Below are 71,664 nucleotides of genomic sequence, written 5' to 3' on the forward strand. Positions count from 1 at the left end.
ATTAGTCTGCAAAAATGTGGTCGGTTTTGTTTTGTTTCAAAATCGGTTTTTCAAACCGTGAAGCACAAAGTTGAGACTCGCGCCAGAAGCGCAGCGCGCTAACCTAGTTAGTAGATAGAGATGTTGCGAAAACGTCAAATTAAAATAGAACCCACCAGGAGCCCATTTGATGGGCTCCTGAACCCACGTAATCTTGATAAGGACGCTGCTACAAGACCCACTGGAAAAAATCGAGAGGGCCTTCTTTCGCTCCCAGCCTCGAATAAGCGCCCACCAACACCCAACCGGCCCCCTCCCTTCCAACTCAAACTTAAATGAATAAAGGATTGAATTAACTGCAAAAACCGTGGACGAAGATCCTGCTAGTTGTAAACGTTGGTTCTCTAGAAAAGAGATCAAATCAGCCAAAATATAAAGAACCAAGAACGAGAAGTCCAAAGACTACTGCAAAGCTGATCTAAAACAACGTGTATTGTTTTTTATAACAATATTTCGGCTGGCCATACCAGCCTTCTTCAGGTTTACAGATGTTACTGAACTTATGTGGCAATAACAATATTATATAGATGGAGAATGTCGCAATAAAAGGGAGAAAATGATGACGGAAATGACGTACAAAATAGAAATACTAAGGATATGGATTACAATAATTCGTCTCGGCGGTTTAGGCCATGAGGTTCAAGAGTCATAGCCTTATCTATCAAATGCGACTCCCTGGCCTTACGAACTGAGTCACGTGAAGAATGAATTTTCTCTAGTGGGATTAACAGCATGTCAGTATGAGAATGGTTAGAGTGAAAGAGAGTGTTCAGAAACAGTAGTGGGTTTAGATTTAACGTTGGTTTTGTCGACTGCACGACTGTGTTCGTTAAATCTGTCCCCACCCCTCTTCTCGCTCCCACCCCCCCCCCCCAAAAAAAAATTGAATAAGTACCAATAAGAGACTTTTCCGAAGATGGAGTTTTCTTTAGAGTATTTTACAGAAACCTTGCTTTGTTACATCTTCTCGTTTTGTTATTACCATTCATGGTTTTGATGTTAAAAAAAAAAAAAAAAAAAACCTCAAGACGCCCAGCCTTGAATAAGCGCCCACCCTCAAGGTCCAAAAATTTAATAAGCTCCCAGGGCGGTTAATCGAATAAATAAGGTACTGCAATTCTGAGCGCACTACGTGAAAATTAACTTTGCAAGACATCAACACGACACCGAAAGAGCTCAAAACAGAGCGGAATTGTAGCCATAGACAGGTGTTTCGCTATTATTGTACGTAGATCATCAATATGGCGTATCACCAGCGGAGAGAGTAGCCTTCGAGGCTGGTTTTCACTAGCGACATGCTAGCGAAGGAGTGGAGTCCTAAGATCGCTTATGACATGACTCAGTGAAAATCAAAAATAGGAGTCGCAGGTTGTTAAGCATTTACAGGGGCAAATCGGTCGGTCCACGGTTTAGGCAAATGGTACTCAAAGTTCAGGACCGGTAAATTTCGTCCCGGAATGGCGTCACCATTTGTACGAACCAGTTCCATTTACCGGAAAATGACCGCGAAGGCCTGAAACTGTTATCTACGGTGGCCCACAAATGTCACTGCAAAAACAAAATATCACGGCTTAACCGAAAACCTCACGGCAAAAACAAAAACCTTTCGGCAAAACCAAAAACCTCACGGCAAAAACAAAATACCTCATGCACGACAAAACCAAAAACCTCACGGCAAAACCAAAGACCTCACGGCAAAATCAAATACTACACAGCAAAAACCAAATAGCTCATGGCAAAAGCAAATACCCACGGCAAAACCAAAGCTATTTTGCTTTTGCTGTGAAGTATTTGGTTTTGCCGTGAGGTTTTTGGTTTTGCCTTGAGGTTTTCGGTTTTGCCGTGACACTTGTGGGCCACCATAGGGTATCAAAGATGGCTTTGAAGAAATGGAACACGAATCTCTGTTGGAATATTCCGTCGGGACAAACAAGACTACCTTTTCAGATGTTCCATTGTTCTGGTTGTTCCCGAAATTTTAAGCTGGAACGACGGACCAAAAACTGGTCGTGTTTCATTTACTTTCCAACCGGATTTTCCGGAATCTTTTTGTAAATGTTAAACAACCGCAGAATCATTTGCGCGACGGAATCGAAGTCAGAAGATCAGAACCAGAACGTTTCCATTTCTTCCGACTCCGCTTAATACGACTTCTTTCGTCGCGTACGTTCCTCTTCTGGTAAAAACCAGTATAGTTGGAGTCGGAAGCAGAACCGGCAGGATAAACCAATCACAATGCACTTTCACACGCTTTTTGATTGGTTTATTTTTTCCACTTCTGCTTCCGACTCCTGCAATCTGGTTTACACTAGACTGATAAGCGGAATGTAAGTGCAAGCGGAGGCAGAACGCTGTTTTTACTAGATCTTCTGATTACGACTCCGAATCGGACTCGGTCGCTGGTGAAAACCAGCCTTTATCTGTCCCTCTCTCCTCCACCGAGCTGGCATCTTTGTGTCGTAGGGAGACTGGTGAAAGATCGGAAAGGGAAAACTAATTTTTATTGGAATACGCAGCGGCCAGCAGGAGCCTCTGCGGAACGGAGGAGGAAGCATTTGTCCCTTGCCTATCAAGTAGGAAGCGTTGCGTGACGTGACAGCGCAAACAACCTTGCGCGCATGCAATTGCCCGCTTGTTCTTTGTTTCTTTGGGTTTTTTTTTTTTTTTTCATGCGTGTCACACCCGACGATCTCTATAGTCTCACTCGCAGCAGTTTTTGTCTCGTCTAGCTACACTCCCTTCTCTGCGTGCATGCGTGACGAGTCAAAAACGAACAGACTACTGTACTTGGGACAAGAAAGCCGCGAGTCTTGGCGATAAAAATAGAATAGACATTTATAACAAAACAGCAAAGACAAAAGCGACTTACATTGTAAGATTTCTCGATATTTCGGATGTACAAGCCGTCCTTCTCCTCTATATTTTTGTCTTGAATATTTAAGACAGCAGGATTTGGCTGTCGTCATTTTATATAAAAAACGTCTCTTGGTGATAAGCCCGCTGAAATAATGCTCAATCTGCGCCTGCGAGCACAAGACGTTTTTTATGCATTTGCATAGTATTTGCATTGATTTGATTTGACATCGTCCCTTCCGTCTTCGTCGCTTATCAACAGTGCCCAAAGCAGTCGCAAATTATTTTAGTGTATGGAAAGGACAATGCACTGTGGCAATTTCGTCTGAAGCTTATAATAGATCGATGGGACTTGCCTACTTATATTTTGGTTTCCAACGCCGCATCTATTCTGTATACAAGGGTCTACAAGATTCAATTCGCCGCGGTCTAACCACACTATTCTAATAAATTGTTGACTTGATTCTCCAGGACCTTTTTCGTGGATACAGGACAGCCATCAAGGAAGTATCATTTGACGCAGATATGACGATTTTAACACTGGAGAAATCGCTGCTAGTTCTACTTTTATCAAATTTGGTTTGTGCGGTCAAGGATTCCGTGGCGCTGTCGCCGAGTTGCGAATATATTTCCAGTGAAAGAAAATTAGTTTGCAAGGAAATCACCGATCCTTCGTTCACCCAGGATATTCCAGAATCTACAGATCTCATGTAAGTACTTTCTCTTAATGAGTTTGCCAGTCAAAACCTTTGTACAAAGGAAATTTACTACAGTATTAGGGAGTATTTTTGTGTTGGCGCTGTTCGCGTACGATGGACTCATGCCAGTTTCTAAATACGTTCTGCATCTCAGTGATTTATTTGTAGTATATTTAAAGTCATCATTTCATTTCACTTTTGATGTTCATTTTTAACAGCTTGTAAAGTAAAAACAATTAAGTATTGATTGAAAGTTTGAGAGCGAAGTAATTTCAAAAAATATTTTACAAACTGAATGTGGTATGCTAAAAATCCTTAAAGATAGAAGTCATGTTCAAAACGTTTATTTACTAAAATTAAATGTAAGAACTACGGTAGGGTATTATGATATTTCGACCTATAAAGGTAACTGTGTTTTGCTGCAATAATGTAACCACAATTTAGGTCTATGACTCTACCATAAGTTAAGTTTTCCCTAGCGACGGATAGGCAATATGCTGGATATATATGGGACGTGTGTTATTTCGGCTGCGCCACTGTCAGCGATTCAGTTCGCATCAAACGGCGGTTGATCTGAGAAATATCGTGCTGACTCTCGAACTAAGTGCTAAATATTTTACGTTTTGTCGGGTTATTTTAATTTTCATCATATTCTCAATAACATGGATTGAATATGAGGTTTATGTATCCATATCAGAGCCTTAAAAATATCTGACCTCGGAAATGTGTGTCGTTGCATAACATAAACACAATTAATTAACTCTGGTACTTACTCGTAGGACTTTTAATCACAATGAAAATTTGCAATAGTCTACAGTTTTCTGATCAGTTTTTTCCAACTCCTTGTATTTCCTTACTTATATTATCAAAATGTGGTAATGGTTTCTGATTTTATTTTTCATTGTAAAGAATGTCTGGGGTAAATTAAACACGGAAACAAACCTTTGAGGACTTATTAAAGGAAGTAACCGAGCTGCATGTTTATAGTTTAAGTTTAATTTTCAAGAAACCAGTCGGAAAAAGTTTTTAGGAATCTATAATCTTCGTGTGATAAAAAACATTTTGAATCCTCCTGCGTTTCGGCTGTTATACAAGAAAACATAAAGATGAATACGTAACGTCTGTTAATTAAGGTTCAAGGTGACGTAGCCAACCTAAATTTAACCTTTAAAGCTTCACTAGATACTTTGCCCTAGTTTACGTTAATTTTAGTTGTCTTTTTTTGTAGGTTTTGAAAAGTGATAAAATTCTTTCATGCCCCAAAATTAGGATTTTCTTTCTTGGGAACTGACTCATTGTCTTGCACGTACTAAACAGGAAGTTTAATGACCCAGTTTCAGAGGCTTGCGTGTTCTTCGAGGAAGATGTCTCAGCAGCCACAAGAGATCGCAACTGCATCCAAGGCAGAATAAAGCAACTATGCTCAGTCATGTTCTGCAGTATGGAAATCTGTTTTTATTGTTGTGCTAAATAAATGCAGCGAGTTGAAACAACTCTTATGTTAATATTATTTTTAGATCATCCATCCGCGATTAATCGTTTTGTTGTTCTGTTTACAAAATGCAAAAGTTACTTTACACGAACATTAAAAATTAAAAGAAGCTTTTAAAATTCCATTCTGGTTATGCAACGGTTCTGAAAATATACCGCTTTCCTTTTGTGAAAAATCCGCGTTCGTGTTAGTTACAAGCACTTCGTGTAAATATTTTGGTTGCTTAGCAAAACATTTGACAGCAGTCACGCACCATTTCGGTTTTTAAAAAGCCTGTCTTTATATCTGTTATACATGTATTATTGAAAAACACTCTTATCTAGATTGCTCATTGGTTGTAAGTTTCAAATATTTAAATCCTCCTTTATTTTAAAAACGTCGTGTCGCCCTAGAAGAGCTGAGTCACAGTTTGTCGTCCGTCTGAAAATATTGAAAGTACGTCATTCCTAATTTAAAAGGGATACTATGAAATTTCTTTATTTGATATGACCAAGTATGAATGGTAGTGCGTGAAGAATTTCAGTAACGAACAAACAAACAAGCGGATAAAAGGAAGTACGCAACTTTTTAGGGTTGTTATGAAAGAATCATGCATTCGGACTTGAGAGGACCTACAACTCGCTTTAACGACACGCGCAAGTCATGCGAGATCTCATAATTAAAGTTTCTTGTTCCGGCCACTATTAAAGCTCCATTTTGATCGTATTTTTTGAAGCGAAAAAGTCTCAAATATTTTTTGTAAATTTCTGCACTGTCTGAAAGAGTACTATAAAGAGAGGTTTATATCCTTCCCTGCTTTGAGTAAAAATTGCGCCAAATAAAGGACAAAATTGCTTCTAAAAATCTACGATCGTTTACTTAATACTTCCCGCAATGACCGCAGCGTGGGACTTCACAGTGTTATGTTAGCTTTTTTGGCTAAGTTCTTTTTTCACTTTTTTTTGTGGACATAACGGGGTCGCTTAAAAAAAACCCAATAAACTGAAATAATTAAATAGAAAAATAAAATAAAAAGGACCCGTAGCCATCCTGACCGAAGGGTATAGAATGGTGAGACCCGGTTCAGACGCCGCTCCACTCGTATGGCATGCCGAACCAAACTGATGAATTAACTACGGCAAAAGAGCGCCATCTGGATCAGTTTGGTGCGGCTGTTTTAGTTAGGTGCGGCGAAAGCGTTTGGTCTACCAAAAGTTCGACGGAGGCTGTCGAACTTTTGTCGAACTTAACTTTTGCTCGACTCACGGTGTGCCGTCTATCAGATGTCGCGCCAGTGTCGCTCCAAAGTCGAACTTATTCAGGCAGGTTCTGCACATGAAAAGTACGGCGTCTGAACCAGACCTAACTCGAAAAACGTGGGTTTGTCGTTTTTTCTTCCCGTTTGGCCTTCAGGAGTCGAAATTTTCAGAGTTTCTGGGTACAGTTTATCGAACTGAGGTTAAGTATGACGGTGAAATAAGACAAAGCGGTACATTAGTGGTCTTCCGCTAGCCTTTCCATCGGCAATTTCGGTCATTTTATTTAGCTTTATTTTTACCACTGATCTCGAAACTTTTTCGGCGCTTAGATTGGGCTCAGATTTTTTAGAAGTAAAGTCTCAGGTGCCGAATTGATAAAAACGCTTAAGTCTCGGCCTCGAAATTTGAAACCGGGGTCTCGCAGTCTCGCAAAGTCTCGAAGTTACCATTCTATTTCTCCTATTAATAGTATTGTTTATACTACCAAAGTGGAAACACCCGGGGCGAGATGGGCCGATTTTGTATGCTTGGGTAGCAAATCAGAACACGGCACTTTCGCTTCATCTTGGCCGGTCGTATAACTAGCCTTAGAGCTGACCCTTTAGTTTGGCTTCCTTGTCAAAACTGCCGACAAAGTTTATAATCTGCATGAAATATTCAAAGGTCAGGGCCAAGTGGACAAAAAGAGTATGTACACGGAAATAAAAGTGTGTACCTGAGCACAGAGTTTGCTACATTCTGTAAAAAGTTCATGTAAAATCCTTATGATTAGGCTACCTTGAATTGCTATTGTAGAAACAACAGCAAATTGAATGTAAGGAGAGATTTTCCTTGTGGCATAAACTGCCGCTTATAAACACTGCGCTTATTCATCTTCGTAAGTAGTTTTAAGAAGGCTTCTAAACGGAAGGGCATCCGAGGAGGCTTAATTATATACCCGGAAGAGAAAAAGCGCTTTGAAGGGTGCCGCAGTGAAGGGTGTGTTTTTCAAGCAGTTTACTCTAGGATAGGGTATATAAATCAGAGCGTTTGGGTCTAGAATAGGGTATCATTTTTCAGAAAACTGATCAGTTGGTTGAAGATTTTATCTAGACTAGGGATTGTTGTATAAGAATTTGCATTGAGATGTTCACCTAAGCCAACAGTGTATCGAAATTCAGCGAACAAAATAATTGCTACTAAAAATAAAATTATTTGTTTTCCGAATAATAGATCGTTCTCACTGTCACGCACCAAAAAAATAAATTGGAAACCGTCCAGTGGAACAAGTGAAGTGAAAAATTATAAAAGACTAATATATAAACAGTTTGTCCAAGTCTCAGGTCTTTGTGGCCCACAGTTTCTGAGTTATTTGACGAAACGTTTCACTCACCTCTGTAGAGCTTTGTATGGAGACGCCATATTGGTGCACCGTTTTGGTGCACCAATCACCAAAATCGCCAAAAAATCTGGAGTTCACTTTTCTATAAAAGCTCTTTCTTTTCACTCGAGAACCAGCATATGTGCACGTAAATCTTCTAATTCTTGAAGTGGTTATACTGTTGAAAATCAAGAGGACAGACTTTTTCTTCAAGGAGACAGCATTCTTATTTTAGTGTCACGCACAGTGAAAACTCGGAATTCAAATTGCTGTATTTTCGAAATGAAACATGCTACAGGACTGAAAACGCGTACAAAGATTTATTTTCTATTTATCTTCAACCTAGTGTAAATTCTTCCTACATTCATATATTTGATGCTTTCTCTTTGAAAAGAATAAAGGAGTTCAAAGACACTATACCTTAAATCTGGAGTGCAAAGAAGTCCGTGATCAGCTTTTAGAAAACCTTGATATTCCGATGCATTTTCTGTAATTCGACAGTGTATCAAAATTACAGAAAATGTATGGAAAAATTAAGGTTTTCTAAAAATTGATCACGGACTTCTTTGCACTCCAGATTTAAGGTTTCTTTGGACTCCTAAGTTATCCACTTTTATGGGGCTTTTCAGGGATAATGAAACAAATTTAAATTGAACATAACACGTTTAAAAATCCTAGCTGGTAGAAGGTGATCCAGTTGGCTATATTTTTTTATTAGTTGTAAACTTATTTTGCCTTTGCCCTCTTTAATTTTTTGTTTGGTACAGATTTTCCAAGTACTTGGATAGTAGTTGGAGTTTTTTTTTTTTTTTTTTTTTTTAGCGCTATATAAATAAAATTATTATTATTATTATTATTATTACTTGGTTGAGTCTTATGGCCTTAATTTTACTAAATGTAAAAAGCGTCTTCAAAGAGTAGCTTGGTACATACATACATACAATTCTTTATTTAAACACAATAGGATTTGAAGCTCAAAACTTGTATGGTCTTGTAAAAATAATTACAAATGAATATAGAACTATATTAAAAATAGGGATAATGTTACTAACAAAATACAACTACAATAAAAACTCTAAAAATATACGTAAGATTCTAAAAAGATATAATATGAAATTGAATTTATATTAGTCACCTCTAAGTAAACTTACCACAGCATTTAAAACATAAAATACTGAGTTAAAAAACATTTAAAATCTTGGTAGTGCCTGGGCAGCGACTGGACCGACTGTGCGCTAAAATCAACTTCCTTAAAATAGGAGTCTTTTCTTCACTTTGAGATGAAAAACAGTAAACTGGCCTTTAAAATGAGTCGAGACAGCGTTCCAAAGAATAGCATCTCTATTGCTAATAGAGTTTTGAAGTAACTGCGAGTTAAAACGTGGGACGATTATGTTATTACTCCTTCTGAAATTGTATGCAGTGCAAGGTTTATTTGGTTAATTGACAGAACATCCAACTTCGGTTCCATAGTCATACAGTTAATTGTCGATGATTCTCTTGATTATTTCACAGTGTTATTACTTCAAACACGTTGGCTTGCGATTGTGCCTTGAAAACGCTGGTGAGATGGAAAGAAACTTCACCCACACACTCTAGAAGTCTGGAATTACAGGGATCCTGTTCTTCTCCTGAGCACTTAGTAGGGAGATCTATAAATGATCTGTCTTCTGAGGAAATTCCGTGTGGTAAGTGAACTTTGCTATTTGCAATCAATTACTGTAAAGTGCGATGCTTGAAAAGCCTCTGTGAAACTAACGATAGTGCAGTTCGGCGCTTTTTTGATTTTTGTGTAAGAATTAAGCAGTGCCGTGGCACTTGCGTAAGTTGCAGCATTCTCTATGTCATCGGGTACGGTAGTATTCTATTGACGACGCACTCGCACTTTTCAGGTTAATATTTAAAATTTTGCATCAGAAAAATATGTTGAGCGAAACGACGGTCATGAGTTCCGTGAAATTGTGCACCAAAAACCAAAGCATACTTTTTGGCCAACAAAAGAAATGTGTATCTTCTTAGTAAGTGCGCGAATTTTCTTCGATTTAGTTGCATCTCGTAGGCGTTTTCATCCGATTTGAATTTGTATCTGATTCACAGCCGCACCATGGAGGCTTGGGGCAAGTCAAGTTCTGACGTCAATGTAGAAGGGCACATTTTGCATCGTCTGTCTGTGACTTTAACTGCGTTTTTTTTTCTACCTGAGACGTTACCAAATAAATTCTGAAAATGGGAATTCGGTTTGCCTTTTTTGTCCGAGTTACTGGAAAGGTTGCTTCCTGGCTGGGCGTTTTTCTTAGTTTCCCAGTTCTTCATCATTATACAGTATTTATATTTCATTTTTAGGTGCCGCCTTTAAGGATGAAGTTCTGATCCGAAAGAGACGAGCTGGTAAGAGTTACTTTAGAAACTGTAGCCTGCGAGCATGCTCTGCGGGGCGCTGTGGCGGCGAGACGAAAAATGAACCCGCCGCTGCCAGAGCGCCCCGCGGGCTATAGAAACTGATGAAATAATTTCAAGCAGGGGTCCTTTTTTCGGCGCCTCTTTACCACGAGCCGGATCCAAAAAAGGTTATTAATTCCTTTAGGTTTCGTTGGAAGGTGATCCTTTTCTTTTCGGGTTGAGGTTCAGTTTAAGTTCGGTCATTGACCATAAAATATTTTACATTGCAGTTGGTGGAGGGAACAATGAAACGGAGCCAGCTAAAAACCAAACTTACACGCCAGGTAATGCCGAATCTTCTCAATAGATACGTTTGTGAACTTTTTTTTTTTTAAATTTCCAGCTGCCAAGCGTATTCCTGGCTTCCACACCAAGATTTTTTTTGTAAAATCACACTCGCCGCAGTCTTTGTTACCTTCATTTTCCTGAGAGGAGCAGTTCTGTCAGTTTAGCATTTGCCGCTTTCGCATGTCCCATAATGGCACCGTGTCTGCCCCAGTCATTGTTTCCAGTTTCTCCTAGGTATTACACACGTCCCAACAGAAATTAATAACAATGCAAAAGCAATTTTGGGCGGAAACAAGGTGTATTGTAGGCAGTGCGATAGTGGCGAATTGACTTTGGTTTTTCTATGATTGTGGCGTTTTTAAATTGTTAAAACTTGAGGAGGAATCGTGGTCATCTTTAATTGTTTTAAGTTCTGCCGCGTGGTTTGACTACACTTGCTTTCATATAAAATTTTCCTTTGAACCATTCCTTTCCAATTTATTGCATTAAATTATTGACAAGAATTTTTTGTTCACTGATTTTCCAATGCTAGTCTTAATGCGAGGAGTAGAAAGGTACTCAGCTTGATCGTGAACTAAAATTTGTTTAGAGCCATCCCTAAGTAGATGTCAATTTGTATTTAGGTGCTCCTGTGCTTCCATGTGATTTTGAAGAAGGGTTTTGCCAGTGGTTTCAATTAATAGATGATGAATTTCACTGGAAAAGGCAAAAAGGACCTACACCTTCCTCATACACTGGTCCTGATGTTGATCACACTACAGCAACAGGTCAGTAACGGGGTTACTCCGTTACGGGTGTGCGTGTGTGTGTGTGTATGTGTAAATTATTTGGAAAAAGTCGATATACATAGGAGTCTATAAGAGTCCAAATAAAACATTGTCTTGGCGTGTGTGTGTGTGTGTGTATGGGGGGGGGGGGGGGGGGGGGGGCTAGCATACCTACCCACTACTCTCTTCTTACCTGAGTCTCCCCCGCCCCCTTCCCGCCTCAAACGATCTAAAATCCCAGCTGCTCCATCATTGAGTGAAATGAATGTCTCAATGGTTTACCGCCAACATGTAACGGGATTTAGCGTGGTGGGTGTCCTGGCATACCTTCCTTACGCCAGAAACACAACCACGTTCTTGCGTTAGTCCCTTCCCGCCTTTAAAAGGTCTAAAATCGTAGCCGATCCCCCTCTGAGTAAAATGAATGCCTCAGTGGTGTACCGTCAAAATGTAGTTGTTTGGTATGGAATGATAAAGTTCTCACTAACAGATTGGCTTGTTTTTTTACCCAGTCAATGGAAGTTATTTATATATCGAGACGTCCCTCCCACGAAGACCTCTCCATTCCGCGCGGTTGGCCAGCCCAACTTTAGCTGCAGTGAACCCTAACTCCACTTGCGAAGTAAGTGTAACGATCTTTAAAATAACCGCCCTTCGTTTGAAACAGGATGTAAGGGACTTGAAAATGGCTTTATTTATTTTTGTGTGCCTGTAAACTTTTTGTTATTATTTGTGAGTCTGGATTACTGGCTGAGATGACAATGGGCTAAATTTTTTACAAATTTATTGTTTGTCATGTTTTTTATTTTGCTCTTTTTTCTGCTCATTTCGTATTTTACCTTAGGGAGACTATAGAGACTATTAAGTGATTTTTCTTAACAAATCTCGGGAACTTAATAAAACAAGAAGCAAATAACAGTTTAACATCATCGATCTTATGGGTTAATATTTCGCCCGTGTCCTTGCTTAATGGAACTCTCTCACTGAAGACCTACCGTACATATTTGATAAAACAAAATTTTTAGCGTTTCCGATACGGCGTTTATTCGAAGGCGGCCGTTGTCTTTTAAAATCACATTTCTTAGGCCCCAGAAATAATATACTTGATTACCAAGTTTTTCTTCTCGAATTATCTCCGCATTCTTCTGATTCGGTGCGACGTTTATTCGAGAGCAGTTTTTTTTGGTTCCGTCTGCAGTGTTTAATCGAGTAAATACAATGCTTTAAAATGGGTCTTTCGCCACTTGTGGAGTGTAGTCATTCACTTGTTTTTCCATTATTAATTCTCAGATGGAAATATATATTCACATGAAAGGCGGTGATATCGGAACAATCAACATCTACCAAGCGCCAGTTGAAGGTTTTGCAGTGAAGAAGTATTCTGTTTCGAGGCATCAGGGTTCAGAATGGTTCAAGAGACAGATAAAGTTTGATAGTGACAAAGAATTTCAGGTTTGTATGATGACTTGATTGAAGGAAAGATACAATCAAACCCTGTTAATAAGGACACTAAGGAGGCCATAGAAAGTGTCCGTATCAACGAGATGTTCGTATACAGTGGAAAATTCGCCGGAACCTTACTTCCCCTCCCCTAGCCTCACACGCAGGGGTTTTTAGGGGAGCTCGTGTTTCGTCCCTCCCCACATACTAGCTACCCTAAAAAGGCCCGCGTGGGAGGCTACCCCTCCCCCTCCTCTCTAAATAACGGTGTAGAGTCAACCATCTCTAAGACGGACCCTACGGGACTGGCCTTGTCTGTCCGTCCTAGAGAGGTGCTCGTCTTATAGAGGTGTCCTTTAAGGGAGAGTTGACTGTAAGTGTTTGTATATTTCCATATAGGTGATTATTGAAGGTATTCGTGGTAATGGTTACCAAGGAGACATCGCTATTGACGATATAACGTTTACACCGGGCTGCCGGAGACTGGGTAAGATAGGCGCGCTGCTTTTGTTTCTTGTATTCGCGACTAACAACACCCGATGAGAGAAACATCATTTTTTAACAGGAGAAGAATACAGCTTTGTTCTTATACAAGAAACTGCGCAGTTTAAGAGGAAGACAATCGGAGACTAAGCGGGGAAGGGGGCGGGGATTAACAGACGGGCGAAACCGTTGGCACTGAACGTCCTGACTGCCGAACCGGTTCTAGGAGCAGCAAAATAAAAAGAAACATTAATAGCAAACTGCAGCGGTTTATATTGACTAGGTGTGAGGCTCAGCTGGCAGCCGTCTTGACCGAACAAGCCTGCTCAATGAAAGATTGGTTATATGGCCAAAAAAATTTCTTTTCTTGTGAGACAAATCGGGCGATCCCGAGCGGTTATGACGGACTTATCCTTCCCGTTCGGGCAGCTAATGAAGACACATTATTTGCCTTATCGTACCCACTCGCGCAGCCAGTCATACAATCATTCCCGGTCGCAGATATTAGAGAAGGTTTCGTGGGCGTCTGCGTAGTACAAATTTAACTGTAAATTCCTCTTCAATCAGCGAAGAGGTACTATCGTGTACCTGCTTTAAAATGCCGGAAAGTGAGCATATTTATTTCTGATTTTGTTTAGCTCCTTCTTATGTACGTCTGACCGGAGGATCAGAGTTCAATAACGGCCAAGTGGAAATATATCATCAAGGGGCTTGGGGTCCGGTTTGCCGAGAGGGCTGGAGCCAAGAAGATTCATCAGTGGCTTGCCGAGAGCTGGGTTTTAATAAATCATTACCTCTTGGAAATGCAGGTAATAGCATTGCCACTCCGCTGTCGTTATTCTTAACTTGTTTTGACCTGTTCGAGTTTGTAGTTCAAGAAAGTTTCAGTTTATTTCCTGGGGCCTGATTATCGTGTTACAGTGTTTTCACCAAGACTGAAGTTTTAACGCTTTTCAAATAAGCAAGTAAAACTCCGATTTAACGAAAGAAAATGGACTGACTGGGGAGCTATATCCCGCATAACTATTCTTTTTTAGGCCTTTGGGCGAAAAGTTTCAACAAAATTTTCCCCCAAAGCTGGTATGCTTGTGTCTTGCGATCGAACTTTTGAATAAACATTTGATTGAATTTCTGATACTAGAAAGCTTATTGAATGTAAAAATCAATAATTTAATTTCGTGACATAATCGAGTTAGTATGGGCACATCTAGTTTGACTATACTTCTTTACGTACACTGATGCTCTTCATTGGTTTTCTCTAGGTTTACCCCTAAATAAAACATTTATAAGTACTGGACTGTACAATGTTAGCTGTGTTGGAAATGAGACCTCAATCAAAAATTGTCCTTCAGGAGTGTGGTCGAACAATATCTCATGTCCAAGTAATTCTTCAGCCTTAGTTTATTGTTCAGGTAGGGAAAATGTCTGTTTTTTCTTGCGTTGGCGGTGTTTCTCTTTAAAATATAATTGGCAATCCCGCCATTAAGTAAAAGCCAGTGTAAGCGTACTTCATATTTAATTTATTAGTTTACATATGGCTTAACGATGAAGACCTTCTTTTGTGTTATACAGAAGTCAGAAAAATCAAATCCTCTTACCTGTTATTATTATTATTATTATTATTATTATTATTATTATTATTATTTGCTTGGAAATACTTTTAAACGTTAGTAATTTGACTCTGAAAGTTTTGGTTAGTGTAGAACACGTCATTTTGTGATATTTTGTTTCCAGTTTTGAAAAACTCAGAATAAAAACTCATTTTCATGTCAATGGCTTCGCAATTAGCGTCGCTTTGAAACAGAGGCTTGGGTCAACCCAGAAATGGCCCATAATATTCACATTTAAGGCCTTTATGTATGTAAGCATTCGAATGAAAAATACTGTTTAGTTATTTTCTGTCACCTGATGTGAACTGAATGGACCCGTCTTTAGACAGGGATGAATGCGAGGAAAAAGACTGCAACTTTAAAAAGATAGGCTTACTTTTCATGTCCTCAGAAAACGCCAAAAAGTTGTTATTTTTTCCCCTCGATGGATTCATTTAAGTCTTGTGTTGCGGGAGTTATTTTTTCCAGAGAAATAAAGGTTCTTGCTTATAATTTAAACAAACTTATGACACCGTTTATAATCTCAACTCCACCGTGCGTCTGTTTTCAGGAATCCTTCCCGTGTGTCCTCTTAAAACTCACTTTTATTGTCCAGCGGACACCAACAGTAACAAAAAGTGTATCTCACGGGCGCAGCTCTGTGACTTTACCAAAGACTGCTGGGATGGCTCAGATGAACTTAATTGTGATAACTACACTCGCTGCGATTTCAATGACACAAATCTCTGTGGCTGGCTCCAGGCCAAGAACGACCAGATGGACTGGATACGACATCGTAAAGACACTCCTTCTCTTCGTACAGGTAAAAAAAAAAAAAGAGTAATAAGGGCTTTTCTCCGTGAATACCGTCTGTTTTGAACATGGATCCAGCTCTTTGGCCCTCCAAATTAAGCGGAGTTTAACCTGTTATTTAATTTAAGCGAGACCAGTATAAACCAGCTTTTTTCAAAGTCTCGCAGAACTTGTGTAAAATTTGACTGAGTATATAATAAAGCGACGTAGCTTTCTACTAAGTCAAAAGAAGATTTGTTTAGTTGCATTGCATGTCACTCTTGATTCTGAGTCCTGCCTTCTCTTTCTTCGGACTCATATTATTTCTTTGATCCTAAGGTGATAACCAGCGTAGCAGGCGCTTGGAAGGACTGGGCCCAAGAAGAACGGGCGCGCGAGAGGGAGACACGTGCACCCGTTTTTCTTGCGCCCACTACTTCAAGCGTCTGCTACGCAGGCTAGAGGTGATTCATACAATCGATTTTGTATCTGTTGTTAATATTTGTAATAAATATTTCAATCGTTGTTGATTTTGTAATCGCAGGCCCTTCTACTGATCACCTTGGCAGTCCTTATTCTTACTATTTGTACATTGAGGTGTCTGGTCGTCAAGGAGGCGAAAAAGCCAGGATACTCACCACTCCACGATTCCAAGGCAAGTACGGTGAAACCCCTCTCCATGGACACCTGCTTAAAACGGACACCCTTATACAGCTGACTCTCTCCTAACGGACACCTCTATAGGACCGACGTCTCAGCAAATCGGACACCTTGAGTTACTACAGATACAGTAGTAAATTTGATTTTGATCAGCTCGTCTTTGGGTGTTTGACCCTTGAAACAATACTTGAATATAATTTTATTCTGGGACTTTCATGAATGATCGTGAGTTTTCTTAATTAGGGTAACCTTTTTACAGGGAGTAGTAAGATTCTAAATAGATCTGTGGAAAGCTGAACGTAACATGTTCCCACGATACGCTGGAATAGAGAATGACTCATTAGCCACGACACGTGGCGCTTTATTTTGTCACATTGGACCTTGCAGCTCATATGGCGCTCACGTTTTGCCCTTCTTGTTTTTTCCCCTCTGTTTTACAGGGGACAACAACGGTCTCTGTAAAGTGCGGTTCTATTACCACATGTACGGACCCGGAATTGGAACTCTCCGAGTGTTAGCCGCTGACCGGTACTCCTCTCGTACCTTGTGGAGCAAGTCGTTTTCACAAAACGTCAATTGGATAAGAGCGGAAGTACAACTAGCCAACATGTCCTCTTCTTTTATTGTAAGTTTGTACTTGTTTAACAAAAGCTGTGGAATCGCAAGGGCGATAACTTCAGCCTGGTTGTCATCTTCTTTTGATTGCCACGGGCACTGAAAAAAATACAATACAATGTAATACAACAACTTTTATATAACATGATGAGGATTAAAGCTGGGTAGCTTGCGGGGTGTTGTATAATATAGAGTAACTATTTCTTTAAAAGGAATATATGGCTAGACTTGAAAAAATAAATAGATAAATAAAAACTACACAAATATGTCGACCAAACTTGGTACATTGTTTCAACGATAAAAAAGAACAAAACGCTGCAAATTCCTGCTTTTACTGGGCGCGGTTACATTTCCCTCGACAGTCAAAGTGGTCTTTTCTTTTCTTCTAGGAACCGGGCCTAAAGGTTTTTTGTTCTTTTAGAAATAAGAATCGTGAATCTGCTAATAATTTAAATTGTTTCATTTTGAATGGAAATGTATGAAGTGTTTTACTACCAAGAACAGTTTCATTTGGTTTTTTCTTTCATATTTGAATTTGGTAATCCCAGTGAGGTTTAAATAAAAAAAAGCCTCAATTTGCACAAGAAAGCAAAACCCTGAAGAATTCTGCTAGTAGTAGTAACATGACGCCATCTTACAAATGGTCTATTTGTGTGAAGACAGAGGATCAAACGTCTTTGACGTGGATTGTTTATCGTCAGCCACAAGGAATAGAGATTGTGCTTTTGTCGTGTTAAGGCGTTTTTTATTTCATCAGGTGATGTTTGAAGGCGAGCATGGCGGAAGGCATCCATATGGTGACATTGCAATCGATGATGTGTCCTTTTCTCCTGAGTGCAGACCCTCGCGTCATGGTAGGTTGATGAGCCATCCGTCTTTTATGTCCTAGTCTCCGTACATCCTTCCCTGGATACCTGTTCTAATTGGCATGTTTAAAAAATTAAAAGGCCTGTCAAGATTGCTTTAAAAACTTGAGTATCTGTTTAAAGTTACCGGAAAACGTTCTTGTAAAAACTTGAGCAAGTATCCCTTCTCTTTCGTTTGCATTCATCATGACCATTATCAAGATGGGGAGTTTATTGGAACACACCACAATACTCGGCAGGCAATCGGAACAATACCGGTATGTCAGGTCAAATGTCGACTTAAACGCTTAAAACTCACCTCAGGGTAACCATGGCAATGATAGCTTCCGCCCCTTTTCCCTTGGCCTCCTCCCTTGATAGCGAAATATCAAGCCGCATTGTTGCGTAACTTCCCCCTATTCCTCCCTCTTCCCGCTCTTTTATAACTTCCACCTTCCGCCCTTTCCTCGCCCAAAAAATTTGGCCACGTATTAAGAAAGGCTTGTTAATTGAGAAAAACTCGTGGATACTTTTTTTTAGTATATGGTTGCTTGGGTGTACGATTTTAAACCCCTGCCCATTTGCTCTTTTAAACGACTTCCGACTGTTAAATATCCTATTTTCGATTTTAGAAAACGTCTCTTGCAAGGCGGGAACTTTCCATTGTGGTAGTGGAGAATGTATTCCGTTATCTCTTCAGTGTGACTTTAACGACGACTGTTTTGACGGAACTGACGAGCTTGACTGCGGTAAGAAGTTATGTTACATCATTTGTGTGTTATTTCAACGTTCTCTACAATTGTACGCGCGCGGGACTCAAAGGTGAAACAATGGCCGTTTTTATGCTAGAGACGTAAAAGTCGTCTAGACGCTTTATTGTCTGAGACATTAAAGTCGTCTGCAGTAAAAACATGACGCATAAAAATAAACGAAAAATTGAAAAAAAAAAAAAAAGCCAAAACACTGCCTCTGCTTAGTCGTTTGTGGAAGAATTGGACATAAATACGTGACTCGTGTTTACGGCGTCCCGTTTTTATACTACACGCACTAAGCGTCTGGGACGTTGAAGTCGTCAGTTAAGTGGGTCTGAACGACGCCCTTAAAAGAGGTCGTTAATGTCGTCTGACGTTAAATGTGTCTGTCTTGATAACCGTTTTTACGCTAGCGTCTGTAGCACAAAAAACGGCCAATAAAGAGGAATTTCTCCTTCCCAACATCTCTTTCCAATCCTTGCGTAACGAGACTGGTTGTATTCCGATAATTCTTGGTGCTCGACATAGAAACGTGAGACTTTTTATTTTTGTCCTTGGCTTCAAAACCAAATTATTATCGTTACTGTTATTTTGATTTGAACAGGGCTCGATACTCCCGGGCGTTGTGATTTTGAGGCGGATCTGTGCCACTGGCAAAATATGACTGATGATCAATTTGACTGGCAAAGACACTCTGGAAATACTCCTTCCGTAGCGACTGGACCTATGTATGATCACACCATTGGTTTTGGCGGCTCAGGTACGTTTCGTTTCATACTACGCTTTCTGACGAATACATGTAATCGAGTCAACACTAATTCGGACATTTTTGATTACCGGGCATCGTGTGGACATGGCCTTAAACTACCGTGAAGAACGGTTTAAAAAAGATATGGTTTCGGACAGCGGACTTAGTGGTTTCAGGTGGACGGACGGCCGATTCGTTTACAAATAGATCTGATGTGGTTTGATGAACATCCGAGTGCGTGTGGATAGGCTGTGAGTGTTAGGCCCCTTCCACACCATTTTTGAAACCGTACATTTGTTTACCCAGATTTCGTTTGAAAAAGAGCCTCAAACCACTCTGGAGATCGGTTTGAAATATGCGGTTTTGGTGGGCGGATTCACTGGATTCATTTGGACGGAGGCCGGTTCGTTTAGAAATATATGCGGTTTCAAAAATATCCGATTTCGTGTGGTGAATGGGACCTGAGTGTTCAAACACATACAGCGGATTTGAGAAAACGGCAATGAATTTTTCTGTTCACTTAAAAATATGTGCGGTTTCAAGAAAGGTCATCACTAGACTTCTTCGTAGCTCAATGTTTAGAGCATCCGACTAGTGTCTGGAAGGTCGTGGGTTCAATTCCCATCTAGAACTCCCAATATTTTTTGAGTTCTTCTCTCCACACATATTCTATTTATTAAGAAAGAAAAAAGGCGTTTATTTGGTCTTAAAGTAACTTTGAACAGGATTACTATTACTACTATTACTTCTACTACTTCATTTCATTACAGGACATTATTTGTACATCGAAGCGTCTTCTCCGAGAAAATTTGGCGATACAGCGCGGCTTATCAGTCCTCAATTTATGTGGAAGAATGTAGTTAATTGTGCTGTAAGTATCCTCCGCTCGAAATTTTGATACGGTGATTTATTTGTTTTGTTCGATTGACTCTTTTTAAATAGCTTAATTTTTTTTACATCAATTGAAGTCCATAAATACTCTCTTTTTTCTATAACAATCTATTTTATGAGAATATCGAGGCTGAAATTTGCGAAATTTTAAGAATATTTTGAGAATAAACCCCAGGCTGAGATTTTGAATAGGATATAATTTTGTGTGTTCAAAAACTGTAAATACATTACAATTATATGTTTTCAACTTATTCCATTCTCTAAACGGCAAAACTTGCCACCAAAACGAACAACTGCACTAACTATAATTGATACCCCAAGATATTCTAAAACGGAAATGTCATAAGCTATGATCTAAGAATAATACAAGAATATTTTCAGCCTAAAATCGGTAGAAAAATTGGAATATTCAGCCTGGGCCGGAAACAGCATTCTTATATATATATATAAAAAAGTGTGTAATTCACCAGTTTTGTTATTAAACATTTTATTTAGGCATCAAAAACTGTTTCCTTGCAATGTAAGGCAAGGATGGACATAGATTGATGAAGCCATCGTTTTTATGCTACACCTAGAAAAATCACCACAAAATTTATTATGGTTTATAGTGTTCCCAGATCAAATTTGTTCGAAATCTTCTTCGTAACTCTAACTGGTAAAAATAGCCATATCCTCGTGACGTAGCCCCTTTTAAGAATCTTTGCTGGAAAGTCAGCGTACAAGGCACATCATCAACGCTATATTAGATGAAACAGCTGTGTGTAAACTTTGCGGTGCTGTGTCGGGTGATACAAAACTTCAGGGTTCATTTAAACCCTCTCATTCGTAGACAAAGTTATGGCAAAATTATTTATCACTTTTAACTTTAAAATCTGTAGGCAAAATCCTGTGATTTTACCATTCCAATGAAACTTCTTTGACACCATTTTTACATAATACTATCTGTTTCTAAGAATTATGGAAAAAGAAGTTTGATTTTGTTTGTGCATCTTTTACTTTACGAGTTCAAGGGTTAAACTGGAAATTTCCTTTCTTTTTAGCTTCGGTTTTATTATCATATGAAAGGGTTCTTGGGTTACAACACAATAGGAAGACTGCGTGTGCGTCTAAAGAACTCGATCACGGGTGTCGAGTCTGCTCCTTTGTGGGAACGATCTGGTCACCAAGGAGACCAATGGATCCGAGCTGATGTTGCCATAAATACGTCCTGGCATGTGACCCAGGTAGGGTCGTGTTTTTTTCGATAAGTTCAATTTATTTTACCCCCAGCTGAGTTGGACTTCGGACCTCAACTGTTCTTCATTATTTCCTAAGAGGTTAAGCAGATTTATAGCATCATCCCGACCCAAATTTCTCCTCCATCTCGTTATCCTCATCGTTATTTTCGACGTCCCGTGGATCTCGCCCCTATTTTGCCTGGAAATCCCGATCCGGGCTTAAAATAAGGCAAATCCCTTATCCCGTAAAACCTGTTGTGGACCTTCAACGTGACGACAGTGACCAAGTGCAGGTCTAAAAGCCGACTTGACCAAACCGGGAGTGAAAAACTGATCACCAGAAGTAGCGTTCAGTCCTTCCCGCTCGCTTAGTATTTTAAATCTGCCTATTTTCAACGCCTGGATGTAAAAAGAGTGAGAGAATTGTTGGGGTAATTCCTGTAATGTCCTTATTAATTTATGTTCTTCAAACCTGGACGCTTGCCTTCCTACCCATTGTTTGTAGTTTTAAGTTCCAATTTGATCAATCCTTCTTCCACCAGGTTATTTTTGAAGCCGTGAGAGGACTGACATACTACGGAGACATTTCAATCGATGACATTTCTTTCTCGCCAGAGTGCTACATCTCAGAAGGTGAGAGAAACTGTTTTGCTCTCATTCTCACTCTGGCGTAAGTGATTTAGTAGGATTTGAGGATTTGTTACTTTCGTGAGCTTTCATGTATTTCCTGACATGCCCTAAAACTAAAATACTCTCTCTGTCTCAACCGGCCTATGGTGTTTACATATCTCAACTGGTGAGGTATGGCAAGGTTTGCACGTCAAAGGTGGACTTTGTTGATGGACTTTGCCGACTTTCTTCGTGTCTAAATCAACAAGGCTTTAAATCCACTCTACTTCTCAAATCCTTAAACAAGTTCTTCAAGCGCTATGGGGTTATCATCGATACGTATCAAATTGAAACTACACTGCGGGAGACGAGACTGGCACTCAACGGCTGAATGGTGTTGCCATATCCTTTGTTAATTTAATCGTTTTATGTTCCTTTCAGTCAGTGTAGGTTATGTGTGCGCACGCGCTATTTAAATATGCACGCGCTTTATTCACGTATTTGATTGACGTGTACATTTAGTTCGTTATTTAACCCTTTTCCCACTCATACATTTTGTCAGTGACTGTACTCACATTGTGAGTTGCTTCTCATAAAATTTTCTACAATTAGTATAGGATTTAATAGAGCCGGAACCATTTGTGGAATTGCACACATTTTACGCATGTTACTGACGAACAGTTACGACGTTTTAGATATTTCGAGCAACAACGATTTGCCATCTGTCCTCTTTGAATCATTTTGCCGCTGATTTTCTCTAGTGAAGTTTCGTCAGCTAAACATTGCGTCTTTGTTGCGGTCTTCTTGAAACTATATCTATCGGACGTTGGCTTGATCCGTTGTACTACAGTTTTTATCGAAATGAGCAAGGCCAAATGGCCCGCCCTTTATCCCCATGAAAACAAGGGCTTGGGATAGTGCATTCACTACGATTCCCATCACGCGTGACCCATGTTAATGCTTCTCAGCTCATTATATATAGAGGAAGGCACCTTTTAGTATGGAGGAAGGCATTTGTTAGTACGCAGGAAAACATTTTTGTATATTAATAAAGGGAAGGCAATGAAAAGGCACTTGCTTGGTACTGATTAGGCATAAATTCGGAGTAAAAACTACATAGTATACTACTTCCCTCCCTGCCAAGTTAAAGTAGAGTCTGATCCAGCAAAACTGATCAGTGACAATTCAAGCTCTGACACCGAGGATATTGACAAAAATTCGGGACTCTTGAAAAGCCCATATGTGATCATTTTTCTTGGTTTAATGGGATAATAAAATAAAATATTTAGGGCACGACTTCCAGTGAGCAACATTTAAAATAAACGCCTCCCAAATGATCGCCTTCTCTCGAATAATCACCCCCTTTTTGTGCAAAAAAATAATAATCGGCCCCGGCTATTATTCGAGGAAATCCGGTACTTCAAACTTTAAGTCTTACCGATTTATTCATTTTGAAGGTACAGATGGGATATTTGCTTCAAGACTAAAACTGCCCGGATTAAATGAGTTTTATCGAGACCCCTTTTGTATCTATGATGTCCTTTCCCGTTGTTGTCATCTTCAAAAATTGAATTTTTTTACTCCTTTTCTTCTCCTTTCATCGACGCTGATGTATTGCTAACTGGATGTTTTCTTACTTAGCTGTCCACATCTACAAAAACTATGATGTTCGCTTAGTAGATGGCGTAAAGGGCTCTTTTGAGGGACGCGTAGAGGTGTACCGTGTAGGATCCTGGGGCACTATTTGTGATGACGAATGGGGGCTCAGCGATGCCAACGTGGTGTGTAAGCAGCTGGGGTACGCAAGCGCGATAAACGCCCATGGAAAGTCGTATTTCGGCGAAGGAACAGGACGAATCTGGCTGGATGACTTGGCATGTATGGGAAACGAGACCAACATTGGTCAATGCTTGCATAGGGGTTGGGGAAGCCATGACTGCACGCATAAACAAGATGCTGGTGTTGTATGTGACAAAGGTAAAGTAGACGCTTTCCAACATTTCATAATTTGTTATTAGGGAGCTTAAGCAACCACGACGACAACTACGACGGCAAAGCGGGAAAACATTTTGTTTTATGAGAAAACAGCGACTCTGCACGTGCATTATGCTTTTTAGGCCATTGCATCAGTTTGTTTCTTTTTTTACTTTTTAGATGGCGGTAGTGTAACTAGAGCAATAAGGCTTCTCCGTAACAACTCAAAACTCAGTGGACAAGTCGAAATATATCACAGTGGCTCGTGGGAAGCGATCTGTTATGATAAATGGGATATCCATGACGCATCTGTGGCATGCCGACAGCTTGGTTACTCAGGCGCTACCGGAATCACACGCGAAACTCCCAGGGCCTCTCCTGTAAATGGCTTGAACAACTTGCATTGCAAGGGTAACGAAAATGCTTTGGGGGACTGTGTACCAAATTGGACACCGGAAAGATGTGACTATGGATTCGCCGGAGTTACCTGTTCTGGTATGGTTAACTTTTTATTGTTAACAAGCACAATCTTTCTTCTTCTATTTTGCGTTTTTTTTTGCCACTTATACAGGTAGGAGTTTTTTTAAAAATACTTCATGGAAGGTCTGCGCGTACAAGTTTAGGGACTTTAAGATCCAACGACGCGGACGACAACGAGAATGTCAAAAAAATAATTGGTTTAATTAGCAAAACAACAACTTCGCACGTGCATCACTCTTTTTTGTACGTTTCTTTCCCGTTTTTGTACGACTACGACGTGAAAATGCCTAATTTCGCGTTTTATGGAGGACGTAAACAAGCAACGACGAAATTGCATATCTCTTTCTGAGCTTGAATATGGTCCCTTGAAATTCAGCTTTAGGAGGGTTCGCCTATAACTGGCAAAGTAAGTGGGTAGGAATAATCGCTATTAAGGCTGAAAGAACGCAAATTCACTTTTTAAGCGACGTTCTAGTCGCCGTCGCGTCGTTGGATCTTAAAGTCCCTATTTACGCACGAGTTGTTGACGCGTCAGAAATCGTGAAATCCATTTATTTTGTACATTGTTCGTTGAGGAATTACGCTCGTCCACCAAAAAAATGATTTATGTTATAGCACAAGGAACTGCCGAAGGCAACATTCGTCTGCGTGGTGGTAGCTCTGAGAATGAAGGACGTGTTGAGGTGTTCCATCAAGGGGAATGGGGAACAGTTTGTGATGACAATTGGAAAGAAGAAAACGCTCATGTTGTTTGCTATGAACTTGGTTTCACAAGCGTAAGGAAGGCTCTTCAGAGTTTTGGGCCTGGAAGCGGCCGTGTTTGGATGGATCAAGTGAACTGTAATGGCAGCGAATCAGCTTTTGTTGAATGCCCTAACTCTGGCTGGGGTAACACTGCGTGTACCCACCAAGAAGATGTTGGTGTAATATGCTCAGGTAAGTTTTTTGTCAAATTTGGCGTTAAACTGTAGCATGAGATACCGTGTAGCTTCCGAAATAACCCAAAAGAGAAATTCGCCGACTTCTCCGAGATATTTTAGTAAAAGAAAATGACTATCATGGAGAAACACCTATCATTATACAAGATTCAACTGATTTTCCTCTCAAAATTTAAAGCTATACTTACTCCGTGTTTAGGTAATAATATTAATTAACTGTCCCTCCTAGATTAGCTGTTAAAATTTTGTTGTTGTTGTTGTTGTTTTTTAAACCAACACTGACTTTTTTGCTTGGATCAGTCTTACGCAACCGCGTTCCCAGGGTTCCCTCCTACCAGTCTCACTCAGCAGCATAGTAGAGAACCCTGGGAGCGAGGCTGGACAATAGACTGCGTTTAGTCTGTTATTTTCGTAAAGTTTTGTTATTTTTAGAGCTCCTTGTGATTGGCCTTGACAATAATGAAAGGCAGCGATCTCGTGAAAAATAATCATAATCTGACCTGTACATAAAAACTGGAAAAGTGAAGAGAAGAAAGTAATTAAAGAGAAAAATAAAACGCTTTCTTTTTGCTTTTTATGGAACGTATGCTTCTGAAATGGTTCTAACCGTATTATAAACAGCAATAAAATCGGCCATATTGTGACGAGAATTTTTGCAGGCTCAGTTTTCGTGAAAATACCTGACTTCATTTGAAAAATAGTTTAAAACACCATTAACCATGTGAAAGTAGTGTTTTTTATTCCTTAGACGTTAGAATTAAACCTCGTTTTTACTATTTTGTTATCAGATGAGGCCTACGTCGGATGTTACAAAGATACGGTCAATCACGTGATGACTCATGAACTGACTGCAGCAAGTAAGTGCTAGGAATTAACGAACGTGTACTTGATTTGGTACGCTTCACTGAACCCAGCGTGGTCGAGTGCAGATCAACATGCCGGACTTTCGGCGATCCTGGGGTCGCGTCCCAGTAGCAGAGATTTTTTCTTGGAAATCCTGAGTTTACTTCCTCGTGCCTGGGAAGAGGATGAGAGGATGGAGGGGGGGGGGGGGGGGGTGGGGGGAAGGTGCAGCTTGCCCGAATGGTCAGCACGTCGCGCTTGCTATCCACGGGCGGTCCCGGCTTCTAGCCCCTCTCTGACAACAAACTAGATTTGCTTGTTTTGTCGTCCCAAATTAAATCCACGGCCACACTTGCAAATAACCAACTGGTTTTCCCCTGCAAGTGGGGTTCCTGTTATTGGTTCTATTTGGTTTATTTTCTTCTATTCATTTGAGTGGAGTGCCTGCAGGACAGCTGGAAAGATAAGTGCACTTCCATTGTAAACGGACCGTTACCTTTACCTATATAGCCAACCGCCTGCCTCCGGCCAGTTGGTCAGTATTTTAAACCCTGTTATTATTTGTTTGTGATTATTTGAGTTTAGAGCATGTTTCTTTAAGACTTTAAAATGCTCCATTATCATTTGCTTTATTTCTAAAACTTAGCACACTGGTAAATGTGAGAGACATTTCTTCTCGTTAATATCAGTCAACTACTGAAAATCAATTCAATCGCTCTGCAATGGCTCTTTGACATCGTTAAGCAACATGTTCATTCTACAAATATTTCAAAACTACAGCGACAAGTTTTGCAGTGAATCAAACATGAAGGTATTTGAGGTGTAGTCCCTTTAACTCTGATGCCATGGAATAAGACCCATAGATATCTCCAGTGGTGTACATGAAACCACTATAGCAGCTGTTTCCGGAAGGCGAGGACAGTCGCCATTATATCTCTCTACAGAGAGAGCTCTCTTCCTGTTTCCTTCAACATGAATTGCGTGCCATTTACGGTAGTCCTTACTTCTTTTAGGTATGACTCCAGTAAAATGCATTCGTCGGTGTCAAAGCAAAGGATACCCTTACGCGGGTTTGGAATGGGCCAATGAATGCTATTGCGGGAGTCATGTGAGTAGCAGTCAACGGTTACATTTTTTAGAGTATATGGTCCATGCTCATCTTGAACACAGAAATAGAACTCCAGGATAATGGATCCAGCTGTCTCAATCAAAGAATTTACTAGACACCCTATAACACCGTCTGGCTTGTTGCTTAATTCACAAAAGTTCTATGTTGAAGAGATATTTCTCATTTCACCTAGACTGAACGATGTAAAGGTCTTAGGTACGTTGCGCATCACTGCCACTACCACGCCCACCACCACCATCATTATAAAGACTTTCTTAATGTGCTAAAAGCCTAGTTTACATGGAGTGTAAACTAATTGTGGACACCTAACTTACTAACCGCCTGAAAAAAATCAAACAAACAAATAAACAAACTTGGAAACCTAGCCCGTGCCATGTACTATTCTAAGAGTTACACTTTTGACAGTTCCTGGGAGCTTCTCAATGTCCACTTTTCTCACCTGGTTGTTAAAAGACCCAAGTGTTACAGAACTCGTAATGCGCATACTTAGTTTGGAGAATATTACAGGACCAAGATATCTAATACTGTGTTTCGCATACGTGGTAGTATTTATTCTTGGAATCATAAAATTGTCTGAATTTTTCAGTTTGTAACTTCGGTTGCTTAAATTAAAAATATCGGATTTATAACTAGGGCATAAATTATACTTGACTTTGTACACTATTGTTGCTATCTCCTGCAGCCTTCCGTTTAGCAGGGCAGGGCTATTGCATAACAGATAATATTCTTACGTTAAGCGTCTTACGATTTTTCCGTAAGGCAATATGTACCGAACGTAGCTTGAAGGAGATGACTGGATTACACATTAAACAATCGTTTGCTTCTTTTGTAGTATGACCGATACGGTAACGCAACATCCTGCACTCTTTCATGCTTTGGAGATGCTTCTAAAATTTGCGGAGGTCCTTGGGCGCTATCTGTCTACGACACAAGTGGGTAGCTTCGTTGTCTTACTTCTGCCGTTCATTTCATTATTTTCACCGTGCAAGGGCAGGGCAACACAGTAACGTCTACGGTTGTGTACTAATCGCTGCTGGTGGCGTAGCCCAAGACCTTGTTTACACTAGTCTTCCACGCAGGCTTTTTAGGGAGCTTCTATCTCGTCCCTCCCCACAAACGCCTGCTCAACTGGGGAAGGACGAAATACCAGCTCGCCTAGAAACACCTGCGTGGGAGGCTGCGTTTACACGAGTCCGGACAAATTTTTGAACTGACGAAATTTTTGCCTGTGCAACCCGTTAACACGGAATCGTTCAAATTCTGTTACAGATTTTTGTACTATTTTCACGAGTATAAACTTTTTTTGATCAAAACGTGCACAATACCGCGGGTCCCGAGTAAACGAAAGGCAGATCCGCGCAAAAATTTGTGCCGACTCGTGTAAACAGGGACTGACAAAACAGCTCACATTTCTCGACGCCACTTTTGGTTTTTCCGTTCGGGGAACGAGTACAGATATTCCATACTGATGACTTGTCACTACCAAAATCTGAAACTCTCTTCTGTTAAATATACCTCATTCCAGGTCTTTGTCATTGTTTAAGAAGAATCTCAAAACTTTTCCAAACACTTCGTTAAGAGTAATTCTTTAGTTTATTATTTTCACAGACTTTTTAGTTTATTAGTTTTTCATTGTGATTTTATCATTCTTAGTTTTTAGCATATTAGTTTTACTTAATTTTTATTTAGTCTTTGTGAAGCGCCTCGAACAACTAATAGATGTGTTATAAATGCACAATTATTATTATTATTATTATTATTATTATTATTATTATTATTATTATTATTATTATTATTATTATTATACTATTATCTGGGTTTGCATGTGATTGGTCGTACCTCGAGGAAAATTTCCTTCAACCAATCAGAAGCACAACCCAGATCTGGGTAGTGACAATTCATTAGTGTGGAATTTCTGCAGTCGTTCCACAGACGTCAGTGGTGGCGTGGCGAATTATCGGTTGTTTTCTCTGGTTCCTGGCAAAGGGGACCCTTTTAATATATATAAAGCAATTTAAATTTAAGCGGAAGTGAACTCAATTTCTTTCATGCGGTTACTGGAGAATGGCTAAGGAGTTCCGTGTCTTTGTTTGAGCTTTGGGGAAGAGAAATGAGTAGTTAAAGATTTCATCGAGCATTTTTTGGCGTAATTATTTGAAACGAGCTAGACAAGTCAAACCAAAGAGAATTTAAAGTAAGTATCAAGGTTATCCCGAGTGGAAGCCAATAGCTACATGATGATTCTGGTTGTAAGATGCATAGGATCTTTACAGTAGCACTAAATAATTATCTCGTATCGTTTATCAGTCCTTGATGATATTGCCGTATTTTCTCTTTTAGATCCAGCGATTATACCAACTGGGGTTCCAGGACACTCAGCTGTAACCCAAAGTAAATAAGGCCTCTTTTTTTATATTGTTTTAACAACCCACTGGTCTTAGAAACTCCCGGTTCCCGGTCCTCTCTCTATCATTTCAACTCGTACAACCACCAGGCCCTTAGTTTAGTGGAAGGTTTTTCTTACGCTTTGCAATGTCAACAGGAGCAAAACTGAAAACCACGAACAAATATCGTACGTACGGTGAAAGGTAAAAGGGGAACACTTAATTCTCTCCTAGCATTAAACAAAAACTATTATTATAAATATTATTATTATTTTTCTATTTATTTGTTTTTCTCTATTTTAAGGCTGCACTACACTTTCTCGTTTTTGGTTTTTCAACTTTCGAAGTACACTGACTGACAATTATTACCGCGGAGATCACCGATCTGGCTGGATATCAACACCAAATTTTCCTTCCAATTATCAGGATAACACGGACTGTGTCTGGGTGTTAAAACTCCTGCCAAATACACAAGTCAGAATTACGTTCAAGAAGTTCTTGACAGGTGGGTTTTGTTCATCGGCAACGGTAACGAGAATGTCAAAACAGCAATAGGTCTAGGCCCTGTTTACAAGGAGGGAGTGTAACCCTGGTGCTAGGGTTACTCTTGCACCAGGGTTTCCCTAGCACTCGCACAGTTCTTCCTCTTTACACGACGTGTTTACAAGCAGGTAGGGTTACCTCAGCGCTAGGGTAACCCTACCTTAGTGCTAGCTAGGGTTACGCTACCTGCCTTGTAAACGCTCTGCTTGGGATAACTTGCCTAACTTACCTACCTGGGACAACTTTCCTCCGTCATGTGTGACCTACCCTGGGTACCAGAGGTTTTTCTCGCGTGCGGCGGGAATCTATAAAGACTTGACAGAAACCAGAAACCGCGCTAGAAAAGTCTCTGGCACCCATGGTATGTGTAACCAGTAATCCTGACAATTTGAACGGAGTTATCCAATTTCTGAGCTAAATTATAAACATCTGAAGAGTATAAGTATAAGGTATTTTCCGTATTAGATGACAATGTTTTCCCTTTTTTTTTTCGTAAATTTAACGTGGTTCCATAGACAACTTCAAGTTTTATTTCAATCTTGGACGTTACAAAGAATGACAAACATGACGAAACACGTCAGCAAAGCTGGTAAAGTTCACACGGGTGATAGGGTAACCCTACCTGTGAAATTTGCTTGTAAATCAGAGCTATCTTTAATCCGCTTGCTAGGGTAACCCTAGCACAAGAGTAACCCTCTTGTAAACAGGCCCTTAGATAAGCAAAACAACAATTTTGCACGTACATCCCGCTTTCTGTATATTTCTTTTTCTTCGTTGCACAACTACGACGTGTAGCTGCCTAATTTCACGTTTTGTGGAGGACGTTAGCACACGGCAACGACTCTTTTTTTCTTTTCCTGAACCTCAAGTCCGTCCTTTAGAATTCAACTCTAGAAAAGTTCGCCCACATTTGACGAACTGAACGAGATGGAACAAGCGCTATTAAGCTTGTAACAGCGCGTATCGTTTTCGTTTACGTTGTTGCTTGAGCTTTATTAGCAAAACGACAGCATTGCGCGTGTATTGCGGCACTTACTGCATGAAGACGACACGAAACCTCCTGATGCGACGTTTTATGAAGGACGTTAACAAGCGGTGCAAATGTTCTTTTCTCTTTTTGAACTTGGTTGCAGTCCTTAAGAATTCATCTCCAGGAAAATTCGTCTACATTTGGCAAATTGAGCGAGGTTAAATAAACACGATAGAGTTTGAAATTATACATATTAATTTTTTTAGTAACGTTTTTACTGTCGTCGTCATTGTGGTTGATTTAGCTCCCCAATTACTTACTCGTCACCAACTATCGACTGATCCGCAGAGCCAGCTGTTTAAAGCTGAAAACGACCTATTTGGGTTATTTGGGTTATAATTAGGCAATGTTCAGAGCGCTATTTTCACTGGGAATTCTTTTGCAAATGCTTTTAAAAATGTTTTCTAAATATACATCTGACCCCCGCTGTTCAAAAGGTGGCAAACTAATTTATCCGACATTTACCTTTGTGGTATTATGACGGATGAGCTGCCTTATGACTGAGTTATAAATTTTCATGAAATTAGCTTTTTTCTATGCGGTTTGGTCGGCTAGGCTTTCCGACAACGTTGATTCCAAAATCTGTATTGTGTATTAACGAACTTTTAATCTACATGAACATGTATGTTTGCAAATGTTACCAAAATTATAAATGTTGTTTAGTCAACAGTCTTCGTTGTGTTTACTTTTTTGTTAGAACCCCATTATGACTTCGTGGAAATTCGAGATGGCGAGAAATACTATTCGCAGCCGTACCTTACGCCCGTTCCCGGAGGATTTAATGGAAATCTGAGTCTCGGTACAAGTGTAACGGCGTCATCTAATGTTATGTGGATCAAATTTCATTCAGATGGGTCGGTCAGGCGACAAGGGTTCAACTTGACCTATGAAGCAGTAGGTAAGAACTTTTCCCGTTTTTCTTCACTTGAAGAAATTCATTAAGCTAAGAAAGAACTATTTTGATTCATGCGTTTCCGTTCGTTTGACCCACCCCTCCAGCAGGCTATTTGTTTTTTGAAAGAACAGATTTTTTTTCACTGTAATCAGGCGTAGAAAGAAAAAGTAGAGAAGGAGACCCAAGGTCAACTACTAAGCTTTTGGTCTTGGATGACTTAGAATGGGATGGAAAGGAGTAACGCAAGACACGCATATAAATAGGAAGGGCCTGTGACTTTCTTTCTAACGGAAATCCCCACCCTTTTATACACCTAAAGCCTGAAAAAGGTCCCCCGGAGTATCCCCGGAGGCATTAAAGATATGTCTGGAAGGGTCGAAAATGCCTGCAGTGCAGGTCAATTTCCAAAGAGCAATGCAAGCGCTGGGACAACGATGTCGAGTGGTTTGTTCGCCACTTTGAGATGTACTTTATTTGGAAAATCTGGTTGGTATAATTCACGAGCGGTAATGAACTGGGAACAGCCAGGGACTGGCTGACTTTCATTTCCACACATCCTAAAAAACTGCAAGGATGACTAGTACGCACTGATCTCACCCAACACTTTGAGCTCTTAAGATTTTTAGCTCACCCCAAGCGGTAACTTACAAGCTGTAGAATGATCAAACTAAAACATGTGTAGGCGTCGGCCGCCTACAGTTTTATGGGCTAGGTACGCCCTTGACAGCAGAGTGCTTTTCCACGTGCGTTAAATAAAGCATCTAACCTGAGTCTATCCGAGGGCGATAGCTGAACATAGAACGATCGAGGCGGGCATTGTTGGGATTTGAAATTTCAGCTTGGCGAGTATGCACAAGCCAAGAGTTCAGTTCCCCCATATTGCAGGCTTGCTTTGTATAATAGTATTGGCGTTCAACCCGCCTTGTCTTGTTACCAGGTGCTTCAACTGAAAAACCGCCTGTCACTGCAAGCACGTCTATTCCGCCTTCAGAGCTGCCAACAGTCCAATTTATAGAAGGAGGTAGGCTTGATTACTTAATAGATTTCCTTTTTACAAGCTTTGGGATTCGGACGTCCCGCTCTGGCCGCTAGCTAAATTTGTTTTGTTTTGGCAGTAAAGCCGCGAGGAGAATGGGAATGAATCAATTTGAGAATTTCCCTTCCTCCTGAAGGCACTCACGGTCTTTGATCCCACGAGCCATTCAAACGTGTCTGTTGTTAGCTTGCCTATTTTCGTGTTTTTAGTAAGAATTAGTGATGTGAAGTGATTTCTGTACCTTTCCACAGACAGACTGACCTTTTATACCGGTTCTTTAATAAACAGCTTCTAGGGGGTAGTAAAACTAAACACTCTAAAAAGACCAGTTTCCTACAGGGATTGCCGCCCACTACGGAGAGAGGTCAATGCAATTTAGTTTGAACGACTTAATTATCTCCAGTGGCTGGTCTTCTTATTCGAAAAACGTGCTGTTTATTTATTGCCTAGGCACCGTTTTTAATTTTCCCTTTTTAGTCGAACTTGTTGTGGTAGAGAGAGTTTCTAAAAATGCAGGCGTTTTTTTTGTCGTCGGTCTTCCCCAGATGGTCCGCCATGGTCCCAAGGAGGAATTTGATACTGATCGTTCTTAGGGATATTTTAAAATGCTCCGTTATTATTTGGGCGTGGCCCAAATAGAGTATTCGAAACGGCTTATTTTGACGCAAAAAGTGCAATAGGCTCGCAATACGTGCTAACGTGCTGAAGCGAGGCGAATGTCTGCCATGCGAACGTCATTCAACACTACATATTCTCCTTTATCGTTTTCGTAAAGTAAACCAAGTCTTTGGTAGGCCCACACTAAAATAACACTGAGTGTCATAGTGGGCTGGTCCGCGAACTCAAAGAAAAACAAAGGAAATGTCAAGCCATTCAAAGGCCAAGGACCTCATAGACGCGATGACAAATCGGAATGTCAGGGGTGTACGTGTAAAATCGATAAGAGTTTGAACGGAAGAATGTGTATCAACTTTGAGAGTCGCAAGGTTTGTGTGGCTGGTAATAGTGTGACAATAGTGATTTTTGATTTTCACAATGCGGAACACAAGGAGTTGCCTGTGATAAAAATATTTTCCTATGAAGGAAGAGAAGATTGTCAACAATTGAAACCAAAAGGGACTCAGGCTTCTTTGGGAACCACTGTGATAGCGGTAACAATTCTTATTCTTTCAATTTTGTTTAGCAGAGTGATTGTTTATGTACTTGTTTTTATACTTTGCGTTGTTTTTCATGTAATTGTGTATATTGTGACGCGGTACATGTACGATGCTTTTGCATTATCAGCAAGTTTTGTGTTAATAGTGTTTTGGTGTCAGTGAGGTTACGACAAGTAAAGGTAATTAGTCAATTGTACGAAAAGAAAATTCTTTTCTGGAGGAAATAAAAGAAGTTGAACTGAGATCTCGACGTGGGAAATTTATTTATAACAGAACTTACGATCCAGTTGGTTTAAATAAGTCATTTCTCTCGACGCGGTCCTGCACCTAGTAGACTACCGATGAAGAAGTTAAAATCGTTGTTAATGAAAACACGGAAAGCGAGGCTTTTTGTATGGAAGGGAGTTCTGAAAAATACACCACTGTCGTCTAAAATTTATTGTTACGTTAAAAATAGGATTGGTTTATACTTAAACCGGTACAGAAGTAACTGTCAAGTCCAAAATTGCTTCGAAAACAAGGAAAGGTTTATCTGTCGTCTAAGCATTAAAGAAGAGGCTTTTTAGGTGGGGTGAGGTATCAAAATAGGGTTTAAAGTAAGTATTTGTGCCTCCCGATCTGTAAATGCAACTATCCATTTTATAGTGCTCACAAGAGTTTGATTCATCGGATTAATTTGGCCAATTTAAGCTTTCATCTGATATCGAGAAGAATCCAGGTCCTTCAGTTTATGTAGATGCTACAAAAACGATTCAAAATAGGGTTTTAAGTAAGTATCTGTCCCTCTGTACATGCAACTATCCATTTTATAGTGCTTACAAGAATTTGATTCACCGGGTTAGTTTTGGCCAATTTAAGGTGACTCGACCCAGTTATTTTGTGGGGCTACCATCCTACTTTGAAGCTCTCTGGTATCCTCACCTTTACTTTGATTCCAAGTCTAACATATAGCTTGGACAACTTATAGATCAATCTACAATACAGCATAAAATTCTTCGCGATCGGAGTAAATGTCACGTGGTTATAGTGCCACGCCTCTTTGGGGTCTGAGTCGAAATTCTGCTGTTGCCGGCATTTTTTTCGTGAAAATATCACGGCTACATATGGTGCGCATTAGTGCCTTGCGTTGAACAGAGTTTCACCAAAATCGCAAAGACCCATTGCGAGAAATTCAGCGGTTTCCAAATTTAGGTCATAATTATTTGAAAATGATAAGCAAATTTTACACGATTATATCTAATAAACTGTGAGATTTATCCCTTTATTTGAAGATCTTTATAACAGATGGGTCCTTGCAAGTCAGCAAGATGTGATAATTCATTTGAGTGTTGTGAGATGGAACCACTTAAAAAGAAACATTTAGTTACAAGGAGGAAAGAAAACAGGCAGATCGGGGTATAGATTTTTGCATTGAACATTATAAAAATAAAATAAGAAATGGTCCCTGTTATATATGTTGTGTTTGTAATCGATTACTTTATGAGAGATCAATTCACATTTTTGGCAAAAGTAAGTATTCGTGTCAAAATATTTTCAGTGTGCAGTCTTCATTTGATGGAAAACAGTTTGTTTGTAAAACATGTCACTTCATAAGTACAGACATTTTCTCTCAACACCTCAGTGCCACTATTAACAGAGTTTGACTCTATAAGCAACATCCAATAAAGACAACCCCATGTAGAAACCCAGCAACTACCTTACAAACTACACCCATTATCTTAGCAATCAACTTCCAATTGTGGATTGGCCGCTTCTGGGACTATTGTAATTTCTGTCTAAGATTAAGCACACAACTACCACATTACCATAATAAAGATGAAATGTTTTGAATTTATGCGAATTTGTGACATTTTAATTGAATGTTTATATAGTAAAAGACAGACTCTTGTTTGCATTTTCCCACATTGTGACTTTCAACGTTTAATACTATAAACGATAAAAAAATATTCATTACTAGTAGAACTCATACGAATAGACAGAAATAGCAAAGAAATTAATCTGGCCAAACTCAATTCGAGAATTTTTGTAGAAGTTTTAATTCTGCCTGTGGCCGCCGAACCAACCTTACGTGCTACAGTGAACGTGCAATTTAGCAGTCACTACACAACATGACTACGTTGAAGAACGATTTTGTTTTGCAAGCACGTGGACTTTTATGGACACTCGGTCCGTTTCACTTGTCGCGATGTTTCGTTACATACGTTTGCACAGGTAACGCACGGCAAACATATTGGCAATAGGAAACAACCGTTTTGAAAAAACAAGGTACACCGAGTCATACAAACTATTATTATAAATAATTTAAATTTTCTCTTTGAAAAAATAATTGTCCTCGTAGCACACGACGTTAAACGTTTATGCTTCCGACCACAGGTACCCGTCATTATCCTTTTCCTCGTACAGACTCTTCATTGCCAGTAAGCTCATGTCTTCCCAGAGGACTATTTTTTCTCTCTTGCAATGATGTAATTTCTCTCGATTTTCTTTTTTTATACACGACTCAACGCCGTCGAATACGATATAAAAAGTAACTATCCTGAAGAATACTTGACCGTCGATAAATAAGGAAGTGAAAAACTTTTAGATAGGAAATCCTGTTTCGTGTAGAATAAATCACCCCCTTTCTTCTTATCTATCTCCAAGCAAGAGAGACTTACCGCTTAGAGAGCGTTCTTATTGATTGTAATATTGACAAATTTGTCCAAATATTGTATGCAAAGAAACTGTAAAAATTGATAGAATTGTTTTGTATTGACGTTTAGTTAACTGACATGTTACAAGTCACGCTGGATTCTTTCTATATGTATTGTATTTTTGTTTATTTCGTTTCATTTCTTTCTCTTCAAAGGCTGCAACGGTATAACGCATACAGAAAACACAACCTTCGGCTATCTTGACTGGTACCACAACACTGGTTTTGTTAAAAGTCCTGACTATCCATCAAACTACCCCCACAACCAGCTCTGTAGATGGTCTATTCAAGTAGCTCCCGGCTTCAGGATTCTCGCCACAGTAAAACAAGCTGACCTTGCGCATGCGGCACAGTCAGGTGGACTGGGCGACACCTTGCATTTGGATGATGGGATTTCTGCGAAGACATCCATTGAACACTCGGCTCCTTGGGAATTTTTGTCTAACGCGAGTCTGGTGCGAATTATTTTCAATACTGATTCTGCAAATGCTGGAAAAGGGTTTTATATTCACTACGAGAGAGGTATGTATGATATGCCACTGCACTATGATTTACGGAACCGATATATACCCTACGAATAGTGCCGGCTGTCCTCGTTCCCAACAGCTAGGGACGTTTCGCGGGAAGGGCGTCTGCGCCCTTAGCGACAGAAATTCTATATATTGTTTTAGCTAGTGTTTACGAATCACAGACTAAAGACAAAAGGCCACGTAGGTCCAATTTAAATGCTATTAATCTTCTACAAAAACGTGGAATACGTGTATATTCTTCTTTAGAAGAAGCATTTGAGTTTTGCTGTAGCTTTTTCGCAGAACACAACAAAAAACTTTACTATAATCGATAGGAGAAATATATAATGGCATAAATAATTTGAAAAACCCAAGACTACCGGTTTAATTATGTAAATACTAATTTACGTCATCAGTATGAAATTTCTGTTGCTGAGGCGCTGACGTGTTCCCTGCAAAACGTCTCTATCGGCGAGGAGCGAGGAGAGTTGGCTGTATTCATAGGCTAACCGATATACCACTGCAATTACCTTTTAACTAGGAAACCCTGCCATGAGCCCCAAATACCAAAACTTCCTCCGGCATGCATACCGATCCCCCGGCACCAGTCACACTGAATCCGTAAGGCTTACTGGAAAATTCTAGTGTAAAGAACAAAGCAAAGGGTAAAAGCCCCCGCTAAGGCCGGAGGGTGGGGAGGAAGACGCAAAAAGCAGTAAAAGACGTCCTCTAACACAACAACGTTGCAGTAACAAAATGGTGCAACCGTAAAGCACAGCAATGGCGTACTCACTGTACAAAAAGCTGGAAATACTGACTCAAGCTTCACCTATACGCCGTCAGCACAACTGGAAAAGGCTGCAAGAATGCAAATACAAACATTACTCTGGGAACGCTGCTGAACGCCAGTTAATTGAGTCACATAACATTAAAACATTTTATTATATTTTCAGTTATATTTTTCCTTGGTTTGACAGACGGTTTATTTTATTTGTTCTTATTATTTTATTTTATTCACCCAGTTTATGTAACAACGTGGGTTATGTTGCGTTTGCTCCACTTCGATTAGCTTGACTGTTGCGGATTCTAATCTTAAGTTTTGATGGTAAACGTGCTTCCGCTTTTTATATATTTCTTCGTCGATTTTCCTTCGCCTACTGAAGCTTTCTTATTTGTTTTTTCTTCGTTTTTGTTCAGCGTTCTTGTTGATCCCAGCTGTGAATAATATCGATAATTTTTGTTCGCCTATTCTTTAGAACTGCACCCTCGACAGCCTTTCGGTCACGTCTTTAGGAACGAATGGATTAAGTTCTATCTGGCCTCCAGGGGCTGCGTTACTTTAGAGTTTCGCGTTCGTTCTTTGCTGGTGTAAGAGATAATACGCGTGGGCTTTGGGGGATAAGATTATTCCAGCGCGTTCGATCCACTCTTCAGGAAGCTCCAGAAGCTCCAGGAATTATGTTAGGATGCATGCGTAATTATATTTTATTAAAGAAATGGACAGTTAAGAATGTCCTCCCTGTTTATTACCTTCATCTTCGTTTCTCAGACTGTAATTAATCCACGCTGAGTATGTTAGCACAATGATAATATTTATTTATGACCCGTAAGGCGCAAATTCGAACAAGGCTATAAAGAAGATGTTGAGGGTCTTCTATCTGAAATGACCTATAACCCAGTAGTTTTCGTCTCTCTAACTTTTGGTGGTTGTAATATGAGTCATATCGTCTATCCCAGATTATAATGTGGCTGTTTGGCTACACACTGAGAGGGGACTGGGCATTTTTTCCTGGCGTCAACAAAATAATTCCTGACTGTGTTCAAGTACCACTTTGACATTAAACAGTGATGTATTTGTTTGAGGCACTATCGTACTTGGTCGCTTTTTGTTAACATCTCTATTTATCTTCAGTTAATATAACTGAGGAAGGATCTTCCACAACAAGCCCTCCGATCACTGCGCCCATTGCTTCCACAGGTAATAGTATCCCTTGTTACTTACACGATACATGTTATTGCAGTATGTTACTTGCATGATGCATGTTATTGCAGTATGATACTTGCGTGGTGGATGTTAAAGCAATATGTTTCTTGCATGGTGGATGTTAATGCAATATGTTACTTGCATGATGCATGTTATTGCAGTATGATACTTGCGTGATGGATGTTAATGCAATATATTACTTGCATGGTGGATGTTAATGCAATATGTTACTTGCATGGTGGATGTTCATGCAGTGTTACTTGCATAATGCATGTTATTGCAGTATGTTACTTGCATGGTGGATGTTAATGCAATATGTTACTTGCGTTGTGGATGTTAATGCAATATGTTACTTGCATGGTGGATGTTATTGCAGTATGTCACTTGCATGGTGGATGTTATTGCAGTATGTTACTTGCATGATGCATGTTAATGCAGTATGTTACTTGCATAATGCATGTTATTGCATTATGTTACTTTCTTGGTGGATGTTAATGCAGTATGTTTTTTGCTTGATGCATGTTAATGCAGTATGTTACTGCATGGTGGATGTTATTGTAGCTTGTTACTTGCATGGTGGATGTTATTGCAGTTTGTTACTTGCATGGTGGATGTTAATGCAGTATGTTACTTGCATGATGCATGTTAATGCATTATGTTACTTTCATGGTGGATGTTAATGCAGTATGTTATTTGCTTGATGCAGTTAATGCAGTATGTTACTTGCATGGTGGATGTTATTGCAGTTTGTTACTTGCATGGTGGATGTTAATGTAGTATGATACTTGTGTGGTGGATGTTAATGCAGTATGTTACTTGCATGGTGGATGTTAATGCAGTATGTTACTTGCATGGTGGATGTTAATGCAGTGTGTTACTTGCATGATGCATGTTATAGTATGTAATTTTGCGGAAACTGATACTTGCATAATGCATGTTATCACAGTTGTTGTTGCACGGTGTGCATTATGGCGGAAATGCTACTTGCATGATGCATGTTGCGACGTTGCACAATGCTTTCACAGCCCATGATATAGTGGTGCAGTTCACCTTGGTAAATGGTATATTTGGGAGCAGTACATGCTTCTTGCATGAGGCATATTATAGAGGAAATGCTACTTGCATGTTGCTTGTTCTTGTTATGACAAAGCCTGTTACTTGTATGATGCATGTTGTGACGACGCATGTTGCTTACATAGTTTATACTCTAGTGGTGTTTTTCACTTGCATGGTACATGTTGTAGCGGTGCATTTTACTTGCATGGGGCACTCAAGTGCACAGCTCTTCTTACAGTTGTGAATGTTTTTTTAAGGTGTGTCGCTTGATTAACGGGCTCAACGTCATTGAACTGGCCATAGAAATGATTTATGTGATGCGTTATTAATTTAAAATTTGATAATAAGAGTAACAAAAACAATAATGATAATAATACTTTGCTTAGGCGCTATGTTGCCCTGATAACATCATAAGTATATTTTTTCTTATGTTGTGTTGTAACTTAAAAATTTAACAACCACGTACTGAATAAAATCCACTTCCTTGACAAAACTGATCTTTGCTCTAATTTACGCTTAGCTCAATTAACGCCAGCTCTAACAGGTGCAGTGTCTTTAACAAGTTCGGCAATACGAGCTACGAGTTCGAAGTCTATCCGAGGTATGTCTGATTGGGATACGATTTTGCCAGCAATAAAATATTTTCGAATAGGTGACTGTTTAAAGTGCTATGCATATAACAATTGATTTGCGGATAGGTGAAGTAAAACAAACGCTACCAAGTGCAGTGACTGTACCGACGAGTTCGCCAGTCCTCCTCACGCTTAAAACGACTTTCTCAATTCGAGATATAAACGATTAAACTGTTATCTAGCTTGCAAGGTCTTCGAATACAGAACATAATTAAGAACGACAAATTTTCAGCCAACGAGTTATACTAGTCCTTTAATTGCATGGTAACTGGTTTCTCTTTGTTCGACTAACCTAACTCTAATTTAACTCTAACACTGTCTTTATCTAAAGAATATAGTTAAATACTAACGGATTTTTTTGCGCTTAGTTCAATTAACCCAGACTACAGCAAGTCCAACAGCTCTGGAAACTTCGGCAATCCAGGCTACAAGCTCTTCCATCGGAGGTACTAGTTTGTCTGATTAAACAACGACCATTTTTTTCCGAACAATGCGTCGGATATAATTCCCAACTACTTATTCAAACAATGCTGCTCTAGTAGCTATTTAACCTTTTCGAGGGTGGTGACAATAAATACTTCATCGAGTTGTGAGTTCAGAAAAACAATAATAATAAAAAATAGTATTTAAATAAAATGGAGTACATCGATACTAAATTGATTGATTTAAACGGAGATTAAACCACAATTGTTGTATTCTTGGTTTGTAACCACGCGCTCTTTAATTAGCGTCATCGTGCGGCATGTATCCACGAAACAGACGTTTCTTAAGAATCGAAATATGTAGAGCTTTGAAACAACTCAGTGGAAGTATGTTTCGTTATAATCTTATCTCTTGTTTACAAGACCAACAGCATTATCAAAGACCTTTTCACGTCATCGACACCGCTATGACTTCATCTTAAATCGCACACTGCTAACAGTGAACTGAACGATGTAGTAAATGATGCACTGTAGAGTAACTTCTACTCAAAATAGAGCTGGCACCCGCACTCTATCCGCCATTGTGGTGTAAGCAAGCACCGTCAATTAGCATGATTAACTGTAAGTAATTGAATTGCAATTTGTTTGATATTGGGTGGCCTGTGCAACGTACACAGGGCGGTTAGATGAATCATTGCCACGTAAGTGTTCGGAGAGGAGCAAATTCAACATAACCTTAATTTTCACTGTATTTATTTTATTTGCCATATGTTTAAGTTGTATTTTATGATTATGACTATGATGACTCTAACGCGACATTTTCTTAAACGTGCCAGTTACTGAATAGATCCTGCTACTAGAGTAGTTTCTTTGTGCTGCAGAAGTCACAATTAATGACAGAACACAAAAGACTGGGAAAAACAAAAACAAAACAAAACAAAAACACACAGAGAGACACTAGACAATAGCCACACAATAACTCAACAGATAACCATACGAACATTAGATCTTCAATGCTAGATTTGGAAAACGGGAACTGACGAAACACGGAAATGACACAACGACCTTTCTAGTTCTTAGTCGCTTATTCCGATTATTTAATAATTGGGCCTAAATGTTACGCTCAGCGCCCGTAGCCAGTAAACAGGCTTCCCTGTGGGTATAGTTAGAAAGCCAGAAGGCACTTGTTTACAAGCACACACCCGTTCTTTTCATTTGGGATTCTACTCCTTCGAAAACTTTCCTAAGGCTAGCTATGAAAAGAACCGTCTTTGTTATCATTCACTGCGTTTGAATGCAGACACAAATTAATATCATCATCATCATATCATTAATTGTTGTTTTATATTTGTTCCATTAGTTTCTTCTAGTGAAGAAATAACCAAACCTGGTAGGTGCCAAGAAAATTGGATGCTATTTTTTCGCTTTACAGCGATTTGATATGCATATTTAGCCAATGCTGGTCAGTGGATACTTTTTTTGATAGCTGTCACTGGACCATAACATGGATGACCGATAAAGACAGTAGTGTATGCCTTAGACTTCTAGCAATGTTGAAGTGTGACTTTTGACATCGGTTTACAACGGACGGTCGCCGGGCATACGCTGACGTCACAACCAAAACTTCTCGGATGGATAGATTACCAAATTCTCTTAGAAATGGGGCTCCGCGCGCGTGTGGTGCTCCGCTATTAGCAATAAGGGAAAATAAATCAGAGGAATTTTGCATGACCCGAAATAATGATACTACCGTTTGCTCACGGGCTGTCATTTTTTTATTTTCCAGCTGTAGAAAACACCAACGCGCCAAGTAAGTCATTTTAAAATATACGTTGCTTTTATCGCTTCCGTTGTCTTTTGTTTTTTTTTTACCGATACAAATGCACTATATCCATTTCCCTGGCGTGCAACCACGATAATTCCTTAGTGTACTGTGCTAAATAATGCATGCGCATCCGAGGTTAGTGAGTGGTGCTATATTCTGCCTAGGATGACTAAAAGTCGCATAAATCCACAAATCCAGCACCACCCAATCCTTGACTACAGGTTGGTAAATGACCGCAAGAACAGACCACAGAGAGCTTTTGTTGGATAAAACATATGATGTGCCAATAGCTACAGAGGTGGGGGCGACGTTTGATCATCACTGTTGTTTGGTGATTTGATTTTTTTTATTTTTATTTGATTCATTAGACAAAGGGGACAAAGGAAAGCAGAAAGGAATGGGTGGCGGTACTGTTGCCCTGATCGTGATTCCCATAATACTTGTCATCATTGCGGTTATTTTTTTCCTGATTTTCTATGTCAAGAAAAAGAAGAGGGGTACTCCAGGAGGTAGGAATATAATACGTTGTGCTAACAGTTAGTTGGAGGACTTCTTATTTTCAGCAACCTTTTCATGCAACGAAATGCAAAAATTAATACATAACCACTGTTTGGTATTTCCGGATGGTAGCATGGCTAGTGCCGCAATGTAATGCTAGTCAATCGTTTACTCAATAAGGACCTAGACGGAAAGAGTGTGGAAAGAACGGAGGGAAATCCAGAAAAGTTAGAAATCAACGCTTTAGTTCAGATTGAGGACAATGAGTCATTTAAAATTTAATAGTGTCAATCTTGTTTTGTTGAAAAGTTGAGTGGAGCACTTAATTTTACTATTGGTAGCCAGGTGGTTATTATTTCTCTGAAAAGGTCGAGTTATATTTTTCATCATCTGCTAACCTAATGTAGTTTCATTTTGTTTACTTTGTGTTGTTTAGTTCGTCATTTCTTCGTGAACGAGGCCTATGACAACTTAGATTCAATGGCTATGGGAAACACAAATAGAGGTTCCTCCGGGTATGCAGAACCGGTAACGTCCAATGGTACCCATCCCTCAGCCCAGACAGCTCCTAGGCAGGATCGTGCCATCTTCTTCACAGGTAAACATTCAAAAAAAGAAAAAAAAAATGAAACGCTCGAGTATTACGAGCGTAGGCCTGAGAAAATTGTTCAGTCCCTGATGGGGTTCAAACTGTAGCTTTTTCCAACCGCCACCCGCCCCTACCCCCGCCCATAGTAGTTGGGGGTTATAACGCTGACCATTTATTTGCGAGCACAAAAAGTATAATGGAGCTCAAAAGTACTTGGAAAGAATGTTGAAACTGTTACAAGTAATTCTTACGTACGACTCTACCCATGTTAAAAATAGTTTTACTCTCCTTCGGGCTCATCAAACATCAGACACGCGACGTCTTGCCTTTCTCGCGTGAGGTGATTTGCACGCGCGCTCGCGTTTCGCTCGCTCTACTATCCCTGAGGACAAATGGGGGACTACTTGTAGTCTATAGAACGATAAGCAGCAGTGAAATAAAAATGGTTCGCGTGCGTTTCAAGGTCTGTCTTCCCAGCCCCTTCAAATTCCCTTTTACGACCCCCTTCTTGTCTGACACGTGCATACACGCCTTTTTTTAAATTTTTGGTAAGAGAAGTCAAACACCAGAAAGCTCGGATAAAATTCCGAGCTCCAGGTGAGACAAATTAACGACCCTCATCCTTCGTTTTTTTTTTTTCACAGCGGCTCCACCTCCTTACAGCCAAGGGCCGTCGGAGGATATTCTTCTCGTACCTTTCCCCGCTACCACCGGAGATAGAATGATCCCCGTGGGAATTGACAACGCAGCATATGCGGGGCTGTATGCAGCTCCCCCTGCTTACGAAGCTACGGTTCGGACACCAGCAAACGGGACCACTACCACGGGGATTGGATCGATGACAAGTCTACGAGAAGCGGCCAGGGATGATGGGTAAGAAACTGATTGTACATTACGCTCGTCACTTAAAAACTTATAAAGTGTCGAAAGCACCGGTCTTGATAAGATCCCTGCTAAGGTCTTTAAAATTGCATCAAGTGTAATTGCACCGTCTTTAACTTCATATTTAATTTGTCTCTCTCCTCTGGGATTTTTGTTGATGAGTGGAAAAATGCACGTGTGTGCCCGGTCTACAAAGATAATGATCATCGTGATTTAGTAAATTATAGACCCATTTCAATGTTGTCAGTAATTAGTAAAGTTTTCGAAGAAGAAATTTTTAACCAACTATATCGTTATCTAAAGGACAATTCTATTCTTTCTGAATTTCAGTCAGGATTTCGCCCTCTTCACTCGACTGTCTCGGCTTTAATTTAAATGTGCGACAACTGGATTTAAAATATGAACAACAGGAGTAGTTTTTCTGGATATTCAAAAGGCCTTAATGCTTTGATTCAATTGATCATTCGATTTTAATGGAGAAAGTTGAGTTTTATGGAGTCTCTGATAGAGAACTGATGTGGTTTAGGCCCTATCTTAGGCCGCCTGACAACAACAATGTTTTGTACATGGACATTTATCTCCTCAAAGAAACGTACTATGTGGAGTCCTTCAAGGGTCTAGTCTTGGTCCCCTGGTATTCCTCATTTTCATAAATGACTTACTAAATTGTTTAGAATTTACTACCCCTTGTTTATATGCCGACGATACACGAATCTTTGCCTCTAGTACTGACGCAAATGTTCTTGCTAATAATATCAATTCTGATTTAGAAAACCTTTGTGATTGGCTCACAGTTAATAGGCTCCAATTACACCCTTAAAAAACTTAATGCTCATTGGGTCAACATATAACTTAAATAATGAATCTAAAGATTTACCTAATGCTATATCCACTGACAATAATATTGTTTCGTATGTAACCTCTAATAAATATTTGGGAGTATTAATAGATGAAAAGCTTACTTTTGAGGCCCACGTTGAGTATATATGTGAAAAAGCCGTGCCCCGGTATAGCAGCTCTAAGAAGAATTTTAAACCTTTTGTCCCGTTTTGCACACTTGTAACCTTATACAATTCACTTGTACAACCGTACTTTGATCACTGTTCCCCCTTATGGGATATTTGTGGAAAGTAACTGAAAGATAAATTGCAAAAAATTCAAAACCGTGAGGGTAGGGTCATTACCGGTGCTTCATATGACATTAGATTGGTAGATGTGCGTGATAATTTAAAATGGAAAAACCTCGAAACCAGGCGCTCACATATAAAGACTTCCCCAATGTACAAAATCCTTAGTCAATGATTAATCTACCCCCCATTTGAGAGCCTCTTCTCAAAACTCAGCGATACTAACATCAACTGTAATCTTAATCTCATCCAGCACTTCCAAGGCCAAAGACTAATTTCCTCAAACGTAGTTTTAAGTATAGTGGTACAATACTCTGGAATAATCTTTCTTATGAGGCAAGAACAGCCCAATCACTTTCCAAATTTAAAAGCCTTTTTGCCTTCAGCTGGATCGCTCTGATTCATTAATTTGTATTTTTCTATATTTTAAACTTATGCTAAGTACCCTTCAATACTCCCACAAACATAATTGTATTGTAAAACTAGCTGTATTGTATTGTATACAATGTACATTTTATGTAATTAATTTTTCTCAGAAGTTTTGTTACTAGTGTGAACACTATACTGCTTCTATTTGTTTGTAATGCGTGTTTGCCTTCGCCCCACCTGGAAATCAGCTTTTGTTGTGTTTTGTTAGCGTAGTGAAATAAATGTGTTGATTTTGATCTCCCTGAGTCTGGAACTATCGGAACAAATTCACATACTTATTTTAGAATTTTGCATCTTTTTTTATGCTGTATGAATAAATCACAGAAAGGGGAAAATTTCTCGACCTTTTCACGGCCTTAAATTCCTTCAATTAACCTTTTGGGCTTTTTCACAGACCGAAATGAGAGACGTGCCAACCATTTTATATACTTCAACTAGTAAAATCCCTGCCCTTTCATATACCTGAAGCCAGAAAAATGTACCCCTTTCGGGTGGAGCCTCCTCGTATAGGCCATGATAGGGAGTAACCCCTTTCTCCCCCCTCCCCCCCCCCCCCCCCGCCGGGGAAACGCCCTCTAAATGCCAGTGAATCAGTCGTAATCACCACCAATTTAAAAATGTCATATTTGAAACAAACAACTGTTGTTACTCTGTCTTCTCATCCTGGCGTGGTATCCTCATGTATATCCACTGTCTTATTCGTCGGATATCAAAAGGTTACCGGTAAAAAGTTTGCACCAACGTTAGACGACCTTTTTACACCCACTGCTTTGCCAACATTTTGTTGGATGGGTTTCCCGGCTGTGGACGCTTCGATATTGACACAAAAACTACAAGTGGTCCCGAGCGATACCGAGTTTCAAGTACATTCTATTTGAATTTATCATGATTATACTCTTTTCATTCTGCCATTCTAGGACTACACCACCAGCAAGAACCGTTCAACCAGGTAAAGTAACGATGGTGTATGAAGAGAACACTTTAAGTATGCCATCCTGAATTCTACTGTAACAGTCTTAAATAATTACTTAAATACTTCAATTCAATTCTTTATTCACACTATATAAGATATTTAGATAAGTTTACGTAGGTAGGAAAATAAAGTAGCTGACAAATAATAATTAACTAAAAGACCTTAAGTTCATTTGTGTACGGTGTCCAAAGTAGCAAGAGCTTTCTTGTTGGACACCGTCATGTTGAAAGAATTGGCAGCAGTAAAGAGAGGAATAAAATCTCAAATAATATCAGTGATAGAAGATATTAGCGAGGTCAGATTTGGTTGGTTAGAAGACAGGACTTCCATTCTTTCTTAAACTTATGATATGGCAGACACTTGAGACCAGGCGGCACAGTCTCCCAGATTTTACTTACTTATCTGTGTTTTCTTCTTCCCCCTTGTTGTTTTTTCCCGAAGAAAGGAAAACCGTAAACTGGAGAGGGTGGGCAAGTTTGGCATTCACTTCCCGAAGAACGCAAAGAAAAAGAATATTGTATCTACCTTGACCCAATTTGTGATGTTGTGTTTATTGAATCGATATTTTTTTATGTGCGTCGGTTTCCCAAATCTGCTTGTAATTTCCTTCAGTCCCAGAGTGAATAATGTAGTTGTTTAAGGTAGTTCTAACTTTTGAGGTAGAAGAAGAGGCCGAAATTTGCAAATTGTTCCGAAGTTTGACTTTGCCACTTTGGGAATGTAAGAGCCAAGCAAGTGTACTTTAACTTCTCGCCTTACATCAAGCAACTGAAATTGACTTGTTATATCCAACTGCAATAAAAAAGGATCCATTTGTCCTCCAAAAAATTGAAAGCTATGCCGTAATATTTTTCTGTTGTGTTTATTGTTTTGTTCGTCCTTTTTTCTCAGCTGGCTTGTATAGTGTACCGTTGTCCAGAACAGTTCTTCCTCCGATCCGGGGTACGCACGGGACAGCCGATCAAGAAAAGAAACAATATCCTCAGGAAGAGGAGGCTGGTAAGCCCTTTTTTTTTTCAAGCTTTTTATCTGTACCTTTCATGTTTCATCTCTCCTTTCATATATTTACTCGTAGGTTTGTCAAAACTGTCCACTTCCTGAACATGCTCAGTTACTGTCACCATTTCCTTTTATAGCACCCTGCTTTGTCAAATATTTCAAATCAAACCAAACTAGCCTTCGGCAATTAAACAGTGTAATCTACTACATGCACCTACGGGAAAAATTTTTAGAGTGAAGTTCTCAGAGATGCAATCTAGTGCATTCTGGACGCTTAAATTTAGCAAATGCCTGGTTTTCATATTTAATATGTAATGCTGAAATATTTAATAAACCACAGGTGTGGTTGTGGTCAAAGAAGTAATTAACACGTTATGATGCTAGCAGGGGCCGAAGCGATTGCGGCGAGAGCACAACCTCCCGGCTAAGGCGGCAGCATTTTCTCCCTGAAAAATTGTCAAATCCAGTTTGCTTGAGACGGATATTTACTGCATGCATTCTGGAAGCTTTGGTCATTTGCGACTAAAAATGTAGGCTTGGAGCACAGATTCTTTTCTTACTAACAATGTCTATTAAAGATAATATATTTAAGTGACAAAGCTCAAATTCCCGGACAAAAGGGGGGTGCCGGGGCACCCTGGGCCCACCCCTAAATCTGCCCTTGTTATGAACTTTATTATTTTATTTATTCATTGATTCATTTATGTTTTTTTACACAATTCCTCTCGCGAAGATGACACCTCATATACATTCTTTAATCAGTGTAGTTACAGCTGTAGGCCTATCAAAATAAAGTTGATGGAATGAATACCGCTGCATTTATCTGGTTGTCAGCAATTATATACTCCTTCGTGGGAATTAAAGTTCCTTTGAAGGAGGTTCTTAAAGGAACGTAATTAAGAACCTTTTTTGCCTAAATTGGCAATAACTACCTCAAAATACAAGAACCTTTTTGCCAGACTTCCAAAAAAAGGTAGGTTCTTACACGCGGGTTTTTGCTGTGTGATTTTTCAGAACCTTCCGATAATTTGGGCCAACTTTTTTACCCTCAGGACGTTTGAAAAATAAGTTTTTCACTGTTTTAGTTGGCGAAAAGACGATGAATTAGAAAGCGCTCCTAAATCGATGTCCCTTTAAACCGCACATACCTATATCATCAAAGTTTCCTCTGTTGCACGCTTTTGTTTCTCTCTTCCCAGGCCCCCTTCCTGACAAGTCCCCGCTGACCGTGGATACTCCGGTCGAGCCTTCAGCTCCGCCCAGACCCCTGTCAGCTGCTTCTCAGGTTCGTGTGGTTTCACCTGTTTCTGAACCAGAGCAAGAGTTTAACACCGAGGTGCCATTCGAATTCCTTTGTCCAATCACAAACAAGATTATGAATGACCCAGCCACCGCCGCAGATGGTTACAACTATGAGCGAAAAGCCATACGTCGCTGGTTCCGCAGAAAGCGAACTAGTCCGATGACAAACGAGGAGTTATCGGATTTGACAGTTCGGGCTAACGATGCGCTAAGAAATCGTATTGAAACTTTTGTAAGAGAGCATTCAGAGGTGTGACCTTTTCTCAAAAAAATAAAAATAACAAAGTTGCTTTAGGAGCTATCCTAGCCTGCGAAAGGCGGACGTTTCTCCTCGCTCATCGCCGCTGAGAGACGTTTCGCGAAACATTCCTCAGCGGCGATGAGCGAGGAGAAACGTCTGCCGTTCGCAGGCTAGAGCTATCCACACTAATCTCTACACATTGAAACTTCGGTATGATTTCTGCCACACAAATTTTAAATCTTGAAGATTTGGGCTAAGTTTTAAAGGCAGTTTTTTTACGTTTCTTCGACTAAAAGTAGATTAGTGTAGAAATGTCCTTGGTTCACCTTTCACTAGCAGTAAAGAAGCTAACTGTTTTTGTTGTAATGCTAATACGAAGGCTTTAGGACTTATTTCCGTGTATATATATTTTTTTGTGAGATGTTTTTTCCTTGTGTATTGTCTATAAAACCATAACATTGAGAATTTAACGGAACCAAATTTGTAGGTCTCTTTAAGTCAGTAATTCCTCTTGAGTGATAATTACGCAGTTTTTTTTTTTGTGTCTGTAATACCAGTTAACTTTGGTGTAATACAACGTATTTCACGTAATTTGAAAAGAGGAAGGCACAAGTCCAGGTTATTTTTAAATCGTTCTGCGGCTGTCTTTTGCTGAAGTCAGGTGTAGAAGAAGCATCAAATTTTGTGGAATAGTTCTTTAATTATCGGGCATATAAGACCTGACCAGCAGGTCGCGGACAATTGACGGTATGTGTGTGAGTGTGTTCTGAGCAAGACATTTTAATGTAAAGGTTGTGGTTCGATTTCCTCCTTGGTTTGTACTGATTTTGTATTTTTATTTTGAGAAGGGTATGGTAATGTACGATAAGGAGTTGCAGACATAAGATACTTATCAAAATTAAACCAGGGATAAAACCGAACCACACCAACGAACAGGTTACAATGTGACAGACGGTAGGAATGTTGTTTTTATTGTAAAGCGTGTGGCGAGAGCAATTCAAATGTATTTACCAGCTTCTGTTACTGAACCTAAAGCTTTATAACAAGATAAAGAAGTTGGCAATGGAAGAAGTAATTGTATCGCTTCCAAAAATGGAAATACAGAGTCCGCAGTCATCACATCGACATACGGTCGTGCAAATTTACCGGAGATTATTTAGTGTGAACACATTTCCGGTTTGCGACACTCTACCTTTAATTAGGAATCGGGCCGAATTCGCGGTTCTTTCGTGTGAACAGAAGGCCTATCTCATCCGATGTGATTTTCAAGGCGGCGCAAAAGCTATGCGGTGTAATGTGAACATAGCCTCAGATAAAGTTAGTAATTAACGGAAATCAAAGTTGTTTAATTTACGTTATTGTAGTTAATGTTATTATCTTAAATTATTTAGTGCGGCCATAAGTCATTTTTTCTTTGTTTGATACGATGTACATACAACTCTGAAAAATGAGTAGAAACAAGCAAGTTCTTTATTACACCGATCAGTGTTTAAAATTGTAAATCTCCCAACCAGTAAATTGCTCTGAGAACTTTAAAACAATTATGTGTAGAACTTAATAAAATATTTTCATTCAACGTCACACGAGGAATCATTGTACTATAGCAGCGAGGATTCTTTTTAATTGGAACAAAGATTCTTTAACAATAGAATCGAAAAATGTAGACATAAAAACTCAGTTCGGGTTTCCAAAATCAAACTTGACTCAGAATTTGAAAAAAACAAATAAAGTCTTCATTAGAATTTGTCAACCTAAACGTCATTGGAAGCATTGTTAAAGCTACTGTTCCGGTAAAAACTTGTACCACAAAATTTTTCCGCTGTCTTCGACAAATCGGCAATAGCTGTCTGTCTTCCAGAGCGCTTTCCAGATAGGTGTGTCGTCGTAAGTGTAGAACTTTCCTAGGACTGGCTTTATCGCCTCTGTCGCTTCAGCAATGTGATAATGAGGCATATAGGAGAAGAGATGATGTGCGACGTGACAATCTGTAAGGTGATGGAAAACATAGTTGAGTATTCCATAATCCCTGTCCACAGTGCACAGCGCGCCTTTAAGCCAGGTCCACTCCTCGTCGGAGTAGTGGGGGACTTTGATATCTGAGTGCTGAAGATATGTTACAATCACAAGCCACATGTTCACAAACAGTAAAGGGATTACGTACAGGCACACCAACCAACTTAGAGAGTAAACATACGCAGTGACGTAGTACAGGATACCAATCCATACCAGTAATGCCAGATCACTTAATACGACTTCCCAGAAATCCTTGTTCGAGAAAATTGGTGCGTACGGGTTGAAGTGGTTTGGGCGCATTCTATATTCTGCGTATGGGCGACCCCGGGCGTTGAAGAATAGATAAGCCGGCCAGCCAATTGATAGGTATTTAACAAGGTGCAAAAACCGAAAGAATATGTTTGGAAATTCTAAGTCATTTTCCGACTTGAGCAGGCTTCGGGTGTTCGGAACAAAAGCGTGGTCGCCGATCATTCTGTTGGTGTTTCGATGATGCTTTGAGTGACTGATTCGCCATGAATGATACGGTACAAATAGTGCAGTGTGCAGCACTAAACCAATAATGTCGCAGATTCTTTTGTTGGCGCAGAAAGAGTAGTGGCCGCATTCATGCGCAATTATCCATACGGCGAAACCAGCGCAGCCTTGGCAGATCCAGTACGCCGGCCAGAAAATCGCGTGAACATAAATTGGGCAACAGGCGTTAAAAACCCAAAACGCCAAAGCGTACAGGAAAATTACTCCAGCGAAGTCCAGTAATAGATACAGAGTAGAAGTGAGAAGTGAGCTTTGAAAACAGTGAGGAGGGACAGCATCTTTTAAATCTTTTAGCGTGAAAGGAGGATTCTCTGTTGGAATTCGCGCGCCAGCAAAATCTTTGTGAAGATTCGTAAGTTCTTCAGTTGGCAAATTCTCCTTGGTTCGTTTCCTTGTCGAATCGGTCATCTTGAAGTCTGGAAAAATTCACTGAAGTGAATTAGATACTGAATAGAACAATTCAACCAACTCTGTTATTAATGGATGTAAGTCACACTGGGCATTGATGCTGTGATTGAGTGTTGTGTATGTTTAGTAGTCGTGCGTGGTATGTGTTTGCCAGAGCAAGCGAATAAGCGGCTTGCATAAGAGTTAATAACCTGAATAATTCAACAAGCACCTGTTTGAAATTTAATAAATAAATCAGCGTAAATGGCGGGTGGTTAATTCGCTGTAGCCGCAAAAGAGCTCTCTAGAATAACAAGTAATTATCAGATTATCTTCTTGGCAATGCCTTGAATTCACTTTAAATCAATACACAAGCGTATTTAATTGCTACAATTTAGTCGAGATTCGAAACAGCGCTGTTGCAGTTAAACCACGACAACACTTTAAAAGAATCGCTCACATTAATTGAATTGTATTTAATAATTACTTACCTTGTCGTCTTTAAAGAAAATTTCTTCGCCATACCATTGTTTTTGACGGGAAACAAAATCTTTTCTTTTTTAAATGCCAGTTGCTAGGAGACGATAGTGACGTGCGCGCGAGATTCGAGCGGTGAGCCGTCAATCAGTCAACAATGCGCACTTTCAAATTGACTCGCCACATTACCGGCACACCGTATTGACGTCCATTAACTTGCATCTCGCAATACAGTTTATTATAATTCAAATAATAGCCACTGTAAGCAATTAATTTTCTCTTGAAATTGTGCAGTTGTTGACAAACTGTTAAATTATTTGTAAAGTTCAAGGTTAATTTTTTTGTGGCTCAACAGCTTCTTTGAGAAACTGACTGAGTGTTTCGCTCCCTTTCGAACAAAGAATTCCTCCCTTTTTATCATTGCGGGTGACTTAAGTTTGATTTCACTTAAAAGAAAAAGGCGGAAATACCAATTTGAAGCAAGGTTTAGAATTGTACATAATACCGTATTAATAAAAATAATGAAATATTTATCACAATCTCGATGAGTTATGACTACATTTACAAACCACGCGCGACATGGCAAAAATAATCATTACAAACTGAAAACTTTTATTTTTTACTTTTTCACACATAAAACAACTAGTGATAATTGCAAAAGTATGAGTACACCGGGTTTCTTTTCTTTCTTCTTTTTTGGTATAACTGTAAGGGCACAACTTACAGTTATTCGTCACATTAATGCTTGTCTACGAGAGTTATTCCTGAGTTTTTCATTATGTTTTTCTCCAACGACAATCAGTTGAGTTATAATTCATGTTGTTACTGATGATAAGAAATTTTAAAATCGATTCCACTTTTATGGCAAAAAGTTCTTCGCGTCGCTGAGTATCAATCTCAGTTGTGATATCACAAAATTGAACCGACAATAAACAATTATTGGTGGACGGTGAACTAAATATCACGATTTGTCAGTGGCGAGCAGATGCAGACAATGCAATTAAATTATGATATTTTGCGGAAGGAGTTTTCTGATTGTCTTATCACGTGCTGTTTTGTTCTGCCGCCTCTGTTTCTCTTAAAAGCGTTCAAACTGAGCATGGCTGCAAAGCATTGTGTGCAGCAAAGCAACGTTTTTCTCTATTCGAATGAGCAGAACATTGTCTGTGACCACTGAATTGGTAATGAGTGCTTCCTTGTTGTTTTGGTCATAATAGCCTCAAGGCCGATAGAAACTTCCGTGAAAATAAAGCTATGTTCACACTGTACTGTGACTCCCCACTTCAGGGATCGGCGCGGCGCCGCTTCGTTAAAGAAATCGCGCCCAAATCACCAGTCTTGTGTATGAACACCGAGTAGCCCTATCCGGAATGGTTTTCGTGCCGGATATCCGGAATAGTGTACTATTTGAACATAACTGGACTTGAATGATGATGATTTACGTAACAGTAAAAACTGATTAACTTGATAATTATCGACAGGGCCATTTATACGAGGAAAAATAAGACGCGTACTACAATAGGACGCGTCCTAAATAAGATTCAAAGTATCCCGTATAAATGGCGTATTTCGTTTGAAATTTAGCTAAGACGCATCTTAAGTGGGAACAGCCCCTAACACCTGTTATTCAATAAGACACGTCTTTGCTAAGTGGCGTCTTAATGTGCCGTTTATACGGGATAATTTGCGTCTTATTTAGGACGCGTCTAATGAAAGACGCGTCTTATTTTTCCTCTTATAAATGGCAATGTATACAAGCTAAATACATATCACGGGTATCATGCCCTTATGATTCAGTTTTTCTGTTGTAATAAATAGACAATTGTAAGTATCATCACAGGACTGTAAGGCAAGACTAGGGGTTTACTGAAATAACGGATGGATCAGTCTTGATGTCCGATCACAGCTGCTACTGCAAAACAAATTAATATGAGGCCTGTGGTATTCAGCGTATTCTGTGTCCTGGCAGGTCCTATGATACCAATTCCGGCGAAAAAATCAGGGACGTATTTGAGGGGAAGAGAAAACCGGAGTGTCCGGTAAAGAACCTCTCGGAACAAAAGGGAAAACGACAATAAACGCAACCCATACATGGCATTGATGCCGGGATTGGAACCCGGACCACATTGGTGGGAGGCGAGTCTGCTCTCACCACCGCGCCATCTTCTATAGTCAGGTTTCATTTCAGTTACCTTTTAGGAGGATCGAATGGCGCAGTCATTCTTTGAAGCCAAGATAGCAGTTCTTTTTATGATGATAATGAATACGAATTCAAAGATGGAAACTGATTCTGATTCTCATTTACTCAATTCAGTCCTCATTGCTCATTTTTTTTATAGTAATTTGCATTCCTTATGCGCGAGCGTTTTGCATTTAAAAGATGCACGTTATCGCGAATCCATCCCAGACTCAGAAGTCATCAGAAAACAGAGTTTCAGTCTTGCCGAAAACTCGCTTTGAGCAACCGAGATCTCAGCAAGCGGGTCAGTCCGCTTTCTCATATAAAAACAACGACAACTTTCAAGGCAACAAGGCATGAGCCGAGCCAGTCGGGCAAAGAGGGCCCGCCTGGCTAATCGCGCTGGCGGCCTCATAAAAACAGGCTGTTAATCTGGCATAGGGGGCAGTAAGCGGTTTGATGCACACAAACTTCTCAAATGAATGCTTAAATTTCATACACAACATTCACCATGGCAACAAGGGTCAAGCTGCCTGCCATGTTATAAGGCTGTTATCAATATGCATGACTTGTCTTTTGAAGCGACACCGTGAAAGCACCGGTATACAGTGATGAATATAACATGAAGGGCCGCGGACTACAGCGAAAAACTGACCACAACGACCATTCAATCTGTGATAATATAACTCGAAAACCGAAAACCATTTTTGTTCTGGAGGACATTATTTAGCTCATACGACGATTTATTTGAATTAGTGTTAGGGGTGATGGTGTCGACAAACCACTTTTAGAAATTTGATAGGAATTTTGAAATACGCTGTGAATCAACAGAGTGATATCATATTGGTAAGTGTCTCTAATTTTTTCAGTGAAGCAATTTGTTCAATACAAAATCCCCCGAATTAAGGTTAGAAACCAATAACTTTTTTTTTCAAGACTTCTTTTCGCAGTTTAAAAGTAAAGTTCTTTTATTATAAAAAAAATTCCGTTTTAAGAACGTGTCTCACACTTTCTTTAAAGTTAAACATAGACGCAAATTCTCTGGAACAATGTTCTTTTTCCTTATCCTAATAGGGCAAAAAAATAGTTCCACACTTAAAATTAAAATTGTTTTTTTAAGTCATTTATCAGCGCAGATGTCGCCGATTTTTCCCCCGTGATCTTTTGACTCCGTAATTCATGGCTGTATCTTTGTAATTCTATTACAGGTAGTTTAAAGATGACCTTCTCGCTCCATATTGTTCTAGCTGTTTTCTTCTTGTCTTCCGCCTGTCAAGCAGAGGACGATGACTTCGACAAAGGTAATTCAACTTGTAAATCCGTGATAGGTATTTCAACAGATTTCGAGTGATTAATCTCTTCAGTCTATAAGGACGTTTTTCCGCCTCCTTCATCTTTTTGGGCTTTCTAACGTACTTTATGTTTCACACAAATGAAGCAATGTATCGAAGCGAAGATCTGAGAAGTAACAAGGCCACTATTATCGTAGAATAATATTAAATAATATTGTTAAGCCGAGAACTATTTTTTTTATAATTGTATAATCAAGACGTTAAGTCTAATCCTCGCTCGGTGTCATTTAATAAGTAAAATCAGATCGGTGACAATTTTACTTTTAAGGCAACTACCGGTTACTCGAAAGAACCACTACACATACAAAAACGCTGAAATTTTTTAAGAATTTCACAAACGATTTTATTACTGATATGATGAAATTGCAACTGAGGTATTATTTAGCCGCTGTAAAGCAACTGATTCAGCGGAACAGCGGCGTCCCAGTTTAGATTTTGGAGGTACGGTTTATGTGTCATCAACAAGTACTACAATAGAGCACCTTGCAAGAGAAGAATGGTACCCGTATTGAAGACATTTGTAGAATGTGAACAATTTCAAAACAAACACTTTTCAAAACCAGTAGATCAATGGTTTACTGATGTGATCAAGAAACAAAAATAATCATTTGGCCCCATACGCATCCTTTTCGAAAATTTCTTGCAATTCTCCATCACCCACCCTATACAATATATGTTGAAACAAGGGAAAAGTTCTGGATTCAAACACGCGTTCAACGCTGTTTATGGGATGGGGGGAGGGGGGGGGGGGAGGGAGAGGGTTGGTAATGTGTGAATGCAAATTTGCACCAAGGTTTTTGTCCGTGATTGTAGTATACAAACGAATTGAAGGCTTTAACCCATTATCCTGTCTTGGCTTTACCAATCTTGTGACACCTTATTCAAGTCAGCCAGTGAAAAGACTTTGAAGACGTGCAATCTAATGATTCAGAGTAATTTTCTTTTCACGGAAGGTAAAAATGTCTGATAATGTTGTGCAGACACTTGGTCACTGTATACACCGATTTTGTGTTTTCAAAAAATTTGTCTCAATCTTATTGTAGGACTCAGACAGTTCCTGAATATGAATAAGATTCAAGTTGATTTTGCTGGGGACATCATTTTTCGGTCAGGAGAGGGCAAATCCGTGAACGATTATAGTGACCATGTCCCTGATGTAATTCATTTCAATTAACAAGTGGATCCCAGGAAAAAAACATATTGTAAAAGGGACTAGACGGGAGATCGGCATAATACAAATACTTTGCCATTTTAGCGACGTTTCCCTTTGCCCAGAGTCACTGTCCAGGGCGGTATAAAGGCAAAAATCAAAGTTACAGCTTAGTTTAGCGTTTCAATTCGCTGTTCTGAAAAATTTTGCTCACAAATTTGCAGATGACCTTCCTTCGGCAAAACGCCTTCTTCAAAAAATCGTACCATTAGGCTCAATGCCATCCATGCCAGACGGCTTCCCTTCCTTGTCAGAGCTGAAAACCGACAACTTTGATTACAATATTAAGAAAGGAAAGGTCACTGTCGTGGCTGATTTAGAGGATCCTGTCAAACTCCTGGGACAGGGAATGACCATAGATGACGTGAAAATGACGTTCAAGTACGACAAGAATAATCCAGGTGGAAAATGGAGTTTCAACGCTGAAGGTTGGGTAAACAGCTATTTCTTTTGAGCTACCATGACATAATTTTCGTCCCATGTTAAGTAATCCGGATTCCGGAGTCCGGCAAAATCAGGAATCCGCCAGGAAATTTTCACTTGTGGAATTAGGACTGCAGGGTCTTGGAATCCGGAATCCGGCTAACGATTGGAATCCGAAATCCAAGTTCCACCGACATGGAATGCAGTTCCCGGGAATCGGGAATCCAGGGCGTGGAATCCAGAATCCAACACTGTCTTGGATTACCTTACATGGGAGTGATATTTCTCCACCTGCGTTATTCATGCTTTTTTTGCAGCCCGGTAGACTGCTTAGTCCATTTATTTCTTATTCAGTCCAGTTGACATGATGTATAGGTGCACCTACAGCGAGACAGAAGGAAGCGTTAACAAAACCTGGATCGGACCCTATCGAATCAACTCCTGTAACTCATAAAATGACAGAAAATTTTGGATAAAGGAACAGGTTGTGATTCGACCCAGGTTTGACTGAACGGTGGATGGAAGGATCGATTGGAACAAGAGACAACTAACATTCCCCAACCCGCTTTCTTCGTTGTGTCGTTCACAATAAGCTCATTAGCTGAATATTATAAGGGATGGAAAATAGTCTAATCATTATGGTAAAATGAATTGCTATCAGTTCGTTGGTCAAAATTTAAGTGAGCTTGAAAAGTTGTCTTAATATATAACACCTTAAATCAGTGCATTAAGGGTCAACGAACATCAATCAGTCGGTTGATATACCAGCTAGTATAGGACCCCCAATAAAATACCGTCTATCGTCTATTGTCAATTTTCAGTCAGCTTGTAGAAAAGTCGCTGGTGTCGTCAGTCAAACATTGACGATTTTTTTGATGGATAAATGCCGAAATAGTAACTGAGCTCAAAAAATGTTAAAATGGTTATCGATTTCAACAATTTTGGTTTATTACAGGAAAGTGGAATCAAGGTAATATGACAGCAACTGTGAAAATTGAAGAATCAAAAATTGGCGATCACCACACCATGGTTGCAGCGGCTGACAAAATCAACGTGTACGAAGTAGCTACAGGGCTTTCGGAGAGGAAAAGCGTGGAACATGCAGGAATGAACGTAGAAACGTTAAAAAATCTTACTTTGCAAAATGTGGAAATGTACTCTGTTTTTAAAGGAAACGAGGACTATGTGTTCATGATTTCTGGAGAACCACTTCTTGCTGACACACGCTCATCAGATTGCAAAGTTTTTATCCGCAAAATGCCTAAAAAGAAAAGCATATTCTCAGTGCTGCTGGAATTTGACCACGATTTACCTTCGCGAGCCCTCCTCAAGCTCGTCAGCGACGATCTGTTTAAGATTCCATTCATCAATCATCTCATCGCTAAAACACGAGTCTTTCGTAAGACCCGCACTAATTTTGGCTTTGTTGCATCGACAGGTGATGTCGATAAACTTCCTCTTAAGTCTTTCGGTGAGGGTATTCTGGCAAACGAATTGCAGTCGCACATTTCTAAAGGGTTAACTCTCTTGCTCCCATTTCGCTTGGGAAATGAGGACACGAAACCAGTTAAGGTGGCCGTTGTGGTTAATCCTCCACTGGTCAAGTTTGTTACTTCTCGCCACGAAGATGTCAGTGTTGCGCAGACTCTCAAAGCTTTGTCACCAAGTGCTAGGATAAGAGTCCTACCTCACGGTTTCCCTAAGCTTTCCGACGTAAAAATAAATCATTTCAGTTATAACATCAAGCAAGAGACTTTTACTGTCCACGCAAATGTACCTGAAAGTTTCGCTGCAATTCCTGGTCTCCTAAACGTGTCAGATGTCAACGTAACGTTTCGACACCGCATTGCAGACGAATTCAACACTTGGTCATTCGAAGGACATGGGGTGTCAGAGCTCGGAGGGGCAAAGGCAAATATCTCCTTGAAAACAGAAGATGAGACAAAAGTAGTGTTTATCAGCGGCGAAGCAGAGAAGATGTCAGTTAGATTGTTGGCTCAGCAATATGGACTTAATTTTATTCCAGACGCAGAAAGCCAAGCCATCGTCCAAAACAGCCAAATGAGCGATTTTGATTTCATTACTCCAAGGATAAAGTCTGCCACGTCTGAGAAGCAGAAAAATCGTTACATTCACATCTCTGGTTTGGGAAATTTCCCCGGCGTTGATAAAACAACTGAGGCTGAGGCAGTGGTTTACGAAGACAAAGGACAACTGAAAACGTCAGTCGGTTTTATATTTCCAAAAATTCCGATGCCTTACGTCATAGAAGCGTTGACTGGAATGGACGTGGAAAATTTGAAAAGAATACTAAAGAACAGTTTTAACACGTCATTGGTTCTTTCGCTGGACGATGACGATTCTCTCTTCGAAAATCCAACCCTTTCAGGGCTTTCGTTCGAGCGTGGTATTTCCATGGTGGGACTGTTTCGAATGCCTGTAGACTGTCGAAATGATAACTTGTGTGTGTCAGCAAAAAGCATGCTTGAAAGTGATCAGTGGTACAGGGTGCAAGGACTTGTCAAACGTGATGGGTTCACCTTGGCAGGACTGGTAAATCGCAACTACGTTCTAGGCAACGGCCTCGTGTTGAAGGATAACATGCTGCAAATTGCAATTAAGGATTATTCTACTTTCAACATACAGACTAGGATGAGTTTTCCCAAGGAAGAACTTACCTTCTCTGGAAACATAAACTTTGAAAACGGCAGTGCAGAGTTGACCATGCAGAGCCAAGACGCTTTTTATCGTTCTTACAGAGGCGGATACTTGACTTTTGACCAGCTTTCCTTGAACACTGAGATAATGAATTCCATTCCATTGCAGAAGCTTTCATTGACAGCACGAATGACACTGGGCACAGTAGGTAGTGGTCATGAGATAATGGCTCCTTGTTCGATATCTTACATCGCGATGGAGCCCGAATTAAGTTATGTGGATTCCACACTTACAGACATGACTATTGATAAAATTGTCCAGGCAATGGAAATCCCAAACGCGACACTTCCATATCCGCTTGCCTATGCCATCTTCCCTAATGGATTGGATGTGCTCTATCATCCAACGCCGAATGCCAAGACGAATTTTACAATGAGAGGTAAACTTCACATCTTCGATAGAACTTTTGACTGCGCGATGAAGTTGAACGATTCTCAACACATTCATATGACGTCGAACAACACTAAAGCACCCTTTGTGTTATCAAATGGCTTCATTGTAGTTCAGCAAAGTAAGACAATTTCCAAAAGTGGTCCGAAACTGGACGTTTCTGTTGCTCCTTTCGATGTTCAAGTCAAACTCAAAGGTTTTGCAAGAGTTCTTGGTGCAGGATCCTTAACGGAGATCAAAATTTCTGAAGCAGGCACAGAATTTCCAGTCGAAGGAAACCTTTTTGACATCACGTCAACTGGGCTATACATTTCTTCACCAGAGGCGTTGGAAGGATCAGAAACCTCATCATTCCAGGTGAAGTAGTCCATAAAAAGACATAGCCATTAACCATCCCTTTGTAGATGAGATATACATTAAACGGATCAATATTTGACAGTGGACGTTATTATGACCAAGGATAAATGTGGATTTATTACAAATCGTTAAATTCTATTTACTGGTCAGTTTTAAGCAATTTCATACATCCAACAAAGTCAATAAGTTTTTCCAACTAGTAAATTTGTTAAAGAATTTTCAAAATGGGGCTTGTTTTTTCGCCGGCTGGGTTGGCGAAGGGTCTCGAGTTTAAATCCAGGCCGGACCAACAACTAGTGTAGAAAAAAAGACTATGAAAACTTGTAAAATCATGTTAATTACGATAAAGTCTCAGTTCAAAAGCTTTCAAATAATCCGGTCATTGTGTGCTGACGTCGAAAGGGAAGTAAAAGTATATGTTAGAGGGAGGGATACTATTTCGTAGATTGTCAGGCATATTGTTACTGGAAAGTAAAATTGAGACAAGTTGCTCTTACGAAGTTTTAGTGATGATGGCAGACCAAATCAATGGGAATTTCAGCTGAGTAAACCAGTAAAACTGTTCTCTTTTTAGGCTTCCGGTTGTCTTCCCGGCATTCATGAGCAAGTCCTAAAAGCTGTTGATACCCTTCTAAAAGCAGCCGCCGTAGAAGCAGACAGCTTCATTAACCAAGCGACAGAAAACTTGAAGGAAGCCAAGAACTATTACCGTAAGGCAACCAAAAATGAAGAATTCTATCAAGAGAAACTGGAAGAAGAGAAAGCAATTCTGGAGAAGAGAAACAAAGAGGTTTGGATGGCAGAAGAGCGATATAACAGTAGCTGTCAACTGGATGACTGTAAAAAGAGTAAGTAGCTTCGTAAGAAGAGTACTTAATGGCTAGAGATTGAGCAAGAATAATACTGAAAGGCATTATTTTGTTCTAGTCCACCAAAAAGAGTAGCCCAAAAGGCATGTAAATGCGAATTAATGGGGAGAGGGGGCAAGCCGGTGGATCAGTGCCTAATCCTACACTGAGACGCTCATCAACCGGTGGACGAAGTGATTTTTTAAATATTGTCAATTGATGTTTTAACTGTGACTATTAACCCAAATAATAGATTTAGCCGCGAAGTTATTGGTCGTCTGTCAGTAAAGCCGGGGTGTTATTGGCCTTGATGACTCTAGAGCGGGTCACTCGTTTCGACCCCTTCTGTTGTCATTGAGATATCCGTCATTGTGTTATTAGTCCAATTTGTCACTATTTTGGTCTAGCTACTCTATCAAAATATCAAGAAGCGTTCTATGGCTAAATCTGTGTTCCAAATAGTACGAGGCTATCCACCGCCTGATCTGATATCGTGTTTGCTCAATACTCGCTCTTGTTAACAAACCATTAAGAACACTTCAACAAAAGTTGCCGATTCCAAATTCACGACCACCCAGCCTTAGATTTACAACTTGATGTTGTCTTTTACAAGATTCCGTGCGGCAAATTTTCATGGAGTTATATTGGAGAACGGGCAGATCATTCGCTTCAAGGAAAAAATGATTTAAAAACAGCTGCAGAACGGCTCAGAATCGCTAATAATGCTTGGTCTGATTTCATGACCATGGTGAACGCTTTGATCATTGACATGGGCGATTATCGCGCGTAAAAAAGTTGCTGGAATCCTGGTATAACACCATGATCACTCCTAATGCAGACAATAACTCTTATCTCCTCCCAAGGCAATATAGCAGTCTTTTAAGCAAGTTCCTAATGCACTCCTTCTTTCTCAATGGTTGTTTTATTCTATTGTATTTTTATTACACTTCACATCATAATTTTTTCATTTAATTATTTTGCCAGTTGATAACTACAGATCAGGCGGTCCAAAGCTCGTATTTTTGAAAACATTTTTAGCCAGAGAACACTTCGTGATATTTTAATATGATCCCTTCGGCTGCGGCTCTGCTATTTTTTCAGCTTCTTTGTTGTTGTTAGTTTTGATTGAATTCGTTGTTTGAACTAAGCTCGTACAGTTTGTAGATGTCATTATCCCCAATCAGTGACTTTCAGGTTAGATAACTAGTGCTACAAATGCAAAGCGGGACCTCGAAATATATCCAAAAGCCTCTCAAAACATGTCCAAAAAACCAAGATTTACCGCGTTTCGGACAATAATATCAATTAGCGATTCATTGTAATGATAATATATTGTATCATAAATTTAATATTGTTTCCCTACACTTTTAATTCCTATTTTAATCCTTTTTTCACGTTTAACCATTTAGGTTGTATCGGCTGTCCAGATTGGAACCGATGCTGCGCACGTGATGTGTTTGGCAGTTGTGTGGAATGTCCATCATGGAACAAGTGTTGTTACAAATCAGGAGATCCTGTGTGTGTTGCTAAAAATCACGGGTGTACCTATATACGGAGAGTAGCCGATGGAAATCTCGAGGACGCCAGGGTATATAACCTTATTTATAGGTGTTACCGACCAAGTAGATAGCTCAACATCGTTGTGACCTATAAAAACGCAAGAAATAGAATTAGATGTATCCAGCCACCTTGAAGAGTCAAGCTTGCTGAGAAGCAATTTTCGGTCATACTTAGCAACCTTGGCGCGGTTGTTCAAATCAGAAAAATATCCGAAAAAATGCTTTTGAACTGAAGAATAAGAAACATGCACAAAGTAAAATTTAATCCCGGGTTAGCGCTAATCGCCCTTCGAACAACTGAGCCCTGGTTTTCCTTTTCGTGACGTCATTCTGAGCCCAAACGTAAAAGTCGGTGCCCCTCTGAGAATGTTCAAGAAATTAATAAACCCTTTGTATCTAGTCGTTCACGTGGTATAAAGTCGCCAGGTTGGAGAGCAAGGGACGCGCTGGTACAAAACAAATAAATGTCGTGCATCATTTATAAATGATTAGTATCTTTGTTTGTCTTGTCGCAATACAGCATGGCGGTTTAAATTGTACCACGTGAACGGGTAGCTAGCTGCAGAGGGTCTGCTGAAATCAAACGAAACCGGCGTTAACGACATAACGCCAAAAAATCATGGATCCCATTGTGTCGCAAAATGAGAAAGCTGTAGCAAGTATAGTGGCGGTGAGATCCTTCGCTTCTCCACGGCCTGTCATTTGCCATTCTCTCTATAGCAACGTTGGTTGGAAATTGAATTATTTTCTTGAAGCTTTCAATGATCAAAATTTATAGTAATTTTCAGTTACTTAAAAACCTTCTTTAACAGTTTTGTCCACTTTTTCTTCTAAGGATATATACCTAGACCAGAAGCGAAGAGTGGATAATTTAACTCAAAGCGTCTTCGACTCAGAATTTTCCAAAGGCAAAACAAAAGCAGTGTTGGACGCGGCTGGAAAAGCCCTTTCACTAATCGACAGAGACTCCACTATCGGAATAGAAGCATCCGACTCCATCAAACACTATGGCCTTGAAAATGTGCTCAAGATTCAAAGCATCTGTTTTCAAGCCCCCGTCGACACTTTGGCTACAAGCTGCATCAACATGACCGTCAATGCTAGCGTCATGGGTTCAGATGAAATCAAATCGCTCCCGTTTCACGCATGTCTGAACAAAGAACTGGTACCGCGCATGGCTCGATTCCTTGCAAATTATTTGTTCCCCGATATAGGAGCCACCAAACAAAGAAGAAGTCTTATCAGTGAAGAGAAGAACTACATTCCCGATGATGAAACCAGTGGAAGGCTAACAGACTTCCTACAAGGTCGGGGATTATTACGGAGAGCAAGGGATGCCGAGTCTACAGATGAACGTGACAGTATTGAGCCCTTCTGGGATCTTATTCAACAGCATGATCCCCTGAAGGTAGCGAAGAAGGCTGCGCCACCAGGCCATCCTACTATGAACAGCTTAAAGAGAAAGTGGAAGATACCAGGTATGTTGGCTTACTGTCTGAAGGAAAAGTTATCAGAGCACTAGATATCTAAAAGAAAATTTCATTGCAAATTAAACTTTTGCGTAAAAAAAAGTCCTGTAGTTTACTTTACATGTACAGGATTGTGCTTTATATAATCCTGACGGCTAAAATTAATTTTGTCATTTATTACTTTGGGACACTTTTTTTCGAGTAAACTCAAAAGTGCGAAATATCTTTCTTGCTGAAATCGGCTGGCTCGTATACCAAGAACCAACACACGCAAGATAGAAACAAAAACAGCATTCAAACTTACGATGATAAACTTTTAACAGTTTTACTGTTTCTTTTCTCTGCCTTAAAAAAGTGGCTGTCGTAGATTGATTACAACTCAGCCTCTCTCGCGTTAGAACATTACTGTCTGCAGTTGTGAATGGCGAACAATGAGATGAAAATGTGGTTTTGCAACTGAGTTAGCGTTTACTTAAAATAATTTTAATTTTGCAGCATCCAAGGCAGGAAGATGTAAGATTTATCACCAGCTGTTGGATATATGCAGGGATATGATGAAAACAGTGAAAAAGATGTATGGAACTTACATGTATGAGCGATATTTGTTCGCCAAGGAAAAGGACCGCTTCAGTCGAAAGCTTAAACGAGTAACGAAACAATTAGAATTGTCAGGTAATTATATCACTCTTCTTTGTCACCTCTTATAGACTCAGAGTCATCCAGACCACGTTTCTTTTGCCTATGGGAGTGTCCTACCTAAGCTAAGTGGTACTCCGCTAGGCGGCGAAAGGGCTACCAAGCATGCACCCCTTACGAGAAACTGACTAGCTTCGAGTGCACCAGAAGCTTCGTCAAAAATTTGAAGCTTCAAATTTAGTGTCATAATGCAGCTCGTAGCCTTATAAGAACAGTTGAATAAATCATTGCTTTCACGTGCTAGCAGATGTTCTGTAGCAGAGTCACTCAAAGAGCTAATGGAGCTAAGTTTTATTTTCTCCAACAGCGAAGGAGGTATCTGGTACAGAAGACCAAATGGAGAGGATTGAAAGAAGTCTTAACTTTGTCAGCGATGGTAGGTGCCCATTACTTCAACAAGAAACGTTCCGGCTATATGATTCAAGCTCAGGATGTATAGACTGAACAACATAACTTAGAGAGCTAGTAGATAACATATGCTTTACTCATTCAGTGTCGTCGTCTCGTCCAGAAAGCACTCCCTATACTTTTAAAAACGTAAGCGGAATTCAAGTTTAGAACTTCTCAAAGTAGAAAATGGGATGATACAAAAACAGTTCAAAATAATTCTTATGAATAGAACTGGTATGACACTAAGTATAAATCACTGGCAAAAGACAACTGCAAGGACTAATCAAACAACGCGAAAAGACTGTAGTTACCATATTTCCACTTTATTAGGAAAATCACGAATTCACAGAAGGTTATGTGTAGTACCACAGTGAACGGAAGTTATAAATGGTGTCCTTTAATTAAATTGAAATAATGGCTTTCATGTGATGCGGTGCATACTACTCTCTTATTTCAGGTGTTAAGAAGTGGAGTAAAAAAAGCGAAGACGCATTAAAGCGTCAAGAAGCTATCAGCGTTAAAGCCTGGGTTAAAGCCATGGATAGCAGAATAATATCTTTGGGCGGAGAAGGAGTACAAAGATTCTTGGGAAACCTATTCCGCGCATTTGACGGGCTGTTTGAGAGTTCATCACTTCCCTCTAAGTATGCTGGGAAAGCCATAACAGTAATGCAGAGAATACGGCAAATAAAATCGGTGAGTTGACTAAGAAAAGTCATCGAAATCCATCGACCTGCACTAACCCATTCAGGCTAAATCAACCAAGGCTGCGAGAGTACACACTATGGGGTATACATCAGGGACGTGAGGGTAGACATGTTGCAAGAGACTAGAGCCGCGGAAACCGGACATCTCGTGTAACGTTTTTATAATTTTACCCCCACCCCTCGCCATTAAACGCACACAGAGAGAGACAGACATTTTCCTCAAACAAATTCTGTCCCTCACAACTTGTTGCATGAGAATCGACTGCGGTTTTGAATTTGTATGGATGAAGAAGAGCCAAAATTATTTATAGATTTTCATTGTACCCAAATACTAGTGCACACAAAATGGCTATGGATGTAACTATTTCGGCATAATGACCACAGAAAAAAAAGCAATGATATTTCAAAATATGGTTTAGCATAAGTTTGTTGTAAATATAAGAGGTGGCCAGTCGAGAAATAACCCGCAATCAAAAGTTGTACGGCTGTAACTAAGTTGTTAAGAATAAGAAGGTTGAGGGGCGGTAAAAAAAGCAGATATTTGTACTGCCTCCAAATTTAAAGACTTTGGACATAATGTTACGATTTTCTCATTTCATACAGGCATTCGAGCAGATCTTCACGAAGAATATTACCCTCGGACGAGCCAACTACCACGCAGACAGGGTTCTTTATGACATAGCAGAAATAGCCGATGTTGGAATTTACTGCCACAAGAAATAAGCCAAACCCTTAATTAGCAAGAAAGAAACTGTTAAATCAGTTATGATAATCCTCATCGAGGGTATTAACCGACCAAACAATCGTCCAGTACTTTTTTCTAGTTCCTCTTCTTTACTAGAAGTGCTGATTTGTTTAGTACGTGTGAAAAGTTGGCGATTGTGTCAGATTTCTCTCTGGATCCGTGGATTCGCGGATCCGTGAAAATAATAATAATTTAACGAATAGCGTTAGGTAATTAATGTAGACTATGAGTTTGTCGTCCATCGGTTACAAAAGCAGTCTATTTTTGCGGCTTGGTTTAGGATTGCCATACCTTGTAATTGGATGAAAAATATCGCGCCTTTTTTATGACGATTTGGCGGCAGTCAGTTAAATCTTCCGCGTTTTTAGTCTCTTATATTCATTTCTTTAAGAGAGGCTCTGATTGGGTCCTTACGATTGTGCGCAGAATAGATCATATTCACTGCCCAAAGTTTTAATAAAAGAGAGACTTAGTTTCACGTTTACAGCAAACGGCAAACGTTATTTCAAATACCAAGCGGCCAAGATTCTTCCAAGTCGTTTACTCCTTATTTCGTCCACAAAAAGAAAAAGTAGTTTCATGGCATTTTTATCCATAACAATGTTTTTAAACAGTTTCTATCTGCTTATTTCCTATTTTGAGAAACTGTAAAATTGAATCTTACGTTTGCCGTAAGCGTGACACAAAATCTGTCCAACATGAAAGTTGAAAATTTTATAGTTCTTGTTTTTTCCCTTTACATTCCAAGTTCGTGCTAAAGGCCTGAAAGTTTCAAGTACCAAATATTGATTCAAGTGACTTGCGAGGGCGGTTGAAATTACACCTCGATTGTTTTTATTTATTGGCAGTAAAAATCCCGCGCTACTTTTTCCTCCAGTCAGTTGTAAGGCTCAAGCGATTTGCATTATGATTGGCCAGAAGAATTGCTTTAGTTTTAGCTTGAACAACAGGTGTTAACGGGGTTTTCAAGCAGTTTCCGGCCATCTGAGCGCCCCTAATGACGACTGTTTCGACCCTGTTGAAGAAGCTGCTTTAGTTATGTTTTCATTGCACTCAGTTGGCTGCCAATGATGATCCAACGACCAATGTCATTGTGGTCGTGGAATTGCAGCAGGCACTCAATTGAAAATTACACTATTATGTAAGTGCTGAGTTCATCTGAGTCATCAGTATCAAAGATACAAACCGATGTAGAAATAGTTTTACTGAACGAAAAATAATGTTAGATCGAATCATAGCAAACTAGAATCCAGCAACTTGGTTCTTTGATAGCTCCTAGGAATACTTTCCATTTGCCCCCCAAAAATGTTATTTTAACGTTTGACGAAAAATGTGTTTTCGTCCACGGAGGATTTGTGCGGCGTGCCAGCGAGTAAAACCATACTTAGTGTACTTTGTTTTATAGTGGTCTGAGAAGCTCAAATCATAACACTTTCTTCATGTTTCTTAGGCATAACAATGATTTTAACCAATACGCTGATAAATTCTAATTCTTCCTCTAAGAATAAAATGCGAACTTTTGTAGAGAAAAAATCGATATGTTTGTTTGGAATTACTAAAACAACAAACAATAAATTGAGAGGTTACACTGTTTTGTACGTTCTTTTACTAAGTTTCTGTCGCGTAAAATATTGTGCAAATGATGCGGATCTCCTAACCTAACCAACACTTCATTAGACAAGTAATCAGCCTATAACATGGTGTGGTGAATGTTAAGTGTCTTCGCTTTTCCAAATTTGCTTCTTTTCTTTCTTGGTCAGATCAGCCGTAGTTTAGTATGACAACCGACGTGTTATTTTCAACCCCAGAACTGCCAAAGTTTGCCAAAAACTCGCGGTTGTCTAAGTTATAGGCTGCTGACTAAGGAAACTAGTACCAAACGACTGAACTGGGTTAGACAAAATTAACGAGCAGTCTCTCTTTTTTCTTAGTCCGCCGTGGAGTGAAGAGAGACTGATTGGGCCAGTTTGGTCATGGAGCGTAATCGAAGAGTAGCAAAACAGCCCGGGGGGTGGGGGGGGGGGGGCTACTTTGGTCAATTTTTCCTGGCTATGAGCTGCTGGCCTCTTAGAGCCCCTCCCAATATAGTCTATTCTGTGGCCAATTATAGACCCCATCTCAGTCACTTTGGGGCAAAAATGTAATTTTTGCGATCCCAACTTAGTCACTTTCCATTTATGTATCTACCTATAATGAATGAAAAATACCAATAGTACAAACATTCTGGTGCGTTTGCTAACTGCTAATATGAGAAACTGTCTTACCCCCAAAAAACAGAAATTGTGCGACCCCGTTCTAGTAAACTCTATTGAAAATGCGACCCCATTATAGTCAATCCAGTCGTCAAAATGCGACCCCATCCAGCGGCACATCCCCATTAGCTTCTTATAAGGAAATACCTCCCCGTGCAAAACAGTTGATGTATCAAGGTTGCACATATTGATGGCAAATACTTAACTTTCGACAGTTTTGATCGACACGCTGTTACCATGGCATCCAAGGTACAGGTGCCCCACCCGCCAACAGTGAAAATAGTGACACCTGTCAAAAACAAGTGTAGCTTGAAGCGGAACAAATTAAAGTTCAAGGTTTTAAACCTCTAAAATACCTTTCTTTCTTACAGGAAGCTATAGATCGTTTTCACATGACATCATGTCGGCTAGGAGGGTGTGCCAAAAAAATCCCGTGGGTTTGAACTCTTTTTTCGCGTATTAAAGCTCTCTTTGTTGCAAAGATTTGCATAGCAGTTGACCATCAGAGAGAAAGCGATCTATTGAAGCCTGCTTTGTTCATAAGCAGTCCATTGCCATGGACTATCGTTAT

The 71,664-nt window shown here is 39.7% G+C and overlaps 3 protein-coding genes across 9 annotated transcripts; 2 read left to right on the forward strand and 1 right to left on the reverse strand.

Annotated features, from left to right (window-relative positions):
• The first annotated feature begins 3,117 nt into the window (after nt 1-3,117).
• On the forward strand, nt 3,118-51,960 carry LOC140929060 (scavenger receptor cysteine-rich domain-containing protein DMBT1-like). Of its 6 annotated transcripts, XM_073378889.1 has the most exons (41): nt 3,118-3,602; nt 9,196-9,368; nt 10,024-10,068; nt 10,350-10,403; nt 11,031-11,174; nt 11,687-11,796; nt 12,465-12,626; nt 13,014-13,101; nt 13,736-13,906; nt 14,360-14,509; nt 15,258-15,509; nt 16,023-16,133; nt 16,579-16,763; nt 17,511-17,607; nt 18,231-18,347; nt 18,955-19,110; nt 19,869-19,969; nt 21,030-21,212; nt 21,749-21,839; nt 23,457-23,792; nt 23,970-24,284; nt 24,885-25,205; nt 25,996-26,064; nt 27,064-27,158; nt 28,012-28,111; nt 29,520-29,570; nt 29,868-30,068; nt 31,834-32,034; nt 32,969-33,052; nt 37,073-37,438; nt 39,338-39,403; nt 40,986-41,066; nt 41,466-41,543; nt 42,880-42,909; nt 43,306-43,329; nt 43,713-43,853; nt 44,279-44,440; nt 45,076-45,304; nt 47,787-47,818; nt 48,734-48,841; nt 50,041-51,960. In XM_073378889.1, the coding sequence occupies exons 1-41, from the start codon at nt 3,418-3,420 to the stop codon at nt 50,397-50,399; spliced, it is 6,024 nt and encodes a 2,007-aa protein (XP_073234990.1). In that variant the 5' UTR covers nt 3,118-3,417; the 3' UTR covers nt 50,400-51,960. The 6 variants fall into 6 exon arrangements, with proteins under 6 accessions (XP_073234990.1, XP_073234991.1, XP_073234992.1 ...); XM_073378890.1 differs by lacking the exon at nt 40,986-41,066; XM_073378891.1 differs by lacking the exon at nt 29,868-30,068.
• Nucleotides 51,961-51,983: 23 nt separating this feature from the next.
• On the reverse strand, nt 51,984-53,897 carry LOC140929061 (uncharacterized). Its single transcript, XM_073378896.1, has 2 exons — nt 53,813-53,897; nt 51,984-53,350 (listed from the first exon to the last, which is right to left on the reverse strand). The coding sequence occupies exon 2, from the start codon at nt 53,340-53,342 to the stop codon at nt 52,164-52,166; it is 1,179 nt and encodes a 392-aa protein (XP_073234997.1). The 5' UTR covers nt 53,343-53,350; nt 53,813-53,897; the 3' UTR covers nt 51,984-52,163.
• A 2,462-nt stretch (nt 53,898-56,359) lies between these two features.
• LOC140929062 (uncharacterized) lies at nt 56,360-70,432 on the forward strand. Of its 2 annotated transcripts, XM_073378897.1 has the most exons (11): nt 56,363-56,823; nt 57,186-57,278; nt 58,704-58,967; nt 59,918-62,427; nt 63,002-63,275; nt 64,685-64,863; nt 65,670-66,312; nt 66,799-66,975; nt 67,307-67,375; nt 67,847-68,085; nt 68,700-70,432. In XM_073378897.1, the coding sequence occupies exons 2-11, from the start codon at nt 57,197-57,199 to the stop codon at nt 68,817-68,819; spliced, it is 4,557 nt and encodes a 1,518-aa protein (XP_073234998.1). In that variant the 5' UTR covers nt 56,363-56,823; nt 57,186-57,196; the 3' UTR covers nt 68,820-70,432. The 2 variants fall into 2 exon arrangements, with proteins under 2 accessions (XP_073234999.1, XP_073234998.1); XM_073378898.1 differs by lacking the exon at nt 67,307-67,375 and having other exon boundaries at nt 56,360-56,823.
• The last annotated feature ends 1,232 nt before the right edge of the window (nt 70,433-71,664 follow it).

Source organism: Porites lutea, chromosome 2 (assembly GCF_958299795.1).
Source record: "Porites lutea chromosome 2, jaPorLute2.1, whole genome shotgun sequence".
In the NCBI taxonomy this organism is placed as follows: Eukaryota; Metazoa; Cnidaria; class Anthozoa; order Scleractinia; family Poritidae; genus Porites; species Porites lutea.

Coding starts and splice junctions, on each gene's coding strand:
- LOC140929060 (XM_073378889.1), top strand. CDS start 3,418: ATGACGATTTTAACACTGGAGAAATCGCTGCTAGTTCTACTTTTATCA. Junction 10,404..11,030: donor AAACCAAACTTACACGCCAG/GTAATGCCGAAT, acceptor ATTTGTATTTAG/GTGCTCCTGTGCTTCCATGT. Junction 43,330..43,712: donor AGAAAACACCAACGCGCCAA/GTAAGTCATTTT, acceptor TTGATTCATTAG/ACAAAGGGGACAAAGGAAAG.
- LOC140929061 (XM_073378896.1), bottom strand. CDS start 53,342: ATGACCGATTCGACAAGGAAACGAACCAAGGAGAATTTGCCAACTGAA.
- LOC140929062 (XM_073378897.1), top strand. CDS start 57,197: ATGACCTTCTCGCTCCATATTGTTCTAGCTGTTTTCTTCTTGTCTTCC. Junction 57,279..58,703: donor GGACGATGACTTCGACAAAG/GTAATTCAACTT, acceptor ACAAATTTGCAG/ATGACCTTCCTTCGGCAAAA. Junction 63,276..64,684: donor ACTGGATGACTGTAAAAAGA/GTAAGTAGCTTC, acceptor TTAACCATTTAG/GTTGTATCGGCTGTCCAGAT.